Raw genomic sequence first — 57,876 nt, forward strand, 5'->3', positions numbered from 1 at the left:
GTCTTCATCTCAGATCCGTGACACAAACAATCTGTGGCAGACGAAAACACAACCTCCTTGGCGGCGGTGGCTCGCTGGGCAACAAAGAGCTACAGAGCTAAAAAGACAGTAAATATTGTCATTACGTTTATCAGGTTGCCAGAATAATGATTCCAAATGAAAGCTTAGGTTACGACGGAAGCATATTGCATTCCCCTGAAAGAAACAACCTGCTCTGTTTTTCTGAATGTGATTTTCAGTCGTTAATTCAGAAAACCAGAGCAGATTTATTTAATTATCTTTCAGAAAATTATCTGGTTCATTCAGAAAAGCAGCCCGGTTTTCTGAATTAATGAGATTAAAAATAAATAAAAATTATACCTCAAAATCTGGCACGGAAGCTACAGTTGTTGCATATCAGCCCAACCCATAAGCAGCCCTCTAACAGTGTATGGTTACAAGAGGTAAGGAACAAGTATCTCCAAATGTCTCAAACACAAACCAAAATGAAACCGGATTGAACTAAATAGATGGGACATGTTTGCTTTCATGAAAGTGAGAGCCTCGACTATTTTGTTAATTATTTTTCTGAAGTAAATGCAATTTTTTTCCATATTTGCCTTATGAATCTAAATAAGTTCTGCTGCCTCCAAGTGGTCAAAATTTTAGTTCAGGTTTAAAACTGTTTTTTGAAACCGGCCTTGAGAGTGTGATGGTCCTTGAGATTCTGAACGCAGCTTGGGTCCGCACCAAATAGAATGGGTCCTCTCCTGATCCATACAACATCCCTGCACTAAGTTTAATGCTAATCCGTCCACTAGTTTTGATGTCATCCTGATAACAGACATACATACAAATGCAGATTAAAACATAACTTCCTTGACAGAGGTAATATCAGTCAATCAAGCAGACTTTATTTATAAAGCACCTTTCATGCAGGTGAGTGCAGTTGAAAGTGCGTCACATATGATTGACAACATGACAATAAGACAGACATAAGAAAAATAAAACAAGAACAAAGAAAATAAACTGTTAAAACAATTAGAAAACAACGAGAGACTAAAATGGAGATATACAAATGAATATAATGTAATAAAATGGCAAAAATAACAGTAAGGGTGGTAGAAGAGTGTGGGATAAAAATCACTAATAAACAAAACAAAAAAGTGTAATAAGTGGCTTTAGAAAATGTCCACTTCTTTAATCTCCTCTGCTGTAGATGTATTAGTTAGGGTCATTGTTATCATGGTTACCGGCCCATCTCCTGTTTCAAATCACACAAGCGAGTCGGTTATTCTTCCATGAATGCTCCTGATCAATATTTTGAGAACAGATACGTCATCATTTGTTTGGTCCACATGACACCCACCCAGGACAGTATCACTTTGTTCTATACCACAGTATCTGCTGTGTCTGCATGACTGTGAGAAATAACAATTAGTAATCATATCTCAAAAGTATCTGAACTTGATAGAGCAGCACATCAATGACCCACATCTGAATATCACCACACTAATTAGATTATATACAGTAACTTCTCTTCCATAGAAGTTGTTTTCCCACAGGTTCAACGTTGTTATTTTTAGGTTCTAGGATGCATTTGCAGCAACTACTGCTTGGACCACATGGAGGAATTAATACATAAACAAGCCCTGGAAACAAAACATACATTTTGCTCCGTTTTATCAACCTTTTTATTATGCAGTCATCTCATTTTATTCGTTAAATTATTTTCATACCAACCCATGAAGGGATACATTATACTGCAAAAAAACACACAGACATACACACACCCTCTGAGGAACATTTTCAGTGATAAGGACAGACAGCCTTGATGCACCTCTTCTAAGGCTGCCCATGTGCACTTTTGAAACCAACAGCCTGTGGCGGTAGACAATAATGTAAACACACACACACACAAACACGATCCCTCTCTGTGTGATACAACTCTAACCTGTTTCTAACCCTGAAACAGCCTTTGAAGTTGTGATGACCTGGCAAAATGTCCCCACTTACTGAAAATAACCTCACTCCTTAAGCTATATAGTCTAAATGGTCCTCAGAGATAGAAGTACACACACACACACTTACACACATGTGCATGGACACACACGTGCATGCACACAGACACACGCACACACACACTCAACTGTGTACAGTAAGTACCCTAAGCCCTATTATACTATAATTAGGCCTATAGGGCAAATATGCACATACCAGCCATGATAAGACAAACACTGATAACATGGTAGAGATCAAACAAAGGTTTTTTTCCTCTCATCTCATCTTTTTTTCTCTCTTCTGTTTATTCATTTGGAAGGAGTGCAAGTATAATGTACAGCAAAGACACAGCACCAAGCAATGAAGAGCAGAGGAGACGAAGCTGCTGTGGATGAGAGGGAGGACGGCTCTTTGCAGAAAGGACTGGGTGAGGTTTAAGGGTCAGTCAGAGGTCGTCCAATCAGTCAGGCACCAAGAGCCTCAACTTCAGGCCAAGTGTCTGTCATTAATCACATTCAGGTCACCACTTGTCAGATTTCCTTGAGCCCCCTTTTCTGGACCGAGGGAGGCGAGTGTGACCTTCCAGACTGACCCGAGGATGACGTGGATCATTTTGCCTCCGGTGAACGACAGTGAGAAGGATTTTCAGTCGGTAATGCCCCGGTGTTGTTGCAAAGCTCTCATCCTTTAGGTAACTGGTGCCCCCTAGTGTACATACAATCCCTGGCCATTAACTACTTGACATCGTCACAATCCACCAAAACGCCACCAAATACACAGTACAAGGTTTGCACGGCTGCATTATTTTTTTTTTCCCCGCACCTTCCAGTTTGACACCCACATCCATGAGATAACGTCACTTTAGGAGACTGAACCAAGATATGAAACACGACAGGAGTTACACTGCACATGTGAAACATTAACTGCAAAGTTTAGTGTCTGAAAGCCAAAGTTACACAGTTCATAAACCTGACATGACTGTTTTTGACATTGTTTCTCAATCCAATGATTTGCTGCTGCGAGTGTTGATTCGTTACATAGCTTTTGCATTAAGAGGAGACAGGAATTTTAAAGGACAAACCTTTTCATGCCAAGTTTATGCGTTTGATTTTCGGGCACTTGTGAAAGTAAAAGCAGATTGTTCATATAAAGTTATTTCATACAAAATCAGAGTTTGTACAATTTCACCGCTACCTTAGTTGGCACACTACACATCTATGGCATCCCGCTAACATTCATGCACCAAATCACACACAACGTAAAGTTCAAAGATGCGGCCCCTACTGTGTGTCTTATTCATCTCTAACACTGCACTTTGCTTTAAAGAGTATTGGACGGCCTCTGATTCACAGAACTAGTTCAGCAGAGAATCGTAAAAGATGAAGAAAAACAATGGAAAAACATCAGTCACCTCAACTGAAAGTGGTTATTACTTTATGTTTCTTCATGGGGGATTGAATTAACAGTAACCAGATATGTTAGGATATATTAATCAGCACCAGTGACTGGATATTAGATTGAAATGTAAAACAAAAAAGGTCGTAACTGAGACAAGCTGTAGCTAATGTGTTATTATTGGACGTGGGGATTGACAAACAACCTGAACACATTGTGTGCTCGATCTTTCCCACATTTTCCCATGACTACTCCTCATTTCCTGTCAGGAAGCTTCATTTCCTCTTTTGCACGTCAGAGCTTATAGATTTGACTTCAGATTGTGTTTATATAATTACATAACTTCCTTTACCTCTGTGTGATTTTCCTTCATGATCCTGGATGTCGTTATCCATCCTTCTTCTCATATCAATATTATTCAATTACAATCCAATAATGCAAGAAATCATCATGCAAGTATTATCTCAAATAGTAAATTTACTGATGCTTGTTCTGCAACTCGAACAAGGGTGTGAGCCTACTCTATGTACTTACTACACGAAAATGGCCAAAGTGGAACTAGATCCAGCTGGACTCAGAAAGCACGTCTAAAGGCTGGGAGAGGAACTCAGAAACTACATTGCCACCATTGGAATAAATACAACAGCTACACCATGTGTATTAACAACTCCTAGTGTGCAGAGCTGTACGCAGAAAATCCAACCAAGTGTCCATCGCAATGCAGCAGTTTGTTGTCCTTGCATCCGTGCCACCCACACATCGTGGTGAAATAAAAACAGACAGAGGGAAGTTTGTGGATCAGACTCGGCTCTGCTTTTTGGTCCGGAACCGACACCAGGGACACGGTGGACGCAGCATGATGTCTCTCATCCGTGCATCGCCATCGGTCAGTGTGAGGTGGGTGGGACGACGCTCCTTCGTTCACGGGACTGGCTGTGCAGGAGTGAAATCTAAACATGGAGCTTCTTCTGCTCCCACTAAAATCCACTTGATGCCTTCTACACAACCAGAGCTGCATGTGACAGAGTCTGTGACAAAGTGTAAGGACACACAGTGAGGTTTGTTTTCAGCACACACAGCAGGATGATCTCTCGTTATTAAATACAGCAGGACGGACATGTAAGAAACACTTAAGTGTGTGCATGGCAATTTGTTTTACATATTCCTAATTCTCTAGATGATATTGTCTGTATGAGATGGGTAACTTCCACATTTCCACATTGTGAATGAGTGCACACATTATCAAAACAAACCCCTTCTACACTCAAGACCTTTGACCTTTGAAGAGGACTGAAGCAAGTGAGGTCCTGAGAGCTTTGAGGGGAATTTATTTATATGATGTATTTAACTGTTCCGGATGTTTGGAATTGAAGACCACGATTAAAGTTTAGCATCACTGTCAAACTGTTAAAGGTGAAGATTTTCAACCGTGAATGCAAATCAAACAGGAGCGTTTGAAAAGGAGTCCTGGTTCAGCCTTCTGTGTGTGTGTGTGTGTGTGTGTGTGTGTGTGTGTGTGTGTGTGTGTCTGTGTGTGTATACAAGAGGCTCCGTCTGAGCACCACTGGCAGTAGTCTATCAGGAGGGATGTTAGGTGGCAATTTCACTGGCGCTTCTGGTCCAATGGGGGGCGCTCTCGTCACAGCAAATCAGCACTACGGACAGATGAGAAGAGACAGTCAACCTTAAATCCCCCCCCCCCCATCAGAGAGGGGGGCTGTGGGGCTAAATCTTGGCCCGATTTTTTATCTGTTCAGAGTCAAGATGGCACCTGTACCTCGGATGCACCGTGTCGATCCTCAGTGGACGATTCCGTTTCCCTGACAACGACTGCCTTGGTCACCTGCATGTCTGGATGCTGCTGCTTGGCTTCCTGTATTGCGATGGCCAGCGCCTGCAGGCAAAGAGTCCAAGTGGTCTGGGTGTTAAAAGCTTGAATACTTCAAACAAATTCTCCAATGATTTATCTTCATTTCTGAAGATAAGATTTCCAAAGGCTCCAGACTGAACCTCAGTTCAAATATGTGACTTGTAAAACACAAGATGCTTTATTGTCACGTTGGATTCAGGGAAATAGCCATTACTTTTTTATTACTTTAATAAAATACATTTTATATCTAAATATATTTTTTTGTTTGTTTTTTAAGAGCAAGATTAACCCATGATGACAGTTCTTCAGCAGCTGGAGTATGAGAGTATTTCATTTATTCAACTAAAGTATTCGCTCGGTTACATTACCGAAATGGGTTAATGTTTGCAAGTATATACAGTATATATACACACAATATATTGTATGCAACAATCCAAGGCTGGATGTCAGTGTAAAAAATATAAATAAAATAAGGATATTAAGAGATGACTTTATAAGTATGTCCTGTATCAAAACCATAGATAGTGTTTGGAGGAAACACATTTCTTGTTTAAATGCAACAACTGCAAAACCAAAACCAACAACAACTAACTATTCACTTTTATCTGCTTTCCGTTTTTTAATCTTTTGTAAAGTGTCTTTGAGCGTTGTTAAAAGTGTTATACAAATAAAATGTATTATTACCTGTTCTTGGTCTACATCATCGTCTCCAGTGATGATGATCCTCTTCTCGATCCTGGTCTCTGAATATCCTCCTTTCACCGTCTGTAACACACAATTAGTCTTCTTGTTACTCAGTATCAGACACTCTGAACATGAAACAATAAATCCAAAATGAAATGAAAATTTAAAATGAAATTTTACCACCAGAAAGTCAGAATGAAGACAACATACTTAACAAGTAAAAAATTCACAAACACGGTCAAAAATATATATTTTCTTTGGCCTTGTTCAAGTTTTTACAGCATAAAAAAGGTTATATATAAAGGTAATATGTGGCTTGAATTAATACTATCTGTGTGGGAAGCTATAATCACATGTTTGAACCAGTTGTGGGTCAACAGCTGTTGTACACTTTCAAACAAGTCATTAAGTTTAATGTAGACTGAGACCAAAACCCACCTGAAGCAGCGTTACAGAGGTCAGAGAGTCACACCAGTGGAACCATGTATTTTAAAAGGTTAACGAGCTGCGTTTCACTGTTTCCAGGCTGAAGACTTGAGCTGCATCTCATCATGTTACAAAATCCACTTGATCACAGTTGCACATCAAACTGGGTGTTTTGTAAGATTTAATTTGAGCTGCTCTAACCTTGGTGACGTGAGTGGTTGCCGAGGTAACGTTTTCAGCGACAAGGATGGGCGACCCTGCCGACTCTCTGCCAAGACTGCTCATGTGCACCTGAGGAGGCAATGGAGCGCAGCATTAGACAAATACCGCACACACACACACACACACACACACACACACACACACACACACACACACACACACACACACACCACACACACACACACACACACACACACACACGTTTGTACTTCTGTCTTAGTGAGGACACTCATTGGCATAGTGCATTCCCTAGCCCCTTACCCTAACCTTAACCCTCCGAACTAGATGCCTAACCCTTACTCTAACCTAAACCTAGTTCTAACCCTTAAACCAAGTCTTAACCCTAAAACAGACCTTTGAAAATGTGAGGACCGGCCACAATGACCTCGCTTTCCAAAATTCTCCTCACTCTGTAAGGTCTATGCTTAGAATGGTCCTCACAAAGGTATAACTACAGGAACACACACTGTGGCTCAGGGGTTAGAGGGGTCGTCCTCTAACAGGAAGGTCAGTAGTACAATCTCAGCCTCCCCCCTTCCGCATGCCGAAGTGTCCTTGGGCAAGATACTGAACCCGAAATTGCCCCTTCTCATAGAGAAAGTGCTGCACATAGATTTACTGTATGAATATGTGAATGTTAAACTGTAGAAAAGAGCTACATAAAAACAGACCATCTCTTTGTAGATAAGACAAACAGTAATTCTTTCTGACATTTTAGAACATCCAGTCTTTGTAAGTAGGTTTAAACCCTTGAGATTGACTGACTCTGCTGCAGGTTGAGTTAAATTTGGAGAGGTCCTCGTGTTTGTACTCACAGGGGAAACACTCTGTCTCGTAGAGTAACAAACTTCCCCTAGGCCAGCGATACCGTGATCCTGAAACAGACAAATGGGATTTGTTTCATTCAGAACAGCTGACATGCCACCTGCTTTTTTTTCAGTTCCAGTATTTTTCTTCTTTGTGAATATGTAATGAACCTGATCTGTGAACTCCACGATGGTCGTGGTGACCTCTGACCCATTGGGCTGAGTCTCCGTCCTGACATCCGTCTTCCTCACTGCCGGTGTGGGCATAACATCGCTGGCTTCCCTGCTCAGGGGCGTGACAGCGGGGGCACGACCTGCTTCTCTGTGCCACTGCTCTCGGTCAACTGACGACGACACCGGCACCGATCTCTTTGGTTTTTTGGGAACTACAGGCTTAAAAAGAAAAAAAGACTTGCCTCGGGAAACATGCCTCACTTTTTACTTTAGTTGAGTGGGTAAACAAGGCTTTAGGAAGGAGATGGAAGCACTTTAGTGAAAAAATAAGGATATTCATTGAAGTATTTAAAGCATAAACTAACACACAGTAATGTGACACACAGATTGGCATTAAGAGATGTTTTATCTTAGGAGTCAGATAAAGACAGAAGCACGAAGAGGAAAGAGAAAAGACAGAGTGTCCTTTCTTAATTACCCTTTAGTGCTGCTTCATAAAATGCATTAGACTTGAAACACATTTCCTGTTCTATTGTCTGCACTTTTGTTAATTTCAGTGCGTCTGACACACACATATATATATGGTCTGTTTGTTTGTAAGCAAGATTACACAAAAACTACACAACAGATAACCACAAAACTTGGATGGGAGACGGGCCAAGGAAGAACCTCTAAAATTTGGTGCAGATCTGGAGCAGGGGGTATACAGGATTTATTTTTTTTACTTTCTTTAACATTACAAAAAAGGGAGTTTTTCAACATTTTCGTTGATTCCTCCGAATATTTCATGGGTCTTGGTTAGAGAAATCAGGCATGTTAAGAGGTGGCCAATGAAGAGGGGTTTCCCTCTACTGAGTGACAATCAAGTTTGTCATGTGCTTCCAGTTAAACAAAAATGCAGATAGGGTATAAAACATGAGATTTCATTTTGTGGTTCATTAAGAGTATGTTCAGACACACACACACACACGCACGCACACACGCACGTCAACGCACACACACAAACCTCTGGTTTATATTTTAAGTGCCTAAAGTAGTATTCTTCTAACCTGTCATCAAGCAAAAGAATCAGGAGCCTACTGTGGCTGAGACGTCCCACACAAGTTCACTAGCGGTAAATATGCATGTAAAAGCTGCAACAACACAGCAAAAGCCAGTTGTGTTTCCATTGTGTGGCGTTTGCATTCGTCTTTTCCATTAATGTGGTTGTGTGGGACGTCTCAGCCACCGTAGGAGCCTCTAAAGGGCTAGAAACAGTTAGCATGAAAACTTCGGTCTACCTGAACATCGGGCCGTTTGACCTCTCCTCTGACTTCTTCAGCCTGGATGTGTTTGGCCGGAGGGCTGCTGCTGGCTCCTCTGGACAGAGGGGCTGACATTAACGGATGAGGCGGCTCCGAGGGGCCCTGCTGCTGAAGTAAGTCGATGCTGAGGCACAGACCGCCATCGGGTGACAGATCCCTGTCTCCCAGCTCTAACATGCCCTTGGAGAACTCCTCCATGCCTGTGTGCAGGTCAGTGAGGACGGTGAAATCCACTTCGGCCTCCAGGCTGGACGTGGAGCTGACCGTGATGCTGGAGCACTTGCGTTCGATGCCCAGGTGGGTTTCCCTCAGGTACAGGCTATCCTGGTCCTGGTCATCTTCCGATACAGAGCCCAGGCGTCTTTCCCATAGTTCCCTCTGCAGAAAACACATTAGCATGGAGCAATTTAACACCCAATCAGGATTTCACACCATGGGCCATTTCCTTGTGAAGAAAATAAACTATGGAAAAATTATTATTTCCGTGTTTTTTCACTTCACTTACAGCCAATACTATCTATGTATGCATTAATGCACACCTTTGAATATAAACAAATCTCAGCATGCATTTGCAGATTTTTTTACACATTTACAAATTTGATGCACACATGGTTTGAGATTCAGTTACCTAACTCTCCACACACACAAACACACACAAATGATATTGCTACACTATTGGCCCCAGAGCAATGTGTCAAACAACAAGGAGCAGTTTGTTTAATTTCCAAAACAGTGGCTGAAAAAGAGAACAAACACATGAGAGAGCGGTGGAGCTGAGCGGTGACTCACGTCGCTGAAAGGCTCCTCGTGAATCGCAGGTGTGGGAGGTGTCTCCTGGAGAAGAGAAACAAACAACAAGGGAAGGTTAAGAGAAAATTAATAAAGTTAATTCGTCAATCCAGAATCTAGATCAGCCACAAATCATAATTCATATCAAAAGCTTTTGTGTGTAGTTCCATCAATCAATACAGTTTCAATCAGGAAGAGCAGAAGCAGAGAGTTAAGAGGTTTTCTTTGCAGCAGCAACACACGGCTGATAAAAGCATTTATTGTTATACTAAAATAATTTGCGGTTTTAAAGTTAATGGCTTCAACTGCATTATTACTTATAGCATTTATCAATTAACTAATAGGTTATGTTAAGTTGGCACAATAAACACAGATGAGGATTCCCAAAAGCGACTGTCAGAAGCATGCACACAGGCTTATATTTCACAGGCTGACGTCATTAAAATGACTGCAAGTGCAATGGTGATGCCATGCACTGAAAGGTTAGATTTCTCAAAATCCCTTTCAGGAAAAAGGTATTCATATTCATAAATGTGCCATATGAATGCCTGAGACCTGAAGAGGTTTGGCAGGTCTGCAGCCCCGTGATTACATCTAATCGCCTTTGTCATTTTCTGCTATTGCTACAGAGGTGCCAAGGCAGAACATTTGGTTCAAATGCCCTTCTCAACCATTTATATATAAAATAAAAAGAAAAGAAAAATGGTGGAAAGGTCTTGGGACTCCTTGCAACAGCAGCCACCTTTCATTCTGTGAGGATGTTGGAAGGAGAGACCAGGTGTTAACGTGACAAGTTAAGGTGGGATAAAAAAACGGCTGAAGCTTAAGCAATGGGAAGTTTGCTTAAAGGCCCGCGGGGTTCTGAGATGGCCAAGCAGATGTCAAGCTTTGCAGAGGGCAGGGGAAAAAGCAAAGAGCTCCCCGGCCCATGGACGTGAATTGAGTCGGTCAATGATGCGATGCGAAGGAAACGTGGACTTTTTGCTTTCTCATTCACAGTCACATGATTTTTTTTTTTGCTTTGTTTTTAGATGGTTAAAAACAAGATTTGCACGACATCGCCTGAAGCTCATGCAATGTTTTACTTTCCGATGATTGACAGAAAGGTTAGGGTGGGTGGGTGGGGGCAGATGGTTTACCGCTTGCTTCTTCCTGGCACTTTCTTGGCTGGGCGTCCTGTAGTGGATGTGGCTGTTGTCCATGTTGCTCTGCCTGTCTCTGGACCACTGCGTTTTTAAAGGGAGAGTTCGGGGGGGAGCGGTTGGGAACTTGGAGCCAGAGAAGAGATTCTCTTTAAACTCAGAGTTGCTTTGAAAGTGATCTTCATGCAGCACGCCTCCTCCGCCTCCTCCTCTTGCCCAGTGATTTTGCCCTGTTGCATCGCTGCAGTTTCTGAGCTCCTGTTGTCCAAACAACTCATTCTTCATCTGCTGATAAATTAGAGTTTGCTGCCGATTCAACATCGCAGCCTCACTGTGGTTTTTGGCAGCTGCTCTGTTTTCCTTGGCGACATCTGTGGCAGATTGCAGCAGAGTATTATCCTCGAGTCTCCTTTCTGCCTCGCAGGATGCGTCTTTTGATTTTGTCATCTGTACGTCGCCAGCCGCACCAAAGACGTCTCCGTCAGAATGGCGTTGGGTTTGAGGGTTTACAACACCTTTGTTCTCTGTATTCAAAGACTTCTTTGATCGCTGTGGCTTGAGAGGGACGACTTTGGTGACTTCTGAGTGTGAGCTCCCGGTTTTGTCGCAATCTCGCACTCCCGCGGGGCTCGGGTCTTTTATTTTCCAGTCCTTCTCATCTCTGTCAATCCTGCCCCCATCGCCCTTTTGGAGAGATTCCAATGCCGCCGGACTCTCGAAGTTCCTCGGCCTCTCTCCATGACTGTTGTGCTCATGCAGACAATGCCTCGCATCATCATTCCTCTGCTTGTCCGGGGATGATCCGTATCCATTTTCTTGAAAGGTGTTTCTTGAGAATACAGAGTCGTGATGCCTTTTACATGTTAAGGTGTCATCCATTGGGTTCGAATCTCTTACTCCCCTACTCGTAAAGTCTGTTTCCTGTTCCAGAGAAGTTTGGGGTCTAGCTCTTGAAGAGTCAATGGGTGTTAGACAATTGTTCACGCTCGCTTCAGTCCAAGATGCAAACGTGTTTCTAACCATAGACGACGTCTTACTCATTTCTTTAGCGTAAGCATCCAGCGCTCCACCATGAGCATCCTGCTTCTCAATCAATTTGCCATCAGTGGTCGCCTATGTTGACATAGAGTAGACAGTTGCATTAGCCTGGCTAGGTACGCTGCTCTTATATAGTTCCCTCACATAAATACGGTAAACGTTTTATTCATGTTTTTTTAGGATCTGACCATACAACATTAAAACACTTAAATAATGGTGGCACAGTGAAGACAGTAACGTTGGGACAGGATTGTATTCTTACAGATTTCCACTCAGGGGTTCCTCCAGCAGGAGTAGTAGAGGAGAGGCGTTTCTCCCTCTGGGCCATCTTGCTGTTGGGCTGCTTCAGAGCCCTCTTCAGCTCGTTGATGCTGGCCTGGTGCTTCTGTAGAACATCTTCTGGCTTATCCAGGAACTGCTGCTTCACAGAGTGGAGGCCACACCAGGGACACAAAGCAACATGAGTTAGAACTCTTTCAGTTTTGTGACGTTGCTGAAAAATGCATTGAATGCATCGTATGATTGGACAATAGGTGTCTTAATGATGACCAAAAAGAGATTGAGTAAAAGTTGAATTTTAACACCTCTTAATCTCAGGGAATTTTTTTTTAACAGTATTCAACTTTCAACAGTCCCTTTAAATTTAATCAAGCACCAAATTTAACACCCATAGATATTAGTTCCCTAAATGTGCCTGATTTATTTCATCAAGATCCATAAATAATTTCTAACTAAACTAAAACGAGAAAATTTGGAAAAACAGAAAGTGATAACAATTCCTAGATGCCACCCCCTGATCCAGACCTGCTTTAAAATGTAATGGGTTCTGAACTGACTCATACCACATACTTCCACCAAGTTTCATGAAAATCCGTTTCGGTGTTTTCGTGTAATTTTCCTCACAAACAAACAAATAAACAAACCAACAAACATTGAAAACCAACTGACAAACAAACAGACGTTGATGAATACGTAATAATTAAAAATAGGTTTTCATTCATTGACTAATGGAGAGTTAAAAGATAACTGGTATTAATATTGCTAAAAATATGAAACTGACATTCAATAATAATGTTGCAGGAAACGAACGTGTGCTGTAGCAAAGATAACCTGAATATTTTAACCTGATCTCTGTTTTCTGTGCACTCAAAGTATTTGACAGGCACAAACATGAACCAGAAAACACAGCGCCACCTAGTGAACGTCAAACACACAGCACATGCCATAAAAGACGAGGACGAGCAGTACCTCCTGTTTATGCCGAGGGGTGGCCCGATCCTTGTCCGATAGATGAGGGAGCCCAAAGTGGGGCAGTGAGATGAAGTGAAGGTATTATCGAGCAAAGCAGGAGATTGAAGGGTGAGGGGGTCGGGAGGGGGCGGATGCGTGCAGAGACAAAGAGGTAAAGTGCTGCAGGTGAGTCAAAAGGCAGGCGGCCGGTCGGACACACACACACACACACACACAGAGCTGAAACAGTTGACACCATCAAGGCTTTGGACTAAGACTGTTAAGCCGTTCAATGTTCTGCCAAGAAGACAGGGACAATCCATTTCAGTGTCAGCCTCCTGATAATTTAATACAGTCATGTATTGACTGAACGTAAGTGCTTGGAGCGCAGGGATAATTCTTCATCTACAAACTTCAAAACCACAAATGAACAAATCCTTTAATGACTAATGCAACATCAATAATTCTCACAGTACTTAATATTACTACCAAACACACCTGCATGAAGTAATATGCACTCTATACACTGGAATAATCTTTACCATAAATATAAAAAAATGATTGCTGTGCTTATCTTCACAGCACAAATTATTTTAAAATTGTTAATTAAATCAAATAATTATCAAATAAGGAGAATTTTACGCATCTCAGCTGCTTTTTTAACAACACTGATTCACTCTTTGGCAGCCATTAAAGGTCATCTGTTTATGCTTCTAATGATAACCAATCCCTCTTATTTCACACAAAGACATTGTTTAAGATCCATGCTCTTCAGCAAGTGTTGAGAATAGGAAAAAAAAAGACGCCTGTTCAAATCACTATGGATACGAGCTAACTGCAAATGAAGAAAATCTAGTTTTCCACTAAACGTATATTTCCCATTGGGCAGACAGGAGAAAAAAAAGAGGAAAAGAAAATGAAGAGCCTCAATAAATGGATATTAAACAATTTGTGTCTATTCATCTGTGGATCTGTTCATGCAGCTTCCATGGATTCTGCTAAGAGGAATCCTGAAAATTATGAGAAGACATAACATCCCCTCCAGGGACAATCAACAAAACAGAAAAGAGACAGGTCGTGCTTAAAAACCACAGAGCAAGAGTGCATGACCTACAACAACCAAACACCATACAAAACACACACAGCGCTCCGATATATCCAAAATACCTCTGGCTTTGAGTCAACAAATGAACCTGCCTCTTCACTCTGCAGGAAAGGATGAGGTGGAGGACACTGAGATGTCAGAGAAAGAGAGCAGAGGTTAGAGGAGAGTTAACGTTAACAGCAGTGAGAGGTGAAGAGCTGTTAAAGGCAGGAGGCTGGGTCTCAAAAAACAAACATCTGCAGCGAACAGTTCCCGTTAAGTGTTTGGGAGGCAGTTGAGGAAACAGTGAGTAGAGAGGACTCGTGCTCAAAAGTCTTATAAGACTCAAGAGGGATGTTGTTTACAGTTTTAAAGGAAAAGGGATGTGAGAGAGAAGGATGAGAAGTGTTAGTCAAAAGTTCATGAGGGATTTCTCTGACTTGGGGCACAGTAAGTGCTGTGTGCTTTTTTAAAAGACGAGCTTAAGGGACTGGGTTTGTGTGCTCCTCTGTACCGTCCTCGAAACTGTGAGTTAGTTTCCACACTTGCAATATTTTTTCTTTTTGACATCGATGAAAACATTGGACTCAGAAAGCTGTGGCTCAGTCAAAGCTCCCAGGGGTCCCACAAGGCTCAATTTTAGGACAGCTACTTTTTAATCTGTTCATGCTTCTCCTGGGTCGTGTCATCAGGAGGCATGACATCTCTTTCCACCGCTATGCTGATGACACTCAGCTCTTTGTGGCCAGGGATGGGCAGTATTTATGATACATGTATTTAACGTACATATTAAAAAATTCTATTTGATAGGTTTGATGAAAATTGATTCATATTTTGTATCAAAATACTTTAGTGTATTGTATTTTTGTAGTTTACAAATACTGTAAAATATCTTTTTGAAAATTAAAATCGATGCATGCATCCTCTGTTTGGTTTCTACTCAGTAATTTCTCCAGCTTGTTGAGATCAGAATCACAAAGCAAGACCCAAAGAAGGAGGAGCACTAGGTGAGGAATGTGTTACTTGCTACAATTCTTAACAGCTCCTGTTTAGGTTTACCCGTTTGTTTTAGTATCCTAAATCAAATTTACAGAGTTTTCTAGCTAACTATTTAACCCGACTGACGTTAGCAGCCCTCACAGCTAATGTTAGCTTGCTACTTTCAGCCTGTGGTAAGTTTTTGTTGCTTGTGCACGGGGAAAATAACTATAAAGCGTTTTAAATCATCTTGTGGCATTACTCTATAATGCCACAAGATGATTTAACTTAGTAAACGCAGACATGTTTTGTGCCTTATTTTCATGTTAACAACGTTGTGCTGCAAAGCCATGAAACAACAGGTTGTTATCCCATCCACCACTTCAGTCCAAGTGTGTAACTCAGTGGAGGGTGTTTTTGTTTAGTGAGAGTTGCTCTTAAATAACTCTGCTCTAGATATAAAGGCCTGGATGTCCACAACATTTTTTACAGCTTAACCAGGAGAAAACAATAATTATGATCATAGAGAGAAACTGGCCTCAAAGCTAAACACACTTAGACTCAACCTGAGCAAACGAGCACAAAATATAGGTTTGCTTAGAATTTAATATTCCGATCTGCAGTGAAAGCAGGTGTCTGTGTATATGAACAGTGTTTTCTCATCCTGTACCTTAAGCTCTAAAGTCCTTGTGGGCGTTGAAGAGCCCCGCATCTGATTCTGATATTGACCCTCCAGCTCTTGATCTGTGTACTGGTCCTGGTCTTGGTCCTGATAGTGGTATGGCTCATGGTCCAGATCCAGGCTCCCCTCTTGGTCTAGGTCTTCTCTGGACATGAACTGTGTGCGTTCACTGGAGCTTCGCTGCGACAATTGGTCCATGCTATCACCCAGAGCTGAGGCTGGTGATAAAGTGATAAAGGAGGGTAAAATTGACTTTCATATGATCTACTGAACTGCACTTAACAGGGCCACATATCTCAAAAATAAATATAAAGTTTTCTTAGGAGACAACAAGGCACAGACCTGCCTTGATCTCTGTTCTCAGAGATTAGGTAGGAACTCTCTTGCCCTTAAGGGCCATAGCACAAAATCAATAAGTCCTGTTGCGGAAATATTTAAACTATGTTTTCATGCATCCCTTTTCTAAACCTGAGGGGCTGGAGACTGCCTCACAGGAAACATTGGTGAACTTCGGGGTAGCCATTGTCCGGAAACTCACCTCCATCCATGCTTCGAGGCAGCAAGTACCTCTTGCTGACGGAGCGCTCGAACTGCGGGGCAGGCCTGTCGATGAGAGCGCTGGCCTGTCTGGTCTGGGCTTGGGTTCGCCCGCTGTAGCGGAACTTGGAGCCGATCACCAGGAAGCCCTTGGGAGGCGGCTCTGGAGAAACCAACCTGCAAGAAGGTTCAGTTTGTATATGTACAACAATTATTCAGATGCTGCACCTTGTTGATATCTTTGACTTGATTACTTTAGAGTTTGATAAAAAAAAGACATAACAGGGGTATCGTTTATTTACTTCTGACTGACTTCCTGTGAAGGTTTCTGAAAAGTGAGATTTGGATTTTAGGAGAAAATAAAGACAAAGTTAGCTTTAAGACAGCTACTTGAGTTTGGTTAGTTTTGTTGAACTTCTTAGCAAATGCTGATTTCCAGAGGAATTTTCTTGACAGAACTAAAATATTTTTTGGGGAAATACACTTACTTAATTAGATGAGAAAAGAATGACAACCCTCTAAGCACCAGAAGCTAGTTAGCTTAGCTAAGCACAAAGACTGGAAACAGTTAGCTTTGCTCTGTTCGATGGCAACAAGCTTCTTTCAAGAAAATTCTTCATATTGAACCTATACGAAAGTGTTACCATGGTAAATTAAGGGATCAACACATCTGCATACTGAGTTTAACATGAAGGACAGCTCTACTGTGCCAACACATAGACTGCATGTAAAGATGGACGACACGTCGCCACAAAAATGAAGCCAAAATATTCTGGATACGAACGCCGCCATCTTGCACTTATGATTTTGGAGCTGCGCAGCAGTGTAACCGCGGTATCAAGGTCCTGCCAATGCACTTGCCCAATCGCTCATCAGTTTCAGCTGTCAATGATTTCATTTAACCCCATTTTTATACCATTAAATAATTAATTAAAACCAATAATACAGTCTACATGTCAACAGTTCATGCAGGGTTCAACGACTTCAGTGCAGAATAGGTTGTGTCTGTGGTGATTGAGTCCTACCTGAAGAAGGTGTGGTGCTCAATGCAGACCTTCCACAATCGCTTTGACGCCCGATGATTGGGCAGCTTGAAGCCTATGGTGCTCTCAAACTGTTCATACTGAGCAGTGAAGGAGTGAACGTGAAGAAGAAGAAGAAGAAGAAGGGGAGTGAAGGGGAGTGAGTGCCGGGGGAAAGATGGTGGCAGGGTGAATTGTGTTTACTCCGCAGCAATGAAAAAATCAATATCAGTTTTCTGTTTACTTGTAGAAATATATTCTTGCGTCAGCCATGTCACGTAGATTTTCCATCTCTAACCAACCTGCAAATTAGCCGCTCATGGGCTCACTCCATCAGCTCAGCGGCATGAGCAGCAGAAGACGCTTTCAGATCAATAGGTTATTAGCAATATAACAGGTCTTTAAACATCAGGAGTCGACCTTTCAAGAGGAGAGGCCAACTTTTGTTCCACACACAAAACAACGTTCTGTGGGGACAGATTGGAATAAAAGGGCTTTAAAACACAATGAAAGCCCTGGAGGCAAATGGGAAGTGACAGCTGACTTAAGAGGATAGACGTGCAGAACAGAGTATATGCACGGGGCGGCCTTTGTATTCACCATGAAGATGTCAATGCCAGTTTAACAGTGGATATAACACACACGCCGCCCACCCTCAAGGCCGAAAAAATGTCGGGGAAAAAACAGCAAATCATAATAATTTTAAGGAGAAGAAACCGAGAGCGAGTATAATGTGGCTCTAAAATCCTTAATGTAGGTGCAAGTGTCCTCACGTCTGTCTAATCAGGCTTTAAAGTCACCACAGAGAGCGAGAGAAAGTGGAGAAGAAGAACAAAAGCACGACCCGCCAGCCTAATATTTAAGAACAGCAGCTCTCAGGGCTATAAATAATGACAGAGAAAATACGCCTCGTCAGTTGTCGCACACTGTGCAGAAGATAAGTCCCAGAAAATACTCTTTTATCAAACCATGAAATGACTATTTATGCTGTTTGGGACACGTCAAGAGAGACAATGATGTAATTTAAACAACTGTGAAACCGTGAAATAGAGTGACTGTCATAAGCTCTTTCTAGTGGGGTAGTGCATGCAGTAATTGCACAGTGAGATCATCCTACGTGAAGCAAGATGCAAAAAGACAAGACGATTGTGTTTTGTATTCACCTCTCCAGGTCGGATCTTAATGTAGAAGTTGCTTCTCTTATAGGAGATCTTGAGGATTTTGGGCCAGGCGAACCGGTTGATCCTGAGGCGGTCCCGGTAAATGAGCAGACCGTTGGCGCTCACTCCGAGCATTATATCGATTCCCTCTGAATCCTGGCAAACAGGGTATTAAAAGCATTGAATTAACTTGTATCAGAAGAGTATTGACAGCTGAAAAGTCCGGGATTATTATCTCTGTACCTTAGCGTGATGCAGGTCCACTCCATACATCGAGAGCTTCTTCCCATTTTCTAGAAAATTCACCTCTGCATCTGCCGGACTCATTCCCCTATCATACAAACGTCAAGAGTGATTCATCACTTTTTTTCCCACATTCATCCTACAGATAAAAACGAAAAGCATCCTCCATTATCCTCACGGCATTAAATCTAATTAATGAAGCCATATTTTCTCTGACCTGTAGTTACGGTGAAGCTCCATCACTCTCTCCTCCAGCTCACGTGTCTGGTTGGGGGCAAATCGGAAGTCGTTAACGTAGTCGGGGCCGTGTTCCTCGGCCTCGTAGTCACCCAGTTCGGCCTGGACAGTGTAGGAGCCCAGAAGAGCGTGGGTGACAAATGAGCAGGGTAGACGTCCGGACAGAATGTCGTCCCTCAGCTGCAGGCACAGGTAGTACCTGGGGAAACACAGAGACGCTGCTAACCCTCCACTCCAAAAGTCACGAGTCGACATTATCAGGAAACACCTGGAAGAATCTCTGTTGGAATGGTTCTCAGTTTTCAGTCGATACTGATAGTCGATGCTGATGCAATATTTAAGCCATGTTGGCAGCGTTTATCAGTTCGTATCCATCTTTTGTTGTAAACATCTTTGTGAAAATGTTTTTTTATTTTTTTATTTTTATTTAATTTTGTGAAGCACTGTTACTGTGTCGGGAAAAGTGTTATACAAATAATACTAATAATACAATTATTTTTACTATTATTATTGTAACAGACATTCATTGTGCTCAGGGGTTGAATCTTTCCCTGAATTGAATTGAGTATCATTTTCAGGGGAAAATTTGACTCAGTCTAATACTTGTGTACTTGGTGTAGAACCAAGTACCAGAAAACCTAATGACGTTTCAAATGTACTCTTTAGTTATTGCTAATTAGCAAAAGTTCCAATGCTAGCATGCAAGATGGAGAATAGTATAAACATGGAACCTGCTTAACATCAGCATGCTGACATTATCAAGCGTACAAATTACACCTGTAGACACTGTCTTGTTCATTTTAAAAAACATAAATGACCTTTTGCTTTACCATGATCTGTTTATTTTTTTCTTTAAGCTTCTTTGATTGACTTCCCATGTATTACTGAACTGAACAATAACAGACATATAGAACATAGGTCCTGTCATGAAATCTTTGCCTAACCTACAGTAAAGCTTCCCTTGTATTAGAAATAATCCACAAATCGCACTGTCAACAGTTAGTTCTATGTGTACTGGTCTTATTTCTTTATAAAAATCACAACCACAACTAAAAACCAGCATTATAGTTTTTTAACCACCACAACAAACCAGTGTTTATTAAAGGTTGAGTTAAAAAGTGTTTGCTGTTGGATCCACACGTACCTGGTGATGTCTTCAATCAGTACAGACGGGTCTGGAGGGTAAAACTTGACAGAAAATCCCATAATCCAGGAGCCAACTGTGGACAAACCACCAGCAAGGTTTTCTTATGAAGGACAGCCTGTTCATTAAAACACAATCTGTGTGTGCATATGTGCGCATGTGTTTGCGTGTGTGCGTATGTGTGTGTGTGTGTGTGTGTGTGTGTGTGTGTGTGTGTGTGTGTGTGTGTGTGTGTGTGTGTGTGTGTGTGTGTGTGTGTCTACACCGCACTTACCCCGAATTTGCTTCTTAATCTCTTTGGAGGGATCCAACCAATTCTGACAAAGAAAGAAAGAGAAAATCTCTTTTGAGAAATTTGACCTCGACAAAAGCATCCATATTCAGATTTTTAAGAGCTCCTCACAAGTACGACACCTCACAAATTGAGAACCAAATATATTCACCCTGCAAGAATATGAATGAGAGCTTCTCTAAACTCTGAAAGCAGCAATATTGGGGCTATAAATGCCAGCTGAATCCAACCACCTCTGCTTAATGTCACTAGAACTTTCATGGCACACCGTGGACCCCGTGCACCATTTTTCAAAAGGCCATACTGTCTAATCACATTTTAAAAGGTTAAAGGCCATGTTTGCCACTTTCAAGATGTAAGTGGTTAAGCAGAGTTTAAAGGGCAACCAGGGACTTGCTGCTATATAACACCTGGTGAATCAAGTTGAGAAAAATGGGGCTGGTTTGCTGGTGGTTGGCATTTGCTGTGAAATCGGTGACGTTATCCAACCAAAGCAGTATATAATCCATTTATTAGCAGCCATGTAAAAAAAAAAAGAACACGCTGAATCCATCATCAACACATATTTGGCCTTTAGCTTGTTTTATGAGCAATAACTTGAATGCTTATCAAATAATACAAATCAAGACAAGTAAAAAAACACCCAGTCCACACATGAATTGAGGTGTATATGAGGTCTCACACAGACCTCCCACCTTTAGAGAAAAACTTTGGACTTCATTTTGGCATTTTAACATGACAGCCTAGTCACTTATAGACCTTAGAAGAAATTAAAGTAAACTTCATTTTACCCGAGTAAGCTGTCCTGATGTGTTTGTTTTTCATGTGTGTGCGGTTGTGTGTGCATGTGTTTTTGTGTTCTTGCGTGTCTGACCTTGGAGTTGTCGGTGTCCTGGAAAGACAGGCCAAAGTAGTCCCTCTCCAGCAGGTTCAGATGGCCACACACCATGTCCAGCAGGGTCTGGCCCCTGGCGAATTTCTGCGAAAACACACACACACACACACACGTGCTTTTAAATCATATGGCATGAGAACACACAGCGAGTGGGCAGGTGACACAGTATGGGTTCAGGTTGTACAATGTCAAAAAACAAGAGAGCAAATGCGTTTGTAATAATACACTGTGAAATGAAAATATGTGTGAAATATACCATAGGAAGGCAATGGAAATCTTGACAAAGGGGACATTTGTAGACCTGTAATGGGATCCTAATGAGTCATTGTATTTATTATAGAATTCCTTGGCTGGTTGTCAAATAAAATAATTGCTGGATATTTGTATATTGTCTTTATTCATGTATCTCAACACAAAGAAGGCAAAAATATCACAGACACAAGAAGCCAGCCCCACTGTGGTCTGAGAGATGCTTCCAGTCTGTCCTCCCCCCCTGCGGAGTGGGAGGAGCTCCACTCTCTGTGACTATATAAGGGGATGAATTGCACATTCGCATCAATGGTGTTTCAGACCACACCTATTTTTTGTCCAGCCCCTCAGGGCTGAGCACGAGGCCTCTGAGGGCTGCACAGACGGCTTTGGCGAAATGCTGTTTCCACACGCACACACACAGGCACACCCATGCCAGTTTCATCTCCAAGGGAAACCTGGCTCCTATAGCGACGAGGCAATGAAGCAACTGTTACCATAGAAACAGAAGTAATAGGTCCCCTTTGTGTGTGTGTGTGTGTGTGTGTGTGTGTGTGTGTGTGTGTGTGTGTGTGTGTGTGTGTGTGTGTGTGTCTGTGTCACTGTCTGTGTCACTGTCTGTGGTTACTACCAGGCCATCACACAGCTTTGTTCAGCAATTGTAACAAACGCTTGCAGAACAGTCAGCATACTTTTTAAAAATTGAAGAAAGGCTGATTAATTAACCATCATGAAGCGATCTGTCTCGGTCACGTTTCTGTAACTAGTTCTGTGGGTTGATCGTGTTCGCAGCCAGTTGGTGTACGATAGAAATCCATTTTGCTGATAGCCTCATCCAACGCAAACAAGACGAGGAGGAACAACATGTGGGAGCTTGGATTTACTGTCTCCTATGGCTGAGGAGACCGTAAATCCATTTAACTTAAGTTAAAATATAGAACTGTGGAATCCAATTAACTATTTAAAAACTGTAAGTATGTAAGTAGCCTCAGTTATGCAATGTAAAAGCTTGGCTATGTCCATAGCTACACTTGTGCATAAACCTGCAAAAACACATGATAGTACCATTTAATTTACCTAAAGAAAATAAATATTTAAATTGTGTTCCAAAGCAGAATTTTACCAGTTAAAGGAGAATAAACGGAGCGATTTAGTTCAGCAATAAACTCGAAGACCGCTCCCACTCGGGGCCTGGACTTTGTTGTCGGCCCATCTGTCGTAGGATTCCTTCTACAGCTTCACAATGTCGATACAAGGGATCTGAACATATGTAGCTATAGGTTTTCAAAGATTATGGCTTAAATAAAATGCTAAAGTACTCAACCAATCAGGTATGTTTAGTGCTACAAGACAATCTTATCTCATCTTTTATCTTATTAGCACTTCCACACAAATAAGGGAATCTCAAGACAGATTCAAACGTTCAAAACATAAGCAGCACAACGATTTCCTGACTTTTAGTCCCTAATGGTGAAAAGTTACATCTCCGAAATTATCTGCGACAGCTTTAAATGATAAATGCCCATTACATCAGTAGAGTTATGCAACACTGTGAGGTGCAGGCTCCTCTTCATGTCAGCCACCAGAGAAAAATATGTCTGTGAAAAAGGAGAAAAGTTGACACAAAATTGATCATATCCTATTAATTCACAGAGGTGAATGGGTGTCCAGTGCACTGAGTGTGTTCAGAGGCAGTACCTTTCACTATCACACTCATCATTGGACCAGACTCGGAGAAGAAATGAGATAATGACAGGTTTGAGGAAACCGTCTGCTTTTAGTCGTAGCTGGGAGGTGGCTGATGCAGCTGTGAAAGTTAACTACCCCATCGCTAAAAGAAAGAGCATCACTTCAGACCCATACACTGAGGGTGAGTCTACAGGCTGCAGCATGTGTGATACTTGGGATGTGTAGCTTTTTAAAAGGTTATCCTGACAACCACTGTAATAAATAGGTGGAATGCTCCTTTAGTAAAAGGGATAATAAAAGATATTTTCTTTTGATGATGATGATAACGGTGATGATTTATGGATGTATGACTTTATCCAAATCCCTTCATCTCTTTCCCTCATTCACACACGCAGTAAAAGGTGCTGGTTTGACAATCAGGAGCCATTTGTGGTTCGGTGCCTTGCCCAGGGAAACATCAACATGTGAGAGGAGCTGACGATCAACCCTGTGAAGAACCTCTCTATTACATGGCACCAGGAATAAGGCGCCACTTCATCAGGGTCTGAGAACTGAAACATCTGCAGTCAGGAGAGCAGACACTAAAATCCTCTGCGTCTTTTAAGTAGCTGACACTCCTCTGCTCCTTTGCTCAACCAGCAGGAATGAATAAACTGTGAAAAAGAAGCATTTCATGGTCGGTAGTTAAAATACAGGTACAATGCTATCCTCGGGACCTTCTGCTTAAGAAACCAGATGTTCCATTCAAAATGCATTTCCAGAAAAAAAAAAAAGGAATGACTAGAGTTTTAATAGCGTGGCTTTAGGTTAAGGACTGCTCACTGTAAATGCAGCGAGCTCAATCAATATCTATAATGTCGGGAGCCAAACGTCAATAGGAGGCCCGGGCTGCTTCCCTGTGTTTTTATCATCAGGGCCTGTTTGTGCAGCGGACATCATGACTGTAATTAAAGTAATGATTTCACTGCATTCATCACTGTGTTCCCTCAAACTCTTTTTCATTTGCAGACACGTTCCTGCAAACAATACTACGATACACAAACAACCACTCCCCGTATATCTACCTCCTCTCTGTCTTCCTCGCCACCTCCTCCCCCACTCCCTTCATCTTTTCCTGCACCTCCTCCTCCCTCCTTCCTTCTCCCATTCTATTTTCTCCCCGGTCAAACATAAGAGCACTCATCTGTCAACTGCATGGATTTCCTGCCAGAGCTCCATACCTCTAGTGTCACTGCCCAGGTGACATGAAGAAATGTGTATGCACGCACATAGGAGGAGAGACTGAGTGTGTGTGTGTGTGTGTCCTGACATATTTCTCCACTCGCTGCTTCTTGTAAGTAACATATGTGAGGTCACGTGGGAGGCAGTAGGCCATAAAAGGAATATAGTTGACATGAGTAAGGTCTAGTCACAGACGAGATCATTCCCATCACGCTCCCACCGTGTGTAGCGGCCAATGGGCTTCCAGCGCCGGCTTTAACGCGCTTCATGGCAGCTCTGTGAGTGAGTCCTGCAAAGTATTTCTCTCCGATGTGGAACAACCCCCCATGCGACACCTCATTCTCTTCCTCAGAAATCATTTCATATCCAGGAGTGAATGAATTTCCTGCAGTACCCGAGTCATGCGGGCGTGTGGGCTACTGTGAAATTCAAATAAACCGAGAGCGGTGGTGAAATTCACGCGTGTGTTTACAAACACAAAAGGCTACAGAATCACGATTCACGAAAGCAGGAGATTGCTCATCTGAGTCCTTCCATCCCCCCACAATGCAGAGTTTGTCACACCTCCCCCCCCGTCACTCCCCCTCTCAGTGAGAATAGCAACAGAGCTGCATTTCCTGACTCAGTAGCACGTATTACCGGGTGAGACTAGATCCCACTGAGGTGTTCTGTGGTGGACTGTGCTGAGTCAACGGCTCCATTCAAACGGCGGAGGTGAACACCAGCTGCTCCAAATGCTGAATTTTTTGGTCACCTGCACGTAGCAGAATTCATTTTACGTATATGTGGGCATTTGAGCGTGAAGTAGGAGCCACACTAAACAACGTTTTGAAGTAATTTTTCCTAATTATGGTTCTGCATGCTTGAAGAATTACCAAAGGACAAGTCTCTGGAAAGGAGGATGTGTGACAAGAAGTTGGAAACAGCCATAAAGAAAAAGTCTGACTTATTTCAGCTACGACCATCAGTAAGGACGACTATGTAAACAAAGTCTGCGAAGGGCAGTTTAACAAAAATTTTAACGATTTCATTTGAGGATAAAGTATAAAGGTAGTTCAATCCATATGCAGCGCAGATTTCAACCGAGTTTCCCAAAAATATGCTGAAAAAGTAATACAAGGACTTTTTAACTGGTTATGTAACTGTCCTATTGTATTATTGCTGCCTCTTTATGACGTACAACAGCAAATGAGACAAAAACTGAGAGGATACAGACGTGGGGGAAGTGAGCCGGGCTACGTGTTAGGCTAAAGGCTAACTCACTTACTGATTAACTTTGGCTAGTATGTTTAGTTTTAAACCTCTGTGACCGTTTCACTGCTCGGATGTTTACTGGTTACTTTTCAGTACTAATTGTTATGACTGATGTGTGATCAGTGATGATTAAAACTATAAAAAGTTCCTACACGTGTTTATAGTCATGTTAAAACCCTTTTGCATGTATTGATCAGCCATTTCCTCCATGCTTACTGACAACAAGTGAACAGGCATACCTCAACTCCAGTCTCATAGTCTGAGCCGTCCAGTAGAGTGACTTTGACCGGGACAGTCTTGGGCCGCTTGTTGGTTTTCTGGGGGGATTTGGAGGCTTTGCTGGGGGTCTGCTCTGAGCTATCATCCATTTCACCGTGGTCCTCAGGAACCTGGATGGGAGAAACCCCTTCCTGTGGGTGAGTGAGCTTCAGATCAATGAATGTTTTTCTTCATTAAAACATTTGTATTCAGACTCACAAGAGGCATTATGTGCTCGACTCGCAAAGTGATTTAAATCCAAAATCTTTGATCATGTAAAGCAATCACCAAATGCATGAGTCAGAATGAGCTGCCGCTCAAAGATGCTAAGATGTTAAGTTGCTTGCACAGGCGGCTCGTTGCCTTGCATATCAAACAGAAAAAAACTGGAAGGCCGCTGAGTGATTGAGTTGAAATGATCAACAGCTGCTGTAAGTTCTGCGGCGCACCCACCTGATTGGTCCTCATGGCGTCACCCTCCATCGCGCTGCTTATATCCTCAGCCAAGGCCTTCTCTGTTGTCATAGAAATGGAATGCAGCCCTGCAAACACGCATAAACATATTCAGTCAACATCAAATATGTGGAGTGTTATCTGCTGCTAAAAGCCTAACACGCCCATGGACTCCTGATGGAATCAACCTCGTGAGATGTGAGCAAAATGCCTCTTCACTGTGTAATGACTGACCACAGAAACCGTACCAGTGATGACATCACAACCAACAGCCAACATAGTATTTTTAATTATCTTTTAATGCACATTGTGTCTTTCTCACACACATGGGCATTGTGCATGTACAACGATACAGTGAAATGGAGAAGGAGAGTATCTCAGCCAGTGCTGGCTCACAGCCTCCCACGGGAGCACTCTGCATTAAGAGTGTTGGCTTCAGGACCCTCTCTTCTCACACTACCAAAGGAGATAGCAAATTACATCAGCCGGAGAGCCCTGCGGCACCGCACAAGACAGCAGACGTACTGAGATGGAGAATGAGAGGGAGCGAGACGGAGGGGGGGGTGGGGGTTGGGGGGACGACAAGGGAGGAGAGGGCACCGGGAACGTGACAGCAATCTGAGGATGAGACGGGAGGAAGGAGAGAGCAGCGTAGATTAAAAGACGGAGGTTATGGGGAGAGAGACAGGGACAGAATATGAGACGGGGCCGGAGAGAGAGACACATGCAATGCTGATACAATATTATGGCGAGCTGGAGACAGATGAGGCCCATCATTTGAAGGTGACTACTGCTATAACCTGAGCTGGACCCTCGCACAGTGACACACAGTAAATCAAGCCTATATTTAAATTAGGTTTTTTACAGCGGACAGAAACAAATTGTCTGAGATAAACCCCAGAGTCAGACCATGGCTCTGGGGTTTTACGTTCCTAATATGTCAGCTTAAAAATTTCCAAGATAACATGAGTCATTTTCTTCTGAATGACTGTTTTAATTATTTTACTTTAGCCAGAGAAAGTATTAGAGTTTAAATTAGGTGCTTCATGTTTCTATTCTGGAAAATAATAATAAAATGTAAAAATGGTAACTGCTAAATCATTAGGTTCCATCTTTGCTCAGATATATTGATATATATATATATATATATATATATATATATATAGATGATATAATTTACAATAGTTGTCAATAGTTTTTTTAAATTCAAGACACCCCCTCTGTGTCATGTGACCCCTTGGAGGTTCACATGACACAGAGGGGGGTCGTTAAATGACTTCCATCATGTCAAATTATATTTTTGTTACAAAAGATACAAAAATGTAAAAATGTGTGTATTGTGTAGATAGAAGTGTAAACCAGCCAAAAAGAACGTAGAGTAATTAACCTCTCTAAATATGCACTTTCTTACGTGAAGACCTTTGTAATGTGAACCTCGAAGTTCAGTTGTGAAAAATATGGGAAAAGCATAAAATAAGAGCTTGAGATTAAGGAGAGGGAAGGATTAGTGAGGAGGGGAAATGGGAAGTGCTGATAAGTAGTACCATGCTTCTGGGGGAAACTGTGATTAAGGAGGAGCGAAACACAGGCCTAATTTGGACTAATAACAACCAGCAAAGTGTTTGTAAAACAGGAAAAGATAGGGTGGTGTTCCCTCCACCGAATAAGAAGGAGAAGAGGTCCTGATTAACGAATTTTCAGTTGTCTGATGATAGTTCTGTGATTACAGTTTGGGAGGCTGGAATAAACAGCATCTCTCAGCTTGCATGATAGGTTGTCCTCCCTCTGCATGTGGGAGCCGGATCAAAGAGGAGAGCAGTCTGGCTGTGGAGCGCTGCAGATGTCACACTCACACAGTGTTTCAATCCGATTTAACCAAATAAATGAGTAACAGTGCAATGGATAAACAAAGATATGGTCATTATAATTTAAAAAATATCTATATATCGTGACATTTTGTAGTAGTTTCAGGTAAACACAACCTTGGTGATTTACTGTGTGTATACTTGCCTGATCTGACTCATGTTTATGCAATGAGACCGAGTCAGACAAAGAAAGCTGTGAATTTAAATGAATGTAGATATGTATACGTTACTTCTTGGAGAAGACGTCCACCCACTTGTCTAAAAATATCTCAAATCAGCTTGAGGTCCTCAGGCAGAGGCCTTTACACTGTTCCAGAGACCAGGTTAAAAACCAAAGGCGACGGAGCCTTTGCACTAACGGCCTGAAATCAATACGATATTGATTTCAACCATATCACAGAGACCTTTTTTCATTTGTCTTTTCATTTTCTCATTTTTATCTGACTTTAATTTGTTATGTTCAGTCAAGAGGCAGAAGAAATATGGGGAGAGAAAGTGGGAGAACAATAGGACATGCAACACAGGAGCACAACTCAGACACGGACAGGTGAGACACAATAATTAATGGTAATAAGGTCTGAGGAAGACTCAACTTGAAAAAATGTATATAACAATGCTGAGTGGTACAGTTTAATGGAAAGACTACTACCCACCGCACTGACACATGCCGATGTCAGACGCTCGCCAATCAAATCAATCAAAGTCATAAGTAGACAACAGAACGTACGTATCTCAAACAAAAGTCTGAAATCCGAACCCTACATTGCAAACGAAAACTAACCGGAGATAAATGTAAACACAGACATGAACCTTGGATCAGACTGTCAGGTGTGAAAACCTTCGACCCCTTGGCCACAATAACGGTCGTGAACATTAAAGATCTTATTAATTCACATTTCATATAATCACTATTTCATACCGAGGAGGACAATGGCTCAAATTCCATGTCCGTATCTCTCTTTCATCTGATGCAATTGCTCTGATTAAGTATAATTTCATCCGACCACTCACTTGCATGAACCAATCAGATCTGTCCGGTGTAATACCCACACCAAGCGTGAACATCACCCCGTGGAGCAGCTGTCAGAACAACGTGTCAGCGAATCACAAGCACACTCGAGAGGACTCCTGAAAGGATCAGTGTCAGGGACAAAAGGCCGCTCCTTTCACACACACACCATGATAACCCCGAGGCCAATCAGCTCTTTCATTTGGGCCACTCTGTGATTAAATCTTCAGTTATGGTCTCCACACATCTAATCATCTGTGTGAGGGGAGATGATGGAGACTGAGATGTGTGAGGTTCTACGACTGCTTAGGCTAAAAAATCCTGTCACAGTGGCCGTCTTCAGACAGACTCCCATTACAGGTCTTTTGTCGTTTGGCTCTTGAACTTCACAGAAGAAGAATCAAGGAAAGTCTCAGTGAAGTGAGACTGCATCAGAGCAGGTGAAGCTCTGAACACAATGCACAGGGACAGAAGAAGGCCTCCAAAAATAGTTGCATTGAGTGAGTTGGCTTTTATTTTCTTAAATAAGACAGAAATACCTTTTTATTTATACTTCAGAAGTTTATGGACCAAATTAAACCGAATAGATTTGGGGAAAGTACTTATATTTGGATGCTTATCTAACTAAAGACAGTACTGTGCTCATACACAGCAGATTTTAACATTCAGTCATTCAAACACAACCGACATAATCCTAAACAACTTGCACGACTGCATCCATTCCACAAAGTGTGAGTTACATGGCTATGGCAGTGTGTCAGCCTGTTGGTATGAGGTATGAGGTATTGACTCCTTTCCCTTTGCCAGTAGAGAAGTTTGACTTTTTTTTCCAGCCCTGTCACATTCAACATCCCAAACGCATCAAAAACTTAGAGGCTGTCTCACCTCACTGTCTGCCAAATTTACAAAGGTGTCTCATTTCCATCACTGCCGATCAGAGCTGGAGCCAATAAGAAACCGTGTCTACCGCAGAGTCATTTATCCCGGGAGTGATTGCAGTTTGAATCCATTCCCATTGCAGACAAAAGCCAGATGTTATTGGGTGTTATATGATTTTTTCCCAATGGAAAAAGTGCTTTAGACTTTGAAACAATCCATGTTTTTTACTTTTACCCAAAATACAGGGTCAGTTCACTGAATATTAAACATTCATTAAAAAATGAGAAAAGAGAAAAATGGTAAAAGTTTCATTTGTACTGCTCAAAACCATTGAAAGACATCACTTGAACCAGTGGAGGATATCAAAATAAAAGTCTGTTTGCATGGTAAAATATCAAGAGGAGTTGAGTAGGAAAGATTTAAGACATGGATTTTGAAAAATTTCATTTTCTATTCAACTTATCATTATTATTTTTATTCTGTTAACCAACTTAACTTCTGACGAAGAGTCTGGTTTTATCGAGCTTGTTATTTTTGATGTTCTGACAGAAGAAGCTGGCCATCAGAACCTTTGACATAAGGATGCAACAACTTAATTCACAGACTTTGTATTTAATGCTTATTTTCACTGCCAGACTTTATGTCAAGATAAATAAAGTTAATCTTAGTCTATATCAATAATTATCATAATAAATGTCACATTATTATTTCTGTTAAGTTTAAGTTTAAGTGCTGTGTAATGTGCTTCAGAGAGAAGACCCCTGTGAATGCATACAACATACGTATTCACAAATACTAGAATTAGATTTGAAATACTTCCTTTCCCTTGTAAAATGTAGTCCTGGAAAATCTTTAATCTCATCCATTAACCTACAAAAGACATGATCTGTAGCAACAGCCTGCAAATCATCGGTGCTGCTGGTGTCACAAAATATGCAACAACATAGTAAACACCAGCAAGAATCCTGTAATTCATTCAGGATTGGAGAGACCCGCGATTTATTTACACCTCCTAAGCTGACTGTCACAACACAAGAAGCCAGTGCAGATGGCCCAGGACTTTGCTAAAATATGAGACGTCAGTAAAGTAGATATTTTTCCCGCAGTGAAGTACTGGCCTCCACTTTTTAAACATTTATCACATTTTGCTGTGGTTTGGGGTGAAAAGCAAAGATGATAAATCTTGATGTCTATGATGTACTGTCGTACTGTGTGACTGTCAAAAAGAACAGATCGGATCTTCACATCAAATTAATCTGCTTTGTTGTCATAAGAACTTGTGTCTGTTCCAGCGTATTAAAGAACAGTGCAGGTATTAAACAGATAAGCTGTGTCACAATTATTGAAAATTCTAAGAAAAGACACAGATAAGCAAAACTCATTCAGGACTCTATCCGCCTTGCCATGTCAGTCTGTCTCTGCAGATCAACCCCTGCGCTCCATATTTCAGCATCAGCCCAGATACACAGTAATCATTACTGAGCGGTGCGACGGTCCAAATGTAAGCTTGCATGAACTGAAAGAGTTTACATCCGCTCTCACTAAAACCAAGTGCCAAACTTTTGAACTTCAACTCTTAAGTTAGGAAAACGCAGACACCGTGACGGTCTGAAACATTCATCGTCTGCAACAGGACGGCTCAGATAAATTGACACATGGTGACAGACATAATGGCTGATCATCTAGGGCAGAATGATGTCCATGATGCACCATTCACCGCCTGAGCTCATTTGTCTTCGTGCCATCTGTCAAACAAAGGCGCTCACTTTAGAGGCCACAATAATTGATGTACCGTCAGGCAGGTGCCAGTTGCCCACAGGCACGTTCTTCATCAGCAGGTGGACAGGAGAGATCTTTCAAACCCAGCATCTCACAAATATGTTGCAGGAGAAACCCGGATGGCAGCTTGTTGATTCCTCCAGCTCCTCAAACATAGTAGGCTATAGTGTCAGGAAACTAATGTGTTACCTCCCTCCAGAGTGAACTGGTGAAGACAAACCATGTGTAAAATAGAGTGTGAAACGTGTGAAACGAAAATAGTGATGAGAGCTAAAGTTACAGTGTCATCAACACCTCCTGTGGTCACAATATCAGAGCTTTGCATGAAAAGTGTGTGGAGTTTTGGGATTATTTCACACACAAAAAAAAAAATCATCTTTGAGTGCCAGATAAAATTCAAGACTATTCTGACAGCTGAGGAGACAAGAATGTCCCGTAAAGAAAAAAACAAGTTGTTCTTGCAAGCAGCTTATTGTGACGTATTGTTATAAATCTACCAGAAAACGGTGGATTGCACTCTACGGGTTGGGGCTGCCCCAAGTGAAGGAGTATGTCGGAAGTTTGCTACCGAGTGAGGGGATGTTGGGAACGCACGATGGACAGGGAAGACGGTGTGGGATCAGCAGTAATGCCGGTGTTTTACCGGGCCGTTGTGTTAAAGGAGCTGAACCACAAGGCAAAGCTTTTATCCCGTTCCGACCCTATATAGTCACAAGCTCTGGGTAGTGACCGAAAGAGCTTGGTGACGAATACAAGTGGCTGAAATGAGTTACCTCCGTGGGGTGGTTGGGGTCAGCCTTAGAGATAGGGGGTAAAGAGTTCAGACTTGGAGAGCAAGCTCAGAGTAGAACCTGCTGCCCTCCATGTGGAAAGGGGACAGTTGAGGTGGTTCGGGCATCTAGTGAGAATGCCTCCTGGGCGCATTCCTTTGAGGTTTACCGGGCACGCCCCACCCGAAGGAGACCACAGGATAGACCCAGAACTTGCTGGAAGGACTACATATCCTATCTAGCCTGGGACGCCTGGGGCGTCTGGGATACCCTACGAGCGCTGAAAAGCATGAATGGATGGATGGATAGTTAACAAATCTAGCCATGAGAGCAAAGGAGGAAGTCAGGTGGAGTTGTCTGCAGTTTGTAGCGACAACCTCAATGTGGAGGTTGAGCTGGACGGACTGGAGGACGGACTGGAGGACAAATACAGGACTTTTATGCAAGAGACTGCTACTCATTTCATTTTCCATGTTTTAAATCCACAATTACGACTGCCTGTTTGTGATTGCAACCAAAACAACATTACTCCGCTAAACTTATAAGGGAGAACATATTTTAACCTAAACAATTATCTTTTCCTAAACCTAGTTGTATGTGTGTCCAAACCTTGACCACTTAATGAGCTTAACCATATGTCTTTATTGTAACCATGACGACAAGTTCACCATTCTCAGAGCACTCCATGTGTTTAATACTGTAACCATGACGACAAAGGTTGGGTAAGATGGTCTCCAGAGGGGCAGTATTTCAGGAGATGTGTTGTACATGAGGGTAAGCACTAACAACCAGTATGTGGTTGCTTACGTCAGAAGAAACAATGCTGTGCTGACCTCAATCTGGTTGATCACACCTGAACATTGAATAAGAACAGAAGCATATTTTAGTATTGTTCATTTAGAAAAATTGAAAAGCATCGATCCTGCAAGTATTTTGTACAGCATTTCATTGTTACTAGGTCTTCTTATTTGAAAATGCTTTGTATAGTACTTCTATAGAAACCAGGGATAACTGCAGCATCCTCCAATCTTACAGTGTTTTTATAAAAACAATAAAAAATAATCAGATGAAAAACAATCTCAAGACCATAAAGATCTAATTCCGAACAGACACTATATTAAAATAGAAACATCTACGTGACAAGGTACCGATTGGGGTAAGTGGGTGTTTTTTAATTTGACTTTGTTCAGTTTGTTATATTTCAGTCGTTATGTTCTATGTTGTCATGCAGCAGTGCCTCTCTGACCATCTCTGAATGATTGATGTGATCTTATTTTAAGAGGATGACCATCATGACCTTTGACATGAGAATCCAACAAACCCAATTTACAGGCTTAGCGCTGTACAGACAGGTTTGATTAAAAATGATTCAACAATATTTTACTCTGCTTCTCCTCTCGACATATATTTATAGTTTTCATCCTGCTAAATAATGAATCTTGTTACAATAGTGTTATATCAACAGAGCTGTAGTAATAGTAGAAGCAGCAACAGTAGCGATGTGTTATGTGCTGCAGAGAGGAGCACTCTGGGTAGATAATGTGCTTACTCTGATCTCCAGGCAGTGTTCTTCTTCTTTGCCAGAATGACTTTTGTGACTACATCATTTACAAGAGTGAATAAAGCACACCCCGAACTGTTCTCCTGGTAATTAGGCTAGTCATTAATTTGGAGATTTAAAGAGATATTACCTACTCACTCAGAAACAAAGAAAGTTTGCTCCAACCAAACCATCTGTCTATTTTAGGACGTTTCAAGGGAAATGTCAAATTAACATAAATTTAGATCAAGCTCTCTTTTTTCTGTCCAAAGTGTCTTTGTTATTTTGCAGAGAGTAAACTGAACAGGTTGGCTACCCTGAAGGATTGTTGGCACTTTTTCGAAGAGTTGATCCCTCTCCATGGTGCCTTTGACTGGCACAAACTGCTTTCTCATGTTTTCTGGCATGGCAACACTCCACTGTCACAATAATATGAGGATTCTGTTTAAATGATGTTTAAATGTTTGTGTTATAGCCACGAGGAACCAGACATCTAAAAATAAGGATGTTTTTCTTTTCATTTGTATCTGAAAAGCTGCTTAGTGCCACACAGTATTCACAAAAGATTTCTGCTTTACAGGTATTGCTGCTTTTGTAATAGCCACAAAATACACGATAGCTCTTGAGACAGTGTCTCAAAACCCAACATCTACATAACTGAGAGGTATTTGTGACTGGAATCACAGAGCAGTGAGTGGATTTTACCATTTCACTGAATAAATACCCTAAATCTCAGGCGAAAGGGCAAACATTTTTATTTTAATCACTAAGTGGTTTTTTTTGTTTTCTTTGAACTATTTTACTGTTTTATTTTTTTAAACCATACAATCTGAATGCATAGCTAGTCTATCACATAGACCATTGTTTGTATAATTTTCCCCAGAGGAGGACTCCTCCTGATTTTGGTGATCCATTGATTAGTTTTAAGTGAAATATCTCAACAACTATTCAATGGATTGTCATAAAATGTTAATTTGTCCATTAGCCTACTTTGGTTCATGACATAGCCTACTACTTGCAAAAATGCTGACATCCCTGTTGGACTCAGCTGCAACACGCTAACTAGCTAAACTAAGATTGTTTTAATGTGTATCCAGGCATAAGTAGCTACTGTTGCTAGAAGGTAATAGCATTATATGGTATGAATTACTGTATTAACGTGGACATCCACAGAAGCCACCCACTGCATTAGCCAATCACTGGACATCCCTCAATGAGCCTTGCCATTTCATCATGCAGCCCCCTACGCATCTCAGCTTTATAATCAGTGCCTCCCTTCTAACGGCATACACAGGCAGTCCATCAATCCTTGCTCACTGGGCAGACGCTGGCTCTGGGAAACCAGGTACAGGGCAGTGGGGGATGGGGAAGAGGGAGTGGCATGATGTCCTTGTTCAGAGGAAGCCATATACACACATTCTCCAAACGTTTGCACTCTGCAGTCTTGGGAGCAGATCGCATAGAACGGCTGTTAGGTCTGCTGCAAATCAATCGAGATGAATGATACGTTTTAGGGCCAATGAAGCCACAAGTTCAAGAGTAAGCAAGCCCAGAGGGAGGTGTGCTACCTGAGGTGACATGGTCTATGAGTGCTGTCTCATAGGGAGGGTTGTCAGCGGAGGATATTACAAGGGTTAATACAGTTTCTACACTTGAACATCTAAAGTACCAAGTTCCACCTTTTGAGCTGACGTGAAAAGACAGATTGTGCAATTGCAAACTTATCTGTGTCTGCCTCATTATCGCTTGGAGCCAAAGAATGTGGTAAATGTGCATATTAAAATTATTAGAGCGGGGGGGACGGGTCATTGTAAAGCTAATCCTCGCTGATTAAAACAAATCAGGCAGTGAAATCTCTCAAAATGGGGTGTCAAAATGCTTCGTTTGATTTATGAGATGAATATCTTAAATATTAATCACTTTACACAACTGGAGTAGCCAGCCTCTTCCATTCTGCACTGCAAAGTAATCTTACATCCATTTAGTAAAGGAGGTCATGTCAGGATATGTAACACGGCATGGGAATATTACATTAAAGGTCAAAAGCAATTTAAAAACCTTGAACATGATTGGACACTAACTGCTATTTAGACTTTTTCTGTCAGAAAACAAGATTTCTTTAAAGAGCCATTACTGTAAAGACTGATTGTTGACATTTTGATATACTATTGATTCACTCACTGACAAAGTCTAGACACACACACACACACACACACACACACACACACACACACACACACACACACACACACTGCAGGTTTTATATCTCTCTCTTTTACAATATGCAATACAATTTAATAGCAATCTACCCCTCCTCCTTGACAGCCTCCACAGACATCAAACAGTATGAGCTTCTCTAAGTTAATATTTCCATCAAAGATATTTCACTGCTTGCATAAAATCATATTGCCATTGCTGTTATTGTGTGTACATCCATGTGTTATGTAGGGAGCCAGGTACCCATCATGACTTTAGCTGGATAGAGTAAGTCAGACAAAAGCATGAAAGCACTTCCATTGTCCAGGTTTATCATTCAAAGGTAAGATAATTGGTATGCAACCTCTGCCATGGCCCAACAGCCCCCTGATGAAATTACATTCAAACTGCGTTTTGCACCAAATTGTACACACTAAATATCAGTCCCCTAAATATGCCAGATTTTTTTCATTAAAATGAAAATGTGCTCTTTCTTGCATTATTAAAGAAAGTGAAAAAATCCCTAGATCCGCTCCCTGGGGCAGATCAATAACAAAATTTAATAGATTCTTCCTTGGGTCATGCTTCACCCTTCCACAAAATTTCATGGAGTTCAGTTTTATTTCAATTTTTGCATATTCCTGCTAACAAACAAACAAACAAACAAACAAACAAACGCAAATGAAAACATACCATCTGCGGCAGAGATAATTATCTCAAAAAATAAATGTATTAATTGCACTTCATGCATGAACATATATATATATATATATATATAGCCCAATAACTCCAAGATTATATTCTCCTTCAACAGAAGACAATTACAGTGAAAACCTCGTCCTCATTTTAACCATGTACGCAATGATGATTTTTTCCCTCTGTGAATTTTTGCAAAGTCAAAAAGAAAAAACAACAAATCTTTTCCTTTCAGCGCAATGACAAGAAAATGACAGGCACCCTGCCATGCCCACAGCACAGTGCAACTCCACAGACGACAGAGTAGAGCATCGCTGCAGACAATAGTTAACACAGAGACATCAGGCGAGCCTGTTTAAAATGCAGTTACCATGGAAACCCTAGCCTAACATTGTCTGTCAAGCATATGAAAGTAAGATGGAGAAAAAGAAAAAAAGAAGCAGCCCGTGGGCAATATTTTGCTAGTTGACACGTTCATGTGATGGAAGAGGTGAAGCAAATCGTGGCACTTTACAGAAGAATGTGACAGCTCATGTTGAGGTGCTGAAGTGACAGTGGAGGCAGTGGCAGTGGGTGGAAGAGGATGACCAACAGTTTCAAGTAGGAGGCCATCTTCTAGTCTGATTTAAAATGATTTACCATTAACACAAAAGGTCAGTGAAACAAGATGGAGATCAATGGTACAGTATGTGGATAATGATATCATAGTTTATATACAGTACGTAGGATTAGGGTTTAGCATGTTAGTTTTGGATAATTTGTTGCTCATATATATGGTTGGACGATATAAATCAAATATATAGTAGCTGTCAAAGTCAAAATGGTGGGTTGAATTCTCCTGTATGACAGAAATAAATCTAATGAGCTTTAAATATAAATCATCACAATACAGTACTGATTCAGGGAACTTATTGTGACAATTTCTGAAGCAGTGTGGGATCACGGGAGTTGTTGTCTTCACCACCATTAATTGCCAATGAAAATCTACCTAATGAGACTCACGGCAATGAATAACCGTGATCCATTACGAGTGACCAATACAAACAGAAGAAACAGTTGACTGGCTAACAGACTAACTGGCTAGCACTATGTTTTTCCTTTGTCATATGTTGTTTGCCCCGGAAGTTACAGCAGAGCCGGGCAAAACTTCGGGTTACACGGATATGAAGCAATTAAAAGGCGATCAGAGTGAAACCTTCCGAACATTGGAGATTTCTCTGAGTCTGAAAATTGTTGGAAACATTTTGGATAATGTAAGCACACAAGTCAACAAAATATATAATATAGGTCCTGTCAGTTTTAGACATTTTAATGAAGAATTGTTACATATTATATCTTTAAGCCAAAAATGATTCTAATGTAGAAGGGCTTATAAATTAAAAAATAACTTTGTCATCTGCTTATGTCTTTTTTTCAAAGTTTAATGGGAGATTTTAGCATTTTTTCAAACCTACTCATTTTTAGCTTTGAGTACTTCATCATACTTTCACTCATTTCAGGAACTGGCTGAACCTTCTTTATATCTCAAACTGTCTTCTTTGTCAGGAAAACTAAATTTCCATTTACACATTCTCATGTATAAACCTGTAGTTCAGCAATCACTCAGCTCACTCCTATGATGGCTTGATTTGTGGTTCAGCATTCAATGGTACCTGTGTAATCAGTCCTATTTAATATGATGTTCGAGAGGAGATCGCTAATTAAAGGAATGTCTGTGTGAGTCACGCATTGTCTCCTACAACCTATTATTTGTCTTGGTGATACCAAACGTGTCAGTTTAATATGGGCTTTCACCACTGATGTGTCTTTGAAACCTTTTTTACGTCCAGGTAACATGAGTTTATCTTCTGGGGAATTCCAATTTGGCTGTGAAGGCACCTCTGGCCCTGCTTCTATGAGCTGTTACGAATCAATAACAGTATGACTTGAAATAGGACTTGGGGGAAAATCGTACGCGTTACATCTATGTGTGCTGCCTTTAACAAGCAAGTATGCTGAATTTACATGCACAAACTGGAATGGCATAGAGAGCATACCTTAGCCAAGGCACACACTTCTCTAAATATGCCTGATATTTTTCATTAGGATCCAGGCGTTTTCCCTGGGTTATCAGTGAAAATGTCAAAACGTCCCAATGATAATTGCTGGATCTGCCCATTTATCCCTTGATCCACCCCATAATTTAATAGGTTCTTTCTTGACCAAGTTTCATTTCAGTTTAGTTCAAATTGGTTCAGTTTTTGCGTAATCCTGCAAACAGACAGACAAACAAACTGACAAACAGCAGTGAAAGCAGAGCCTCCTTGGCAGAGGTAAAAACACATGCCCACAAGTGCATCCTGCAGCTGCCTAACCTCGACCCTTATGACATGTCCATGTGAACACTATATGTGATATATCCATGATTACCCTTGTTGGTGTCTTGCTGTTTTCAATGAGGAGAATACTTGAGTGTAAGATACATCTTATCTTTCATGGATAAGAGGAAACAGCTCATTGGGAGATATACCATGTAGTTCAATTATTGTATTACCTGCAGCCAGATTCATTGAACCACAAAACAAATATTCTATATTATCATCCTGTAGTATTTCTAAGTCCCATGTTTTTAATAATTAGATTTCCATCTCTTTGTTGATTATAAGGTCTCGGTTCCATATACATAAAGTGGACGTATCAATGCACTCATTCAATGGAGAAATGCACACAGCCTGTCATCACAAACTGTGCCTTGAAATGATCAATAGGACTTCAATTACTTTGTGATGTCACAGCCCCAAGCATGCCCCACCTTGTAACCTTGTAGGATTTGGTCCCGCTGATTGTTAACCCAACATCTGCTATATATTTATTGTACCTCCAATAAATCTATGTTCTATTGATGTACTCGCCTTCACCTCACCACTAGTCTATCATCCCAAACAACCCTATTCAAAAACCCTAATGGTCTGGATCCAACAGAAACAAAGACTGCTCCTTCTCCTGCTAATCCACTCGCCATATTCCACCATTACTGGCACAGCTGCATGAACATCCTGATGTGGATCGGAGTAGCCGGGCTCTACTACTCCTGCATCGGACCTGGATACTTGGATGCTACACTGTGGACGGTCAACCAAACACCACTGGCCCTAACCCAGGTACAAGGGCTCATTGTTAAGATCCACACCTAAAAAGCCAGAGAATGTCAGTCCAGATGTCACGTCTTTTCTTCTCATTTCAGCACTGACTGATTTGCATTTACCAGTGAGTTTTACAGGGTCACAACAGAAGGCTACAATCAATTAACCTGTGATTGACCTGACCGTGCATCACTTAGATAGTAATCCTGCTTATCCAGATATTTTTAGTACTCGAAACCAGAAATAGATCTTCAATTATATTATTCAATTATAAACATGGGACCTTTAACACAACATGCATCCACACAAAGAGGCTTTGCCCTCTAACACAACCAGCAAATGGGCATAATAGAGGAGCACCACACTGCTTACAGTTGCACCATTGTAATGCACACCAGGGAGGCTGAAAGTGGAGCAGGTGAAAGAAAGGAAAATGAGACAGGAGAATGCGAGGAGAGACAGAATGGATGGATTTTAGATTTAATTTGCCCCCTCTCTGACTCTGCCTGTTAGTTACTATAGCCTGTGCTGTGGTTTGCAAAGGAGCCGGACATAACACGGGTGACAGTCGTAAAGAAGGATGAATCACTGATGATGGTAATGATATAAAACTTGGTGAATGGTGCAATACTGTAAATTTTTAATTTGTTTGCCAAATGTTGTTTATGTCCCCAAAGAAGAAACAAGCTTCCTGGTTTTCATGTTTCTTGCAGACTGATATATTTGTATGTTCACTCTATAGCCCCCCTTTTCCACTGGTCGAAAAACCCTAACATCTGGCTTTTGTCTGCAATGGGAATGGATACAATTGTCATTCAGTCTTAGGTCAAATGACTCTGCAGTAGACAGGGTTATAATCGACTCTGGCTCTGATCAGCAGCGATCGGCACGTGGGGGTTCACCTGGGTGAACGAGCTAATTTGCCACAAAGCGAAGTGAGAGAGCACCGCACTTGTTGATGCGCTTCTGACATCAAACATAAGGCAAACCCTTTTACTGGCAATGTGAAAGGAGTCAATTGCCTTTTTACCCACGTTTAAAAAAACTGTGTATACATCCTAATTTTGGTGTAAAAGATGTTTGTAATAGCGGATGGGACATGAGCCAAACTAACAAGTCAATCAATAAATCAAAAACATTTTTCTCAAAGACGGTTTCTATCATTTTTGTTAGTTCTTATCGCACTGATGTTTGTTCGAATGTTCATGTTTTCGGTTTTAACTAGTTATTTGATGCGATAAAGACTGGGTGAAAGGGCATGATTGACAGCTGAGACTGACTCGTGGTTGGTCGAGCTATGGCAGCTCCACCCCCTGATCGCTACTGCGCAGACTCTGGCTCCAAGATGGCAGCATTCGTAAACGGAATATTTTGCGTTTACGGTTATTTACGGTCTGCGGTAGATGTAATCCAAAACACAGCCAAATCTAAATTTAACTCAAATCGTCTTTCATGAAAATAGAATTTATAAACCTTTTGAATCACACATCATTTGGATTGTAGCTTAGTTCACATGTGGACTACAGTTTGAGGGATTACAATTACAAAAGGATCACGTGTGGTAACCCATCCCCCTTTGCCCTGTTGTCTCTTCTCTTTAAAAGTGCATTAAGTAAAAAGCAATAGGTTAAAGACCTTAGAGTTTGCTCCTTTTGACATAAATATAGGCCACACCGCTTGCCTTGAATAAACTTTAGGGCTTTTCCAGGTTCTGTGAAGCAATGCTCACATTTCAGAGACCTTCTGGTCGTGGATGCGCCCACGCCTGCCCCCTGTGCCACACCCGCGACAACACACTCCGTCTTCAATTAGCTCATTATGTCGAGCATCAGCTGTTAGCCTATAGCTCCAACAAAAGACAAATCCCAATCTTTACGCACTGACATGTCCGAGGATGGATCTCACTCTAATGCGGGCTCGGACGCGGAGGCTACATGAGCTGATGAGAGATGAGACGATAAGAAATGTGCACCTGCTGACTCCTGCTGCACACTAGGCCTTGATATGCATGAAATACAGGGATCCGTGTGTCTGTGCAGCCCAATGAACCCGCGGGCGGACCGTGTCGGTTGGATTAAAGCTGCACCTTCTCCGTCCGTCCGCGACACTTGACGCACAAAGCGGCGTCTCTGCAGAGCCAAGCCGCTTCCCATCCTCACCTACACAATGTCATCCTCGCAACAGCCGGCGAGATGCAGCATGCACCTGTTCCGCTGTCATCATCAGCATCGACCCCCATCGAGCACAAATGAAATGCACAGCGTACCTGTCACCGTCCAGGTCCAAACGTGTCGGGCTTCAGTCCGGGTTGCGATCGTGGGAGGATGCAGGGAAGACGCGCCGCCGCCACCGCCCCAGAGAGAGCGCCCCTCTCACTCTGCCCCGAGATGAAGCCCTGCAGGCTGGGTACAGCAGACACACACAAGCCGGCGAGGATGGCTCACGGTCGGGAAGGGCTCGGAGGAGAGTGGAGGGGCGTTTTCACGGTGTGAGCAGAGGGGGACTCCTCACGTCGTGCATGCGTGATGTGCGAGGACCGCTCCGCTCATGACACGCAGCCTCCCTGCCTGCACCTTGCTCCACTCATGTTCTGCCCATCTCAGAGTTGAGGACACAAAAAAAAAAAAATGCCAAAAAAAAAAAATTCGACTCCCTCATAATTATGTTTCTTGAAATTACCTTGAAACTAAATTTGACTGAATAAATATCGTTTTCCACCCTTGCTTCATTATCCTAGATTGCACATCTCATGTCCTGTCATCAATGTCATGTCTGATCTTATGTTCCACTGCTGTTCATGGAACAATACTGTCTGCAGCCTGTTAGTGTCTGAGTGCCCTGAATGTCATTTATGCATCTGTCATCTGCTGAAACTCCTAATGCAAAGTGCACGTGAGATCATTCATTTGATCAATGCTCTTACAGCCTGGACCAAATGGAAATTGATATTGATGGTCCCAGACATAAGGACAGATGTAGAACCAGTGAGACGCAATGTCAAATGTGTCTTTTACACAATGCAATTTATTTTATGTGAGTTCAGTTTGAGACTTTTTATGATTCATATTCGGTTTTACTGTGTTTGAAAAGAGCTCCCTTCACCACCTTAGCTTATATTCAATTCAATTCAATTGTATTTGTATCGCACCAAATCACAACATGCATACATTCATACTACACTGGTGCTAATAATATTTGTATATTTAACTTTGTTTCCTATTTTTCCTATTTTTATATAATTGCACAAACACACCACATCAAATTCCTTTGATGTGTAAACCTACTTGGCAATAAACCCCAGATTCTGATTCCGATACATTATTATAGAGAAACCCAGCAGTTCCCACAATGGGCAAGCACTTTGCGACTGGGGAGAGAAATCTCGTTTTTGACAGGGAGGATGGAACATTTCTTCCAACAAGCTTTAACTCCTGACAGGTTTGAAATTTGGAAGAATGCGTATATATTAAACCCACAGCATTAATTTATTTAGAGAATTGGTCCTATTGTTCCCTGCAACATGACATGTGTCATGTGGCTTCACTACGGGCGCTTGGGATGAGTCACATCCTTTTTTAAAGAGGAATATTTTGGGCCTATCATTTTCAATTGCATAATTTGTTCAAAATCTTCATAAAATAGTTTGCACAAAAGAAAACATATTGTAGTGCAACACCATTTTCATGTTGTTTTTATATGGGCCCAGTGAGAGGATTATGGGCTTTTGGGTAACGTAGTTCATCTGGTGTTCAGTAGATCTCCCTGAGTGTGGGTGAAGAGTACCTGCATGTTACTGCATCCAGACACACAGATACATGCTACAGGTGTTGAGTTATGATAGTCAGTGTTAAAGTAAGACTATAGTTGCTGCTGCAGAGGAAGGTCTCTGTTAATGAAAGCCACCGTATCATCACAAACCTTCCTTCAACAGCAGAGCAGTCCAGAGCATCTGGTGTCTAAAGGCTCAGCTTTGTGAGAGGCACAGCCAAGAAGATCAGGAAGTAACTCAACACTGGCAGAGTACTGCACTGGAAAAGAGAGTAGAGATACAATGTGCAGTCAGAACTATCTGATGATGAGTGGAGCCAGGGAACGTGAGCTGAGCAGATGTGGTGATGAACCAGGGGCAAGGTAAGCTCCACTATACACACAAACACAGAATTAATATGAACTATTATTCCTTCACTTGCTCTTATTTATTCATGTGTTACTGGTGTGACATCAGATACTGTTACAGGTGTTTCCGTGGCAGTGGATGTCATGTTGGCTCTGTTCGATTAACATTGTGTTCATCAGTTGTGGATGTGATGCATATTGTTACTTTGGCAGTTGACATTGTTGTGACTTTCATGTTGAGGATTTTTGTGCTGTTAATACTCAGGCTGTGCCCACAGTTGATGCACCATCATACTGATCAACCCTTTATTTTGAATAAAATCTAATATATTGATGCTTTTAAATCTGAGCCCCTGTGTCCCCACCACTTTTCAACACATAGTGACGCCCTTGCCCTGCATAGCAAGAGGAGTGTTAAATGAATGAGGGCTGAGTGGGTGATGTATTGCACTGGTGAGTCATAGGAACCTACTGTGCTGAGAAACCTTTTTGGCTCTCCTGCACAAGTGTTCTGTTCAAATGCAAATATGCATACAGGAAAATCTCTTCCTGTCACGCTCCAGTGGGTGTCCTTCAGCTGCTTACAGGATGTGCAGAAATGAGCAGGGGAACAACTTCACAGCCATGTGGGGAGGATTTTGGGAGTGTAAAAAGGATGCTCTTAATACCCCAGTAATGAATGAAGGAGGATATTGCATATTGAAAATATGGCCACATATTAAAATCCCTGATGATGTGAATATAACATTTATTGTAAATACATACAGTGAGCAGCAGCTCAAGTCTCTCCAAGTAGGCGTAAAGAGATATGGTGTGTGATTGCTTATGATGATGATGGTATATCATTGCCACCATGTGGCCAGCATCACACACATCACAACAATAAGGAGTATATGTATTATATTGCCTCTCTGTGCTCCATCTGTACAAGAACATATCGGTTTTCAGGTAACCTCCTGAAAGTATTTCATTGACTCATTTTAATACATAGTTACACATATCTGCTCGTACTTTCATAAAAAACGTGGTTTGTCAAACTCTCTTTTTCTGTTCAGTCTGAACCAATATAACAGGTGTGAATGGTGCCTGGGACCCTGCTCTGGACCAACAGACCAAAATTAGGTCCAAACCTAAGGATCGTTTGCACTCGAAAGTTTTGGATAGACCAGACTTCCGGACCATTTGCAGGAAGTTGAGACAATATTAAACAATAGAAATAAAAAAAGAAGAGTTAGCAGCTCAGGATTGCTTGCAGTCTTCACCTCGACACAATATTTGAATGAGGATGTTTCTTGCATTCGGACTAGTGTTGAGTACTGCAACTGAAGCTAGTGATGCTGGTTGTAATACCATGATATTAGAGCGACGGAAGTAACAGTATGAACTTGTTCATTCATTTCCTCTTTTTAAATGGAAAGACCAGCAGAGTTGACATCATGCTAACAAGCGCATTATTTTATGGTTTCTGTCTTGGCCTATGTCCCATCCCTCCACCAGGTTTTGCAAAAATCTGTTTGGTAGTTGTGGGCGTAATCCTGCCGACAAACAAAAACACAAACCAAGCAACCACTGTTAATAAAGTATTCACCCCAGTACCTATGGAATTATATCAGGGTTGTAGGAAGAAATTAGGTTTGTGAAATGTTCTAATATCACGTCACTGGAAACCGATACACGTGTTATATCAGTACTTACACTGGTACAATGTTTTTTAGGTCTTCTGACAAGTGGAAAAACTGTCTGTATCAAAAAGTGGCTACAAGCTACATGTGATAAGTTTTAAATGTACAGCACGTATAGCAGGGTCATGGGTGAGGTGCAGTGTGTGGCTCACCACGGTGTCGTCAGGCCTCAGGTCAGCGCAATTGCCTCCAACTGACTAAACAGACATGCCCACACAAAGTACACTCACTTATTTTCCTTCTCATGGACATGCTGCTCAGCGTGACTCTGACTTAGCAGCGAGTCTGACCGAGAATAAATAAAGACCACAGTGGGAGTCTGACTGTCGTCTCCACTGAAGCCTCACTCAGTTTAGGCTGGGCCATAAACATGGAGAGTATGAATACAAATGAATTTAACGCCTGGAACACACAACTCCATCTTTCACGATAGTCCTGAAATCACGCTGTGTGACTTCCTGGAACTTTTGGCTTGTAAAACCAGATTATTTCCAGATTTGGAGATGAGGACAGAAAGTATTTACGTGGATGTTGCAATGATCCAAATTGACACGAGAGTTGGAAGCATCTTTTTATTATACCCACACTGTAAAGAATTGACTGTAGAATTAACAGTAAATACCTGGCAAAAAAGTTGCCAATAAAGTACTGTAAAATTACTGTAAAAAGAATTACAGTATATTACAGGATACGTTTTACAGTTTTTTGTTGTATATAAATTACAGCAATTTCTTGTTTTGTTTTTTTACAGAAAACCACAATTACCTGTAATCTAGTTTACAACACTACCTTGTATTCTATTCAGATTACAGAAGTTACCTGGCAACTAAAGTTGCCAATAAATAGCTGTTAATACTTCACAATACAATATGATGTTGTATAATTGTTTGAGTTATTTTTATTTTTACATTAGCAGTTTTGCAAATTATGCATACTGTGAGGTATTTTGAATGAGACCAGGCATACTGTTTATCCAAAATTCATCTACATTGCACTAAAGTCTCTTCACCTGTTAAATAAAAACGGAGCCAGAGCTGCACAAAATAAAACTTTTATTGACACTCAATACAGTTTCACAACGTTTTAAGAACATGGTGTCCTTTTTTCAGAAAGCTCTTAAACGAAATTATACATCTTTGGACACCGGCCACCCAGTGGAATCACATTGACCAGAGTTTCAACATAGTCAAACATTATTAAAACTGACAACATACCGGCTTAAAGGCCCAATCTGAAACCAGGACCTGAGGTAGAAATGTATTAAGAAGAAGGTCACATAATTTTTGGTATAATTTAACTTTTAGCTAACTAGCTAAAAAGATGACCTTTTTCAGTGTGTTTGGAAATCTTAATATATCAGCAAAGATGTAAATACTAATAAAATGTTAAGAGAAGAACAATGTCCAGTCACATAGTGAGGAGGAGAACAGTCCTCATTCTTTATGTTTGACTTACACTCAAAGCCATTCAAAGTCCATTAATCTCTTGAGGAGAGAAGAGACGTGAGGACTGACAGAGTTGTTCTTGTTTTCACGCACCTTCCCACCTCTTTGGCAGACCAGCTTTGCCGTCTTGGTGCCTTTGGTTGGATTGATTCCAACGAAACATCTGAAATCACAAAATCACACGAAAAGAAACTTCATGAAAAATCGGCACGGCAGATCCTTTAAAAGAGGGAGCCGAATCCATCAGGTTGTTCAAGACAAGATAATAATTTGCCCATTTAATATGAAAAGCAAAACTTCACAAGATTGCATGAGCTGACCAGCAGTGATATAGTTGCATCAACATAACCTCAGGCAGCAGGTCCTCTGGTTGAGATTTCCTGATTTCCTGAAGTTATACCTGCTAGAACAAAACAAAAACGTATTGCAGTGTATCAGCCGATTTGGCTCACAGATGATCAGTTACCCTGCGGGAAAAAACAGCAGGTCATCCCTACTACAAAAAATGAAAACCAAAACCTTCAGTAAAATAATTTGTTGTGCATTCATTAGCCTACATAAATTAGCAAATTAACATGCATAGTGGATCACAATATACAGCTTTTAATTTTATGAAATGAGCTTTTCTGTTTTAAGTGCTTTATAAACATTAATCTAAGACATACCTTCGGTTTGCCAAGCGCTGAGAAGCCTCGACACTGGATAGGTGTGATGTTGGCAGGAGATCCTCCTCTTTGATGAACTGCAGGTCAGATCTGGATGCCACTCCAATGCTTGGGACTGTAGTTTGTCCTCTGGTAGGCTGGGTAATACCACCAACACAGCTTGTCTGATGTCCTCCCCCAGTACTGACATGTCAGTATATATCTGGGAGGGAGTGGTGAAATATAATCACTGATGTGCCATTCAGCTTGTACACCATTAATAGACAATAATCAAGGAGAGCTTCTTGCTTAACACACATGTAGTTTGAGCCCTGGACCACCTCTGTTAAACTGTGAATACCCAGATCAGCAAGTTCCACAGCCAACTGCCCCCCCACAATAAAGTAGACAAGATGAATGCCAAATGTCTCTATGTTCAAAACACGATTTAGCTACTATAATGGGAAACTGCAGTTTCAATTTAGGCCCAATCCCATTTCACCCAGCTAGCGCGCTAGCATGCTAGCTTTAGCGCGCTAGCGTTAGCATGCTAGTTTTAGCGCGATGTTACTGAGCTTAACTGCTCCTCTAATAACAAAGCATCCTGGCAGGGTTGCATACTGCTTTTCAATTTCAAATGCCATTGATTCACTTTGAGTCATTCACTTTAGTAAGTTGTCACTTTAGTAACTGCAAACAATAGCATTGGTTCAATTAAGATCTCAACAATGTTATTACAATGACATCCCAACAAAGTTGAAGCCCATATTAATTTTGTAGGGAATTAACATTCAACTTACGTATTATGTAGTGGCTGGACACGGCTGTTGCTCCTCTGCTCCCATGCTCTCATGTCAAGGTCCTCTTTCAAACCGCCTCGTGCAACGCAATCGATATCAACAGTATTTAACTGTAACATGCACCATCTACAGTCAGAATACAACTTGCCTGTAATTTTACAATGTGTTACTGTGGAAAAATGCTGTTAGCTACTGTAATTATATTTGTCCCATGATGCATTGCGATATACAGGTAAACATCGTAAAACGACAGAACAAGAAGTTACTGTAAAATTTTACTGTAGAAACTACAGCAATTTGTTACAGTGCACCTGTGTGGATCCACCTCCCTCAAGACCTGAGGGGGGGCAGAGAGTGTGGAATTTTTTTACAAGCAATCTCAAGACCTACTTTTTACAGTCTGTCTTTTAATTTAATTCATTCATGTAGTTTTCTACTTATTAATACATATTTTACAACCTAAACCATTTGATTCTATTTTCATTTTATCCTTTAATAACCCACTTTTATTAATGGGTTTACTTACTTCTACACATCTTGTCTATTTTAGACTCCTTGTTTCATCTGTGTAATTAATTTATCTTTATCATTGTATCTTTATCTTTATTTAACTGCCTTTGGTTTTTCCTCATTACAAATGTATGAGATCTTCTATATAGATTCTGTGAGTTACTGTTTTTATGTTTTGTTATGTGTGTCAGGTGGGATATGGTTTAATTGCATTAATTCTTTAAATTAATGCAAGCAATTGAAATGTTTTGATTGTTCTATTGTTTGTTTTACATGCTAAATTGACATAGATGCCCTATTGTGTTACCATATGGAGAATTCTGTGTGTGTTTACCTCAGACAATGAGGTCATGCTCCAATACAAGGGAACAGAATGACTGTTAATCAGGAGTATGATTGATTTTATAGGGGACATTCTGCATTATTCAAAGATGCCTCTTGATTTATGAAGAAGGAACAGAGGATTCTAGTTAGGTTCAATATGATCAAAGTGTGCATGAGACATCTGCTGTTTTTAAATCACTGGACTGAGCTCAGGTGATGGACCCAGGGAGAGCTGAACTCTTGCCCGATGCCAAGTCCAACCCGAGTGCAGATTTGATTCGATAACTAGACAAAAAAGTGGAAAATAAGGAATTTCAGCAGCTTCATGTCATCTATAGGGATGGTCCCTAAACTCACAGGCAACGATTGCCATTAATGTGTTCAGCGAAGCATTAGAGCTAAGTGTGAGAGGAGCAGAGTATCACAGCTCCTCTCCTTCTTCAATACAGTTTTTCTTGATCCTTACTTGTTTGTCAAATGATGCGTAATGAGGGTGGACGAGCCACCCACAGCCTGAAGAAAATCTAAATAACAGCATTCAACTGGAATGGCAATCTACCAAGGCTCAACAGCCCCCTTATGAAGCCACATTTTCTCCATCCCGATCCCTGAATTATTCTGTATGTAATGTTGAAAAATGGATGTGAAAAGAAATTCTTGGATCCGCCACCTGATTCACACAAAAATTGAATGGGTTGCCTCTTGATCCATCCTTACACCAATTTCGTGTCCGTCCAGTTGTTTTCTTTATAATCCTTTTAACTAACTAACATATCTAACTAACACTGAAGAAAACATAATCTCCTTGGCGAAAGTAAAAAGTCCACGATTGTATTTATCTGTGTGTGTGTGTGTGTGTGTGTGTGTGTGTGTGTACAGAATAACTAAAACGGAAGTATTATTACTTAGGAGGGTATTTCAAGAGGATTAACTTGCATTAAATTACCAAGTTTTTGCCAAGAATCTTCTATTCATCCTATTATTATACAAGTAATGTTTATCTAATTCTATACTTAGTGGCACAGTTGAGCTAATACCAAGTCATCATTATGACTTCAAATGTGTATGTGTCCATTTACTGTTTGGTCATGAAGCCTGATTAATTGGGCATAAGGTATCAAATGGGATGTGTTCAATAAGTGTGTGGTGCAGCTGATGTATTTGAAGCATAAAAGGTTAGAGAAAAGGGCACAAACGGTCGCTGACATTTTCATGTTTGTGTCAGGTTTTTATTAAACTATTCAATTTGATCAAATTGGCAGTTAAACTTTCTATTTGAGTCTCTTTACAAGTGATGAGTGGTTACAACACAGTCATACAAACTCTAATCATTAAATCCGTTTATAATTAAATATTTTAGTTTTTGTTACCTCACTTTGTTCTCAATAAACTGCTCCTAAATAGTTACAATCCCCCAAAAAATACATATTTTTTTATATCCGTCACAAACAAATGTATAAAATTGATAAGACAACATTAATGCAATAACTCACCAGAAAGATTATTGTAGCACATCTTTATTCTAAGAAGACAAAATGATAAATCATAGGTCCTCGACAGCTTTCATAGACAGTGTTTCATTAGGTGTAATGAAGTTATAAGCAGATGGAAATGTCTAAGAGACAGATAAGTAAAGACACAGACATAATGACCAACGGGCAAGTTTTCCCTCCTGGAGTTAATTAGCTGTTTAAGTGTGAACATCTCAATCACTGCACCTTTCACAGTCTTCAGAGAGGCATGACCTCTCACTTCAGATGTGTTCCCGTGTCAAGCTGAGCCTGACAACTCCGCAGGCATCAGGCTCAAACAAACACACACAACTTGTACAAGGGTTGTTCTTTAAAACCAGACCCACATTGGTCAAACTAAACTTTAAAATGCTCTTAAGTACCAGGTTAAGATTAATAAAGATGATTGTGAGCGATAAGACATAATTGACATCAAGGTGTAATTGTTGCTTTTAGGAGCAACCCTAAAATAATCACATGATTGATCATATGCATGTCCAGGGAAGGAAAGGCAGATCAATGATATAGATTGACCCTAAATCTGCAATATTGTCTGTTCTTTTAAAAAATAGTTTAGTCATTGATATATTATCCTGCAAAAATACATAATTAAAATGATTTGAAAAGTAGATTTTATTTGTGTGAAATATTTAAATTGTGCAGTTTGTCATTCTCTGCCACTGACTCGGTCTCTTGCATATTGAACCGAGCTCATCATTACTTTGTGATGGAAATCTGGAAATACAAGAGGCTGGAACACCAAATTTGTCTTTGTGTATTTTAATAGGGGCTTTCTGCAGAAAGGATCAACACAGAGAGTCACAGGGATCTCAGAGTGAAGATGCAGGACAGTCAAATGCAAGGATATTATATAGGAGGACTAAGGCTGTCTCTCTGAGCCAGTTCAGACTGGTTCTGTAGGCGCAGGTTGAGAGAGGAATCTAATCACAGACAACTGATTTACATATGTTTCCTTTGGAGATAAGCAGACATATATTTAGTTCTTTGGAGAGTAAATAAGTGACAAAAAAGGTCATAAAGGTTTCAGGTCATAAAAGTATTTAGACACGTTATATAGGTTTCAGGTAACAAACAGTTCAGGTCATAAAAGTCTTCAGACAAGTCTGCAAAAACTTACTTTTCAACTACAAAATAGTTTTCAACCACACTTAGTAATTTTTTCCACTACAACTTATTGTTAGAGGTTGTTTGTGGCCATCTGGCTGTTTCTTCTTCTATGCAAACATCGTCCTTAAATCTCCACAATTACAGTCATTGGCCGTGTTCAGATCTATAATAACTCAGACATATGATTACATATATGATGGGAGTGGTGAGCAAATACCTATAACCCCCCCGTCGGAGCCTTCAGGTGGACCGCTGGGGGGGTTGGAGGGGCTGAAGCCAATGGCAGCAATACTGATGCAGCAGTGGGGCACGCAAAGGCAGTGATGGGACTTATTGTCTGCTTAAATAGAGCGCCTAATAAGGTGGGTGTGTATTATAAATGATTGTGGAGTGTGAGGTATATGTCACATGATGTGTGTCACATGATTGGAGCAACGCAGCTCCAGTTGGCTGCCTGAACTAGCTCACAGGCTTCTTTTCATTCTCTGGTGGTCCGATCACAAGATTCACAGCTTTAAGTACAGGTGGGAATCCATTGAAGATGAGGACTGAGATCTAACCACTCAGACCACATTTGGAGTGGGTCTTAACACCAAAAGTTCTAGAAACGTGTTGTCTTTCCGGTTGACATCTTCTTCCCTTTCGGGCTTGTTTTCTCACAACGTGGGGTTGACATAAAGGGACGTTCTTTCAAGTAGTTGTAAACTATGCTGTTCTCTTTATTTATTCAGACAAGCAAAATTTGAGCATCCTGCAGCCACTTAAGGTTAGAAGTCATTGTTTCATCAAGAGCGGCAACTTCAGTGCAAACGTCACACAAACATAGATACATGAAAATCACCTCAGATTCTCCTGAGGACTTTATGTGACAAAAGTGTGAAATAGATTCTGCAAGTGCGTCACAATACCAGACTAACAGAACTATATTAAATCATTTTCTTATCTTTTCAGAATATCCCCAAAAAGCAAAGAGTCAAGGAACATTCCAGCAACGGTATTTTTTAAATATAGCTATTCTGTACTTTTAACTGATTTTCAAAAAGAAAAGAAACATGGTCGTCTTGTTCCAGATTTTGGAAAAGTCCTCAAAAGGACTGAGATTTGGGTTTTCAGTGGAGAACTGAAGACATTTGAGCCCTACATGTTCAGATGTCCTTTTCTGGTGCAAATCACACTCGTTGATATAGTGTGAACAAAACAGGGAGCATTCTCTCTGCACTTCAAACTTTTTCATGTCAAAATCAATCACTTTTGATACATTTCAGTTTTTGGAGAACCTCGATTGGAGACTTTTGAAATGCTTCTGGGACCATTTCAGTCTGAAACCTCAAGTAATGCATTTTTGTATAGATGGGCATAAACAGATACTTTTGCATGGAAACAGACTCTGACATTTGCCTCCTGATTGGATCATGACATATCCTTCCCTAATCATCACGCTCCTATCACATGACCCTTTTCTGGACAATAACAAAAGGCACTAGCCTCGACTACCAGCGGTGAATGCAACATGGACAACAAATTCTAATAGCTGCTAATCTTGACTTTCAGTAACAGATCCATCTCTCAGTTGGTCCAGTTAAAAAAATCCCTGGTTTCTCTTTTCACCAACTACATTTGTAGTTTTTGCTGCAACTAAGGAACCAACTGCAGAGAAGACACTAGACCTACTGTTTTCTCCGACGTGTGCATGCCCATTGTACGTGAATGGACATGTGATAGAAGTTTTCAGGCGTGTTAGTATGGATGGAGACTATTTCTAATATGGAGCTAAAATGCTTGTTTGGATGGAGATTTTCTTATTTTTTTCAAAATTAGCAATTATTAGTGGGATCATTTCAATGTAACAGCTGGTACGCTCCTGGTGTTTTGTTTAACCTTCTCAAGGGCATTGATCCAGTGGAATTGGCTTTGTCACTAGATATCTTGATCAATAATACCGTAGAAGTGGAGTGATAAAGCGAATTGCCCTCATCTAATCCCTGGTAACTTGAAAACCGAGGCTTATTGCGTCTGCTGCCTCTGATGATACATTGACGTTCAAAGACATTTCACCTTTTCATGTCTCCAGTTCATACATAGGAATTTGTAAGTGTTTGTTATTTAGACAACATGGCAACCGGTGCAGATCACTGGAATCTTCAGCAGACAAAAAGCTTCTTCCCTCAGCTCATTGAGGAATTTAGCCCTGTGGCTGCCCTGTGAAAGAGGACATTGAAGGCTAAACACAGCTTCCGTAAGAGCAACGTTAGGCAAACAAGCTGTGTCAGAAACATGTGGCTGTCCCTTGCAAACACCAGCCCTTGCTGTCAAACCATCACTCTCAGTCATAAAAACAACAGAGGCCTATAACATGTAACTAAATATGACCTAAAAGTTTTGGAGAAGAACAGATTCCCAGCTGCACATTGTTAACTATGTGTTTTTTTTCCACAATACTCCATTTCACGGGTTTTCGAGTCACTAAAACAAAATTTCGAAAGGCTGCTGGCTCTGTTTGAGTTTGAAAAATGAGGGGCCGCATTTTAGTCTGGACGGAGATTGAATGACTAGACATTCAACCTCTTGCTGATTGGTTCTTTTCAATAATAACGTTGGACTTCGTTCAGGCTCCTATGACATCCTTTTGAAGGAAAACAACTGGCATTAGCCTCTTTGTTACCCAACCACTTATTGAACTTCTATGGAGGTATCAGATGTTTAATTCCCATTATAATGCCCGGGCCACACTGCCTGTGTCAGCCAAGCATGACGGCTGTGCTGTGGATCAGTTCTGCTGCTTGTCGCTGCTGTCTGTTGTTTAGAGAGCTAGCGTTTTGCTGCGTGTCTGCAGCAGAGTTGATATGCAAGGTTTCTGGTATGACTACTGTATATCCTTAAATAAAAGTACAGCTATACAGACAATACCAGGACACCACAGTATGGAGCCGTGCATCTTCCGATGCAGCAATAACAATCAAAACCTTGTTCAAACAAATGAAATGATTAATTTAACAGAAACGCGATAATGCTTTTACTTTGAAATGGATACTGAAACTATTGCAAATATATATGTTGAGACATTTTCAACAGATAGATAATGAAATTGAGGTGAAAGATCATTTTGATGCTCAATTCTGCTATTAACTGTGCTGTGCCCGGTGACAATAGGTGAGACCTTGAATCTCTAGAACAGCAACTGCTCACGCAGGCGGTTTGGACATTCTAATCTGCATCGTCTAACATGGACGGACCAAAGAAAAGCAAAACGTTCCACATCAGCAGCCCTCGCTGCCAGTGTGGCCCAGGCTAAACAACGAACTAAAGAAGCAAGCTCTTGCAACTCATCTGGATCTCGAGACATAATCCTGCTTTCCTCCTTGCATGAAAGTGCAACATCATTGGTCTCAGTCATGATCAGCTAAGTTACAAATACCTTCCATTTTCTGTAGACTTCATGCTTGAAGAGGAAACCAATAGCCTTATACTATTATACTATTGATAGATGTAAAAGAATGCCTGAGAAGCTGAGATAAGTATAACCAACAGAAATGCCAGCAGGTTTCCGGATGTTGAGTATTTTATTAACACTCTTTTCTCTATTTTGAGAGAGCCTGATGCCACAGTTGTAGCAGCTAAAGCAACAACAAGTACAGTAACTGTCAGCAGGAACTAAACAGAAGGGCGAAACTGAACTAGATACCAAAATGATTGTGGAGAATGCCACAAACCCACTTTTAGGGGACAATTACTGAAGCTCAAGTGCTAAAAAAAAAAAGCCCTTAATTTCATACCACTGGAGACTACTCCCAGACTAATGACAAACTCCATAGTTACATAACCTTTTAAAAGCCACAAGTGCCCTTCTCCAAATACTGGAATAATGACAGTGCACGCACAAGAAGAATTGACCTTGACTCGCTCATGTTCAGCTTCTTGTTTGACATATAGTACTCAAACTATAATGATACTCAAGAGTTTTCAGTCAGCACAAAACTTACAATCACATACAGGGACAATTTGACGTTACCACCATGCTTCTATGAACTTAGTGAAATGTGTCACACTAAATCTGTGTATTTTTTTTCTTTTATTTTTGTAAACTATTTGTGCCCCAAAACTAATTTCATAAAATCTGCATTGTCTATTTGTGCCTCAACTTCTTTGTGGTTTTCTTAACGATTCCGAGAAGCCCATGCAGGGGCCACGTAGGGGCCCCAATTTGCTAGCCCATGTGGGTTTGCTGTGGCCTAGCCCAAAAGTGGGCCGACATAGGGACCCCAGACTGCCAACACCTACATGTAGATTTATGGCAAACTAACCTAATCACTTACATTACAGACAGGCAGCTTTCATTTCAGCTTCTCCAAAACACTGTGGATGTGTTAACATGATGTTGGGAGAGTGTGTGTGTGAGTGTGTGTATTTGTTGAGATGATCAAATGATGCTTCTTAAAAGATGACATCTTGATACATCTGTTGTGGCTGGGCCCCAGACAGCTCTGGCCCAACCTATCACTGGTCCTGTGTGGGTTTGCTATAGAAAGCACACATAGGGGGGACCTATAGGGCTAACCCATACGTGAACTATGTGGGGCTTGCCCACATTAAGTTTACAGCTGAGCCCCAGACATAGAAGAGGATAGGCTTATGTGCTGGGGCAGATTTTAACTCTAGGTAATATTGGTATTGCTTTGACTTTTAAATTATTTCTATTTATTTTTAATTTGCATACACATGGGCCCTGAGTTTCCGATATTTTCAGTTCCCTTCTCTGCCCCAGGTGCTCTATACCCGCGGTCCTTACTTTATGTTTCTCTTTTTTTCCATCAAACACTCCACTCATTACATTCTCATTCATGTTTGCATGCCAACACTGTTTCTCCCAGTTGTTTGTGTTCATTTATTTCTAAATATGGCTGTTGCGTTATGTTTTGTGTCATGGACTAGAAGGCTATTGGAAGCTTTTCAAAGGGAAAAAGGATGAAGACAAGGCTCAGCTCAGGCTAGAGGAGGTGGAGGAAGAGTTTTCTCCTGTTGCTGTAGCTACGGATGAGTCAGAACACGAGAACAAGTTCAGGTAGGTGAAGAACAGGGGTCCTTTGCCAGCTAGGTAGTCTAGATCTGTAGCTCTCCAACACTTTTTTATCACAAGGCACATCATTTATAAACACAAGTATTTCAAACACACACCTCGACATGATTATAGGTTTGTAAATCAAAAATAAAACGAATTTGAAGGCACACGAGTGCGCAGTGGAAGATTGATGGTGATAGAGGGCTGAAGGATTTACTTCTGCTGCTGCATTGAACACTGACTTGTAGTTGGCATCTTGCAGTGTTGTTGTGTTTTGTGGCTGTCAGCTCAATCGGAATAATGAACAATGATGACTATATTTATCCACCTATGGAGATTTAGAATA

At 41.1% G+C, this 57,876-nt stretch overlaps 1 protein-coding gene across 2 annotated transcripts; it reads right to left on the reverse strand.

Annotated features, from left to right (window-relative positions):
• Window positions 1-871: 871 nt before the first annotated feature.
• On the reverse strand, window positions 872-42,903 carry si:dkey-178k16.1 (band 4.1-like protein 1). 2 transcript variants are annotated; one of them, XM_047340381.1, is made up of 23 exons: window positions 42,581-42,903; window positions 26,459-26,547; window positions 25,987-26,136; window positions 21,314-21,418; window positions 20,422-20,464; window positions 20,148-20,223; window positions 18,984-19,202; window positions 18,767-18,854; window positions 18,527-18,679; window positions 17,367-17,464; window positions 16,343-16,518; window positions 15,793-16,022; window positions 14,228-14,293; window positions 13,079-13,108; window positions 12,093-12,248; window positions 9,651-9,695; window positions 8,838-9,239; window positions 7,555-7,776; window positions 7,393-7,452; window positions 6,557-6,646; window positions 5,930-6,010; window positions 5,153-5,269; window positions 872-5,030 (listed from the first exon to the last, which is right to left on the reverse strand). In XM_047340381.1, exons 2-23 carry the CDS (start codon window positions 26,528-26,530, stop codon window positions 5,025-5,027), a joined length of 2,685 nt encoding a protein of 894 aa, XP_047196337.1. In that variant the 5' UTR covers window positions 26,531-26,547; window positions 42,581-42,903; the 3' UTR covers window positions 872-5,024. The 2 variants fall into 2 exon arrangements, with proteins under 2 accessions (XP_047196337.1, XP_047196336.1); XM_047340380.1 differs by having other exon boundaries at window positions 25,987-26,157.
• Between the last annotated feature and the right edge of the window lie 14,973 nt (window positions 42,904-57,876).

This window comes from Hippoglossus stenolepis, chromosome 6, assembly GCF_022539355.2.
Source record: "Hippoglossus stenolepis isolate QCI-W04-F060 chromosome 6, HSTE1.2, whole genome shotgun sequence".
Lineage (NCBI taxonomy): Eukaryota > Metazoa > Chordata > Actinopteri > Pleuronectiformes > Pleuronectidae > Hippoglossus > Hippoglossus stenolepis.

What these genes read in the sequence shown, in the direction of transcription:
- si:dkey-178k16.1 (XM_047340380.1), bottom strand. Translation starts at nt 26,530, where the DNA reads ATGACAACAGAGAAGGCCTTGGCTGAGGATATAAGCAGCGCGATGGAG. An exon ending in GAGCTTCACCGTAACTACAG is followed by an intron (nt 18,855 to 18,983) that starts GTCAGAGAAAAT and finishes TTTGTATGATAG; the next exon opens with GGGAATGAGTCCGGCAGATG. An exon ending in CAAGGACTTTAGAGCTTAAG is followed by an intron (nt 14,294 to 15,792) that starts GTACAGGATGAG and finishes CTGACATCTCAG; the next exon opens with TGTCCTCCACCTCATCCTTT.